Below are 72089 nucleotides of genomic sequence, written 5' to 3' on the forward strand. Positions count from 1 at the left end.
CTTCAAAGGATTCGTGGATTCATGTATGGTAGGTATGATGGCACACACCTGAAATCCAGTAATCCCAGGATCACAAATTTGAGGCCAGCCTGGGCAATGTAGTGAGACCCTGCCTCAAAAAACAAAACAAAAAAAAAACAAAAAAAACAACAACAACAACAACAAAAAAAACAGGGCTGGGGCTGAGCAGCAGAGTACTTGCCTAGCACATGTGAGGACTAGGTTCAATCCTTAGCACCACATACAAAAATAAACAAATAAAATATAAAGATGTGCTGTCCAAAAAAAATATATATTTTTTAATTAAAAAAGCCAGGAGTGGTGGTACATGCCTGTAATCCCAGTGGCTTGAAAGGGCAGGCCAACCCTAAGACTCAGTGAGGGTTTAATCCCTGCCCCTCTTCCCCACCAAATAAATAAATAAATAAATAAATAAAATAAAAAACTAAAGGACTGGAGATGTTGCTTAGTGGCAAAGCTAAGTGCCCTGAGCTCAATCCCCAGTACAAAAAAAAAAAAAAAAAGATAAGAAAATATTTAAAACGAGGGCACTAGCTAGAAAGAAAAAAGGAAAAGTGAGGGCGATCTTATGAAAACAGAAAGGAGACCAGTGGCATAGAGGAAGGTGACTAAGGGCAGGGAGGAAGGAAAATAAGAGGTATCGGGGAAAGAAAGTGGCCAAATTATATTATGTGCATGTGTGAATAGTAAAAATGGATCTATCATGTGTAATTATTAATAAACCAACAAAAAATTGTTGAAAACAGTTGGGCTGGGGATGTAGCTCAAGTGGTAGCACGCTCGCCCAGCGTGCATGCGGCTCAGGTTCGATCCTCAGCACCGCATACAAAGATGTTGTGTCTGCCGAAAACTAAAAAATAAATATTAAAGGCCAGTCTCAGCAATTTAGTGAGCCCATCTCAAAATTAAAAAAAAAAAAAACAAACACCGGGGATGTGGCTCAGTGGTTAAGTGCTCCTATGTTCAAATCCCAGTATTAAAAAAAAAAAAAAAAAAAAGAAAGTAAAAAAACCCAAATGAGGAAACTGAAAGAGCATAGGTTTTGTCTCAGCTCCTTCCCAGTTCATCCTGCCACCCATTTGGTTTCATTCTCTTTCCAGGACTGGGGATTGAACCAAGGGACATTTTGCCACTGAAGTACATCCCCAGTCCTCTTAAAAATCTTTTTTGAGACAGTCCCACTAAATTGTCCTGGACAGCCTTGAACTTGGAATCCTCCTGCCTCGGCCTCCCAAATTGCTGGGATTATTAGTGTGTGTCCAGGCTCAGCAGGCCTCCTTTTTCTCTTTTGGGAGTACTGGAGTTTGAACCTCGTGAGGACCACTCTACCTGTAGGCTAATCCCCAGCCCTTTTATTTTTGAGACAGAGTTTTGCGCTAAATTGCAGAGGCTGGCCTCGAATTTGTGATCTTCCTGCCTCAGCCTCCCCTGTTGCTCAGATTATAAGGCATACATCACCACACTTACCTTTATTCCCTTTTGCCAGTGGTTTACAAACTTTATCGTGAGAATCAGCTGGGTATGAGGCAGAGCATGAAAATTTGCTTTTCTAACAAATTCCCAGCTAATGCTGATGCTGCTAGTCTTGGAAACTTGCTCAATAAAACCACTGTTCTGTGCCTAGAGTAGCAGTTTAGTGGCAAAAGGGTGCCAGGGGTTTCTTTCTAGCTCTGCCACTAATCAGCTCTGTGTCACTGAACAGGATATTGTCCAAAAGAGCACCAGAGATTCAAGATTCAATGGTTATCAGGGCATGGTGGTGCATGCCTGTAATCACAGAGACTCAGGAGGCTGAGGCTGGAGGATTCTAAGCTTGAGGCCAGCCTCAGCAACTTAGTGAGACCTTGTCTCAACAAAGACATACCTTAGTGGTTAAGTGTCTTTGGGTTAAATCATCAGTACTCCCTCCCGCCCCTCATAAAAAAAAAAAAAAGATTCAGTGGTCTTACTGTTTACTCTCCATACATTGCTACTCTTTTCTCATGTATCACTGTCTTTACCCACTCATACATAAGTACCTTTTATAAGTACACTCTGAGACAAGCACAGAGTGGGGTATCTCCAGATCTTGCAAGCAGAATCACCCTATTAGGCTTAATGTTCTCATGGTGACAATGCATATTTGAATGTGGCTTTATAAAAAGCTCTGGCTTTCACTCAAGAGTAAAATTAATGTAACTTTCCTTTGTGAAATCATTATAAGTACAGCACATTTTCCTCTAAGGATAGAAAAGACAAGTGGCATTTTAAAAGATCTTAAATTATATTAATCCCACAGGGACAAATTATCAGCCCTAAAATCCAAAGCTTTAATATGTAATGGAGCCCAATGAATCATCACCACCAGTTTTTGAGGTTGTTAGTACCACACATGGGATATTTTAGAGGATCAGAGTTAGAGAGGATGAGAAAGAACACCATTATTTATCTGGTTGTTGTTTTTGTACCAATGATTGAATCCACTGGCGCTTAATCACTGAGCCACATTCCAGCCCTTTTTAGTTTTTGAGACAGGGTCGCACTAAATTGCTGCGACTGGTCTCAAACTTGTAATCCTCCTGCCTCAGCCTCCTGAGCCACTAAGATTACAGGTGTGCACCACCAAGCCAGGTATCCCATCAATTTTCTAACTTTGAGACTGTCAGAAAACCATACCATTTTACTCCCATTTTCCTAATGCTGTGCTTATATTTGCTGTTTGTATTTTTTCCCACATTGTACCATCCTTCTCTGCCCCTAACACAGTCATTTATGATCTGTTTTTCTTTCCATGTTCTTGAGAGTGATGCAACGATTTATAGGTCAGTAAAACTTATTGAATAGGGGACACTGCTAGTTGGTGATTTTCCTCTTATTCTATGTACTTCCACATGACAACTTTTGATAAAATTTATACATGACTGAGTAATTAACAAAGAACCTCCAGTACTTAACCTCCCATGCTCTTACTTGGCTCTTTTTTAAAGGAACATACTCTGCTGGAAGAAATTATCCGTGGGAGTGTTTTGCTACCATTACTCCAAGATTAGTTTCCTTAAGATGATTATAAAAATATCTACTGCCTGGTGAAATCTTACTCATTCTCTCTGATGCAATTCAGAGAACTTCTCTGGTCTCCATCTGTTCCACAAATTTTGGTAACATTCCATATTGCAAACAAACCAATATGAAATGTCACCTCTGAAGCTGGGCATGGGAGCATGTTTGTAATCCCAGTGATTTGGGAGACTGAGGCAGGAGGATTGGGGTTTGAGGCTAACCCCAGCAACTGAGCATGACACTGCTTCAAAATTTAAAAGGGCTAGGGATATACTACAATGGTAAAGCACCCCAGGTTCAATTCCATTACCAAAAAACAAAACCATACCTATATACATGTGTCTATATGTGTGTATACATACTGTGTACACACACACACACACACACTTTGAGTGAAATGTCACCTCTTAATTCCAAAGGAGAATTGGAACTCAGACTAAAAAAATCCTCTTCTTTAATTAATTGCTCATTAATGAGTAAAATCAGTCTCTATTACTGTTTGTGTAGAATTTGCATTTTTGCTGGGGAAAAAAATTAGCCAGATGTGGTGGTAGATAGCTGTAGTGCCAGTTACTTAGAAGGGTGAGGCAGGAAGATTGCTTGAATCCAGGATTTGGACAGCTTGAGTAACATAATGCAACTGTCTCAAAAAATATATATATAAAATAAAAGAGCTGGGCACAGTGGTGCATGCCTACAATCCCAGACTTGAGAGGCCAAAGCAGGAATATAGCAAGTTCAAGACTAGCCTCAGCCACTAGTAAGATCCTGTCTCAAAATAAAATAAAAATGGGCACAGTGGTGCACGCTTGTAATCCCAGCAGCTCAGGAAGCTGAGGAAGGAGGATCGAAAGTTCAAAGGCACCTCAGCAAAAGAAGGTGCTAAGCAATTCAGTGAGACCCTGGTCAATGAAACTAAAATTGTCTAGAATATTTCAATTTTTCTGGTAGCACACCCACAAAAGGCTAATTTGTTTTACTATCTCAATCTAGACCAAACATTACACTTTTAATGGAGTCATATGTTAGCAGAGTGCAAGTAAGTTTTTGATATTTACTTAGCATCCGTTAATGAGCAGTTTCTAAAAATACCCATGTCCTCCCTTCTTTCTTTCAATTCTAAATATCTAACAGCACTTTATCATCCACTGGCATACAGAACCAATGGCTGGCTGCCTAAAATCCACAGCAATTGTTTCCAACAGTTATTCAAACTCTTTTCCTTCTTTGAATCAGTAATATTGCAGACTTAATATGGTAATGTTGAGAAAAAGGCTACTTAAAAAAAAAAAAAACAGACTCTAAGAGATGGTGGTGTAGTTTAGTGGTACACCACTTGTCTATCATGTATGAAGCCCTGGGCTTGATCCCCAGCACCAAAAGTAAAGAAAGAAAGAAGGGGGGGGGGGGGAGAAAAAAAAAGATATTGTACTCTAGAACTTAAAACTAAGGGAAAAAAAATCCTCGCTGTGTACATACTTGTTTGAGCAAAAATAACTTTATCAAAATTTGGTTTCATGCAGTGGCATGCAAATCCTGTTTTCATTCCTAATCATGAGACATAATATTACCTTGAATCTATCCAATACTAACTTGGTCAGTAGTTTTAATCTGATTTAAAAGAAACAAATTTTGCCAGGCATAGTAATCCTAGAGACTTGGGAAGCTGAGGCAGGAGGATAGTAAGTTCAAAGCCAGCCTCAGAAATTTACTGAGGCCCTAACTAACTTAGCAAAACCCTTTCCTTAAAATAAGGGCTAGGGATGTGGTTCAGTGGTAACATGCCCCTAGCCTCAATCTCAGGTACATACCCCCCAAAAGAAATAAATTTTAATTTTTATAAAAGACTGTTAATAGCAAAAAGGCTGACATTTGGGATGGGGAGTGGCACAGTGATAGAGAATTTGCCTAGCATATGCAAAACCCTGGGTTCAATGCCCAGCACCACAAAAACCAAAACCTGACCTTTTACTTTTCTTTTTCTATTTACTCAACACATAAATAAGGTACTAGTGACTAGGTAAAGGTTGGGCTGATATAAAATTGCTCTGGCTGCCAATCATGGAAGCATGCCTATAATGTCTGCTACTCTGACTGAGGAACATTTTGAGTTCCAGAACAGGTTGGACAATTTAGTAAAACCCTGTCTCCAAATAAGAAGGGCTGGGATGAAGCTCACTGGTAGAGTTCAATCTGAGAAAAAAAAAAAGGTATAAAAAAATTGTTTTGGTTTAATGGTGTCACTAGGAGGTACTTAAAATATTTGGGGTTTGAACCTAAAGGCACGTCACCACTGAGTTACTCTCCCAGTTTTTTTTTTTTTTTGCTAGCATCTCCCCAAATTGTTGATGCTGGCATCAAACTTGTGACCCTCCTGCCTCTGCCTTGAGTCACTGGGATTAAAGGCAACTGGCCTTAATTGGGGAACCTGAGCACTTGCGTACGTCTTTCTGGGTTTCACTTTCAACAGATATGCAAGACTCAGTGAACTTGTATTTGATTCTATTTTTTTTTTTTAAAGAGAGTGAGAGAGAGTGAGAGAGGGTGAGGGGGGGGGAGGGGGAGAGAGAGAGAGAGAGAGAGAGAGAGAGAGAGAAACTTTTTAATATTTATTTTTTAGTTTTTGGTGGACACAACATCTTTGTTTGTATGTGGTGCTGAGGCTCGAACCCGGGCCGCATGCATGCCAGGCGAGCGCGCTACCGCTTGAGCCACATCCCCAGCCCTGTATTTGATTCTATTAATGAGCCATGAAATGACTGAACAGGTCAGTGAATAAATTAATAGAAAGCCTGACTTGTCCCTCTAATAGATTCTAGGTCTTTTGAGGATGTCAAGTACTTAGTTTAGTGGGTCGGATGAAGGGTAGACTTAGAACAGCCAACCTTTGCTGTCTGAAGGCCAAAGAACCAAGTCAACAGCATAACCTTGCAGAATATATACGATTCTTTAACAGTATACATGGCAATGTCACACCTCCACAACCTCCTCCTGAAGCCATTCCCTCATTCAGTGGCCTACATCCTTCTGTATCCAATTATTCCAACTGTTCACATTCCTCTCTACTTACCTCAGTCCCCAAACACAGCAGCTTTTTGCATGTAGGAGACTGTTTCTGTCTCATGAATATATCGAATAATTAATGATTATACAGTAAAGTTACAATAAAGCAAATTTATATTCTCTAAGTAGACATACATCAAATGCTACAAACAACTAAGTCACTTCAAACTTGGTACTTAAACCCCTTTAAAACTGCTTTTTATTTTCTGGGTGTGGGTAGAGGGCAGGGACTGATTACCCTTGACGATTTCAAGTGCCTGGATCATACAGATTAAAAAATGCTCAATATTTAATTATTTATGTAGTTTGGCCATTTGCTTATTACAGATAGGCTCTGCCCCAATAATTTAACTGTGTGGTATGTGTATGAACAGTCAGTCATATTTTTCTAATCCTCAAACTTTTAGACCTGAATTAAGCAGGCCCTATGGACAACCTAAGTGATCTGTGTTGGAGATTGAACCTAGGCCCCTGCACATGCTAAGCACACACTCTACTAATGGCTCTCACTTTAGATAATGAAGACTATGTAACACATCTATGATAAAAATAAGTACATTGAGTGAAATATTACTTGTTTTCCAGCCTTTAAAAAAATAAAAACTCAATTCCATTTATTTTGATTCAAATTGGGCTGCCATTCTATTTGACACATACTTATATTTGATGTACGATATAAACTACTTAAAGTCAGATGCAGTGGCACACACCTGTAATCCCAGTGATTTGGGAGGCTGGTACAGGAGGAAATGTCTCAAGACCAAAGGGGAAAAAAAAAATTAGAAGAGATGGAGATATAACTTAGTGATTAAGGTGTTCCTGGGTTCAATCCCTAGCACACACATCCATAAATGGGAAGTTAAGATCTTAGGAATCTGAGTGCAACTACTTTTTTCACTTTTATACCTTAGTATCCTCACATATAATATGGAAGAGGATCTACTTTATAAAAAAAAACGAAAAACGAAAATCAGACATGTCAATATATACGAAGCACTATTATAGTGCCTGTTTCAAGGTATTCAAGAAATAATTGCTAATATTACCTATCTTGGTTTAAAAGGGCAACAAAGAACAGCATGGCTTAACACTATGAAAGCTAAAGGGAATCAGGTTGAAGTCATGGTTCTACAAGGCTTACAGAGATGCTTCACCCTGGATATCCCAAACTTTTTGCAAACATTGCTCATGGAAATAAGAAGCTTAAGAGATGTTGCATATGAGAACTCTAAAAACTTCAGTTGGCAAAATGATTTTTCTAATGCATTTTGCAACTTTATTAGCTGACATTATTGTTCAAGAAGTTTTCTCTCTGGAGGCCGAGACAGGAGAATCATAAGTTCAAGACCAGCCTGAGGCAACTTGGTGAGACCTTGCCTCAAAACGCACAAAAGGGCTAGGACATAGCTCAGTGGTTAAGTACCTCTGGGTTCAATCACTGGTACAGAAAGATTAAAATGAGTTAAATTAGACTTTGCTACTGTGAACCCTTCAAGTGGTTCCTGTATCCTTTAAACACGGTATCTACCAAATTTAGGGATATCTTTTCTGGCAGTTCTAGGTTCATCTTTTTATCTCTGCCCATGCCCCCAAATCAGATACTTTCCCTTAATACTTCAGCCTGGGACAGCTAGTTACTCTAATAGCTTGGCCATTGCTGGACATTTTCATTCCCCATAAGGGGGATTTAATCCAAGGGCACTTAACCACTGAGCTACATCCCTAGCCCTTTTTGAGATAGGGTCTTACTACGTTGCTCAGGGCATCACTGAATTGCTGAGGCTGTTGTCAGATCTGCAATCCTCCTGCCTCAGCCTCCCAAGTTGCTGGGATTACAGGTGTCTGCTACTGCTCCTGACGCTCCATTTTTAAATGTCCTGAAAACTGGTCTACTAAATCATTTCATAAAACAAATCACCATACTTCAACAATGCAACATGATTAGAACAAGAATTTATAGTCTGTTTAGATCAACTCACATTTGGTTTATAACCATTTTTGGATATATAAAAAGTATATTAAAACTATTTCAGAAGAAGCCAGGAATAGGGATGCACACCTGTAACGTCAGTGATTAGGAATGACTAAAGTAGGACACAAGTCCAAGGTTGGACAACTCAGTAAAATCATATCTCAAATATATATTTTTGGTACTGGGGATTGAACCCAGGGGCACGCTACCACGAGGAACATCCCCAGCCCTTTATGAGGCGAGGTTTCACTAAGTTGCTTAGTGCTTCACTGAATTGTTGAGGCTGGCCTCAAACTTGGAATCCTCCTGCCTCAGTCTCTGAAGTTGCTGGGTTTAGAGGCATGAACCAAGGTGCCCAGTTTGTATTTCTTTATCATATTTTGCCTCACATCATGGTCATAGGGTTATCACTGTTTGAAAATGGGGAAAAAAAAATCGTCAAATACCACTTTGGCTTGGAAATAATTGAATTGGCCTGGTGTAATGGCACACCCCTATAATACTAGTGACTAGGGCTGGCCAGCCTAGACTACTTTAAGGAGAACCTCTCAAAAAAATAAAAAGGACTGGGAGGGAGTGAAGTGATTGAGCGCCTCCAGGTTCAATCCCTAGTACTGCAAACAATCCATATGCCACTAAACAAAATTGTCCCTGACTAGCAAAAGTGATGTCACAGACTGAGCTACACCTAAGTGCTGAATTTTCAGCTGAGCTAATGTTGTTTAGGTCAGCCCTTTTTAAGGAATACCTATGATTTGCTCCAGTTAAGAGCTACAAAAAACTAATTTTTTCACCTGAAGTATTGTGGATTGAACCCAGGGGTGCTGCAACACTGAGTTATACACTCAGTGAGCTGCCTCTTTTTTGGAGATGGGGACTTCTAAAATTTTCCAGGTTGGCCTGCAACTTGTGTTCTTCCTGTCTCAGGCTCAGGAGTAGCAGGGAATATAGGCATTATGACCAAGGCCAATTAAAATTGATGTTCAAGGTATCAATATTCTAGATATCTCAGCAGACTAGGGAAACTAGCTCATTGGCTTGGATTATAAAATCTGTTTGATAATTTTATTATAATGGAATTGTTATAATTTATTACAGTATGCTCTGCTCAAAACATTTAACATTTAATTCTACTAGTATTGTAAGGACTAGTAGAAATAGGAAAATCTGATAAAAATGTCTTGATGGGAAATTATAGTAAATGCAAACCTGAATATATAGGCCATAAGAGCATAAGCACAACCATATGGGAGGATATAACCAGTCTCTCCCTTCATATATACTTTTTTATTTTCTTGTTATACCTTCCCAAAACAGACATTCAACAGTAGTTAGAATGGCCATCTCCCAACATTAAAAAAACAAAAACAAAAAAACAAAAATAAACAAACAAAAAAAACCCTGCACCCCCCAATGGGTGAACAAAATAAAGAGGAATAACCTAGAGTTCAGCTGAGTAAGCCACTGTGCAGCCTTAAGTGGTGAGGTCTTCCAATTTCAGAGTGATGTGTCTTCAACTTGTATCATCATTTTAGTGGAAAACCATAATTTAATTTTGGTGAAATGAGATTCATCTCCCGACAGGATTAGTAACAGCATTCACTGAATTTCACATTCTTCTTTTGTGAACTGTGAAGAAAATGAATGGTAGCTAGAAGATCAATGGGATTCCAGCTCCAGCTGTAGATGGAATGAAAATATACTAGACAAAACACCTATATTTTGATTTACAAAGCTAACAGCAGTTTAAAATCTGCAACTTAATTACAGACCAACTACACCACAACCTTTTCAAATGGCAAAAATACAAAAAAGTGTTACAAAAATATTTCAGAAAAAGTGCATAGTCTAAGTGCATAGTAAATAAAAGCACTGAAAATATCTTGCTAGAGGGAGTTCAGCTTGGAAAATTTATTACCAAAGCTAAATAGTTTTATTTTACACAAACTATACTCAAAAATAGCTTTATGAGACTGATTTCTGGCTAAAAGTATCAAAGGGTTTATTAGTCAAGAAACAAATACCTTAACTGACAGGGTGTTTAGAAAAGAAACAAAGAAGCTACCTAACCCCAAAACTTCAGACTTACTAAGATTTCTTCAATACTATGCAACTAACAACCCTTAATGGCAGAATGTGGCAAACATGGAATTAATTATTGCTAAAGTATTTTCAAATAAAAAAAAAAAGGAAAAAAAATCCCAAAGAAATTAAACTTGACACAATCTGACCACACACGTCGATTTACAATTTCAAGGTTATTTCACAAAACACCTACATGTACACAATAGGCTCCCGGCAGCATTTTTTTTCAGACAAATGTACTTTTAATTTATCCTGACATGCTATAAAGGAATAAATTACACTAAAGAATTATCATCGGTAAGTTTCCTTTCTCTTGGGTCAGAGAAAAAGAGAAAAGCGCGCAAATAAGACTGAAAGAAAGCGCACACACACAGGTAACCTATAGAAGCAGAGGGGAGTGGCTAGATAGAGGGGTCCACAAGCACTTCACATAGTCCAACTCTGTTCCAAGGTTTAGAATCAACTGCTTATAATCATTTCACAAGTATTTTAAATAAAAACATCTTGTAGTCAAACCCTTTAACGCTTTCACTCTTACTCAGAATCAGTCAAGCTGTTAGTTAGTGGCAGCAGGAGTTACAATGCCAAGTTCTGGCAGCTGCAGTACTAGGTATTGTGCCTGCAAGTCATTAAAAAAAAGAAAAAGTGAAAGAATGCCTTTCCCTTCAGACCAAAAGAAAAAAAAAAAAAAGAAAAAAAAAAGAGAATTTATAACACTATATCTTAATAGACTTGCAAAGGAATATCATGTAACAAATGGCTTAAAGTAGTCTATCAAAAAATTGGGGAGATTTTTATTTCATAGTGAGTCAGCAAGGCATTTTGTTGTTTAAAAAAAAAAAAACCTCATTTCCTTACAGAAACAATTTTTAGTTTTTAATGAACTTGTAAACAAAAAAGCTCCCATTTCAAAATAAAAACAAAATCCCAGATCGTATAGATGTTTACAGTGATTACATTTATCTAAGCAACATACATACATGTTCAGTTGTAAGATGTTAACTAAATTTCTGTGACAAATATGCTTTTTTTAATACCAAGAACATTATAGAGTTAATGCAGAGTCCTAAGGATAATCTAGTAGTCACTAAGTTTTTCTTAAGTCTTCACTTTAGATGCTGTTATTTCTAGCACAGTAAGCAGGCAGAGTCTTTCATATGCTCAAACACTGGAATCTTTGGTTGCTACCATATCAGGTGGCTTGCAAACAAGAAGCCAACCATTTAAAGAATGTTTTAAGTGAACAACTTGCAAACCCCAGGGGTGGAAAAACCCTAAGAATGCACAATTGTGAGCATTTACAACCATCACAACTGTGGCTGAAGACTGTTCATGCCGTTCTTCTGAAATGAGATCTCAAAGCAGTATAGTTCAAAATGAAAGGTTTTAACAAAAAATTGGCATATGCACAATTTCTCCACCAATTTGAGTGTCAACCATTTAGTTAACTTTTCCACTTGAAAAAAATTAATAGAAAACCGGACACCATGTTTCACTATCTCAGTTAATATTCACAATTACAGCGGCTACAACTCATGATACAGCATCAACAATGCTGCCCAGAGCCAGTTTATACTGAAATTAAGTTCTTTACACCAAGTAAATGGTTGTCCACAACCACTGGCTAGTGTACATATGAACTAAAATTTCTAGATTTGGGGAGAAACAAATGCTGCTCCAATCATCTGCTCTGCTTCTTCTGTTCTTCAATTCATGCTTAGAAACCTATTTAAAAAAATCAAAACAGAAAAAAGAATGTTAAAATTTCAAGTTATAATAAATTTGAAACTATACCCAAAATAGAGGAATTGAAGGGAACTGGGACAGTAATCACTTTATAGTGGTTCATGCTATTTTTATCTATTTGAAAATCACTAGGCTCAGTTTTTAAAATTAAAAACCCATGACTCTATAAGTAAAATTTTCTGATATGGATAACTAGGAAGGTATGGTGTATTAGAGAAATACTTGTTATTTAAATAAGCATGTTCAGTTCACTCTTTGGTACCTAACAACATATTTTTGTTTTCAAAAATTTGTTGAATAAAAAATAGGTTCCCTTGCCTCAACAACTAGGCAGAATAGTTTTAATCATATTATGAGCATAAATTTTTGTATACATTATTTCTGATATGAATAAGAAATGAACCAGGTACAACAATGTTTTTTGGGGGTGGGGTTTAACCCTGAGGCACTCTGCTACTAAGATACATTCTTTTCATATATATTTTTTTGAGATGGGCACAGGGTCTCTCTAATAATATGTATACAGGTGTCATTATTTGAGTTGTTCCACTGAACAGACCTAAGATTTCTATACAGAAACCTTACATAGATCTTTAAAACTTTATTTTCACATTGTATTGAAAAAATGATTTCATGGCCGGGTGCATACAGCTCTGTGATAGAACATTTGCCTAGCATTCCTGAAATTCTGGATATGATTCCTTAGGACAAGAAAAACAATCAAAAAAGATGATTTCATCACTGATATGAAAAATGTAAACAAGCCAATTTGGGGAGGGGCCACTTCATTTACTTCTCAATTTCTCTCTTCTGAACCCATTTCCATCTTCCCCTCAAAGGAGATACCAACCCTTGGGGTTTCTTCATAATAGCAAGTTTTAATACAAGAAGCCAGTAGATCATAATAGGCTTTATCTATGGTTTAAGGCAAAGAAGATATATGCTTTCTCTTAAACATGAAACTCCCACATAAGCACTTTCTCCTCTCACTTATAGCCACACTTTGTCCTTTGCCTACCCGCTTCTAAGCCTTTAAAATGACCTGACAGGTGACCATGTTTCTGTCCATCACAAACTGCTCATCTTCTCTTATATTTGTCAAGTCCACCTCCACTGGTTTATAGGAGATAAATAAAATTACTATCATTTTCTTTTTATGGCAAGTATGCCTCTGTTTCTTTGAACTATCACTTAAACATTTATACATTGTTTCTTAGTAGATATTCTTTGGTTATCAAGGAGTTTTGTTCATTTGAGGGCGGAAACTTCATTTGATAAATATATCTGGTAAGCCAAGAGGAAAAAGATGCTTTCCTTGTCTTTCTTTTACTTCTTTGTCTCTCCATAGTTCCTACAAAGAGTAGTTACTAATAGTTGTTGTTGCTTGAGTACCAAGATCACAGGAAGCAACCAAAAATGAAGGATAATGAAACTGAGAAATATTATGTTTGATGCATGCTATTAAATAGGATTAGCAAGGTAAACATACTTAAAAGACTATGAACCAAACCTTAATTAGATCTAAACATCTAACCATATTCTGTGACTTCTAATTTATTTATTAGTTTTTGGCGGACGCAACATCTTTGTTATATGTGGTGCTGAGGATCGAACCCAGGCCGCATGCATGCCAGGCGAGCGCGCTACCGCTTGAGCCACACCCCTAGCCCTTAATTCTAATTTTGAAGATAAGAAGCTACAAAAGTTAAGAACTATGGATTAGCTCAATAGAAATGACCTCTATCCCATTCAGGATTTGTTTTTAGGTCCTGCAGTTATTCTTAAACATGATTCAAAAACAAAAACCAAAACATTTGTGGGTTTTCTAATTTCATTGTTACACTGACTATTCCCCCAAATGTTTTTACAAATGGAAAACTGTAGTCACTAATGAACTAAAAAGGAAATGTAAGTTGCAATGTTGTCAAAATAAGAAAACACTCTGTCTTTAATAGGAAAACTCTAGATAAGAATCTTATCTGTTCAGAATTGCCAGGTCAACAAATGATTACAACTGCTTAGGGTTTGGTTAAAGGCTGATGTAATAATAATCTTCCTGGTAGAATATAGCAGCAGCCAGATCGAGCTTTAACTCTTCATATGGGTCAATGGTAGGAACAATACACAGAGTAATGTTTCTCCAGTGAATTGTCCTAAGATGTTACTAAAGTAGGAAAACCTCAATAGGAACATTCAGGAGGTATCCAACATCCAAACTTCACAAACTAATAAACATTCTTTCTTGAGCATGTTTTAGTCCTTGGTTTTTATCTTGCAGATGGGGTAGCATCTCTTGGCTTCCAAAAGTTCAAGAACACATGTTCACTGTAATATCAGTTAAAATGAGAAATGGGTCCCTTTGTCCTAAAAAAGAGGGGGGAAAAAGTTCACAAAGAGTTGGAGGATCAGTGTGATCATTCAGGAGTTAATAACTGCATTTAAGTCTTCAAATGGAAGAATTTTTGTTTATATAGCACTATATTTTTGTGTGTATGTGCATTGAATCCAAGAGTGCTTTACCACTAAATCACAACCCCAGACTTTCATTTTTTTTACTTTGAGACAGGGTCTTGCTAAGTTGCTGGGACTAGCCTTGAAATTGTGATTCTCCTGCCTTAGCCTTCGAACTCACTAAAATTACCAGAGACTGATATTGTGCCTGCCTAATGAGAATATTCTACCCCTCAACCTGAAATCTAAAATTTAGGTTGAAGACACTGAAAATGTCTCCGTTTTTGAGCTAGCCAGAAAACTAGCTCAAGGAGAAATTTCCTAAGAGTAAAGGTTATAAATTTGTGATGGGAGCTTTTGAAATTTAGCAATTTAGCTTTAGAAATTTAGCACAAAACTTCCTCCCATCCTGGGGATGAACCCCGTGGAACTCTACCACTTAATCATATCCCCAGCCCTTTTATTTTATTTATTTATTTTTTTTGTGTGTGGGGGTACTGAGGATTGAACTCAGGGGCACTCGACCACTGACTCAAATCCCCAGCCCTATTTTGTATTTTATTTAGAGACAGGGTCTCACTGAGTTGCATAGTGCCTCGCTTTTGCTGAGGCTGGCTTTTAACTCATAATCCTCCTGCCTCAGTCCCCCAAGCCGATCCACTGGGATTATAAACGTGCGCCATTGCATTTGGCTGATCTGAATTCTTCCCTATTATAGAAATTATTTTTGCAACAGATTTCTGAAGTTGAATTTTAAAATACCTGTTATAAGTGAATCCTCCCCAACTGGTAGATGGTCTGTCTGCATTACATACTGCTGAGGCATAACATGGGACTATTGATGTTCTAGGTCTTCTGACAACTGTGGTATCATCCAATCTGACAAACTTAATGTCTGAGAGGTCCAGCAAGTAAGCTTGATCCATATCACCACAAACCAGCTCTTAACACTCTCATCTTCATTTCCTGTTGGGTTATTATTTTTCTCTCCCGCTTTACTATCCACAGTGAAAAAAGGTGACAAAAATTTAAGAATATAGCAAGAAGATGCAGTTTTCTGGTATACTTCTTTGGATTGAATGTATTTAGAGTAGATCAGTCTCTCCAGGTTATTTCAAGGTCTTTCCCTATGATCTGGATTACACTGCTGAATGACTAGCCATGTTCTTGGCAGCAATTGGTGAAGTCAGAAAAAGTTAAGCTAGATATAAACAGTAGGTAAAGCCCAGTAAACACTGGAAGGTAATTCAAGAAAGAACATGGAGAGGGTAGGTTGATGTGATGGGAAAATATCTCTCATCTTTGAGTGGCAACAATTTTGATATCCATTTATTTATTTTTAAAAATTGATTGATTCAAGATATCATTGGATGTTTTTTTTTTAATATTTATTTTCTAGTTATCGGCAGACACAACATCTTTGTTTGTATGTGGTGCTGAGGATCGAACCCGGGCCGCACGCATGCCAGGTGAGCGTCCTACCGCTTGAGCCACATCCCCAGCCCTTGATATCCATTTATATTGCTATGATAAAACTGTGTTTGGTTGGGACAGTGCAGATGAGTTAAGATAGAGAGTAGAATAATGTGAGGATTCACATTTGCCTTCTATACTTTGAAAATTCTCCCCACCAATGGCATTAACAGGATTTTAAATGTCCTACAATATTTTCCTTTCCTTTACCACTTCTTCAATGTCCTGAACAATATTTTTCTGGTAATCACATTCATCTAAAGAAAAGGGACTAAAATGAATTCTGAAGTGAGTCAAGTATGAATTTGTATTTTTCTCTTACATATGAAGAAAATATAATTTTGTGGCACTATACCATTTAAAAACTAGTAAAGATCATAATAATCATTAGGAGAAAAGCCTTGTTTCTTGATTTTTTGGGTAAGTTTGGAATGGAGTATTTGAAAGATGTAACAAAACTATAATCATCTGTTTCATATAGGTCCACTTTAGCTGTTACAAGTGAACCCTCTCTAATAGGCAGATATGCCAGGGTTAGAATCTTTGAACATTCTAGTGAATTGCTAGAATGTTGGAATTTTCCATGGAAGAAACATGAGATAAAGATTTCCCAAAAATAACTATACAGAATACATTACTGCATACCACCATTTCCATAATTTTTCTAGGAAGATATTCCTACAATAGAAAATTACTTGCTGAAGATTCATTTATAAAATTGAATTCACTAAAATGCAAATCTATGAAAGTATAATTCCATGGGAAAATGATATAAAACTAGATAATGTGATAGGGAAGAGGTTAACGCAATAGATGATCTCATGTCACCTGTAGGCCAGCTATTTTCATGGGAGGGAGGTGTATAAGAGTTGCTAGGGGAACCAAGGTGTATACACTAAAAGAATACAGAATCCAAGTCAAAAGTGTAGGAAAAAATTCTGCTGTTTGTAGAATGACATGTTTTAGTACCAATATTTGGTTTAATGTCAAAATATATTACCTAGTAATCCAAATTTCTTTTTTGAGATGAGGGTCTTTCTATTTTGCACAGTTCAGCCTGCCTTGAACCTTGGGTTCAAATGATCCTCCTGCCTCATCTTCCTTAGTAGCTGGTTCTATAAGCATGTATGCCAATGTACCTGGCCTTAGAAATTGATCTTTGAAAGCAATCAATAATGTGATTATTTATTGAAAATTTTGATTTTCCAGAATTTGACAAGTCCATGTTTATGTATTAATTTGTATGACCACTATACCTAATGATGCTGTTAATGTTTCTAAGATTTTGTTACTTTTATGAAAAATAGCTACAATACAAAATAAGGATTAAACTTAAGTTTAATTACAATTTTTCTTTTTCAAGGAAACATACTAACTCAGTTGATCCAACTTCTCCTCTTTAAGACCTGGATAAGGCAGGACAAAAATTCTGCTTATTTATTGAGTAAGAGACACAATAAACTAACAATGAAACTAGCTCAAATAAAGCAATTCTTTCTGAAGTCTGCTGAATGCCTGAAGTAACATGTTCTAGGTCAGATGAGATTTCAACTAATTTTGGGTCCAAAAACTGTATCTCATGATGATCTATTATCCCAGCTAGCTTTTGGCAGAAGTGGCTTCATTTTGTATGAAATGAAGTGAAAAATACACTATTGGTGTCACATATAACAAGTGCTCGGTTTAGAGACTCTATTTGGTCTTACCTAAATAGCAGAATAATTTCTCAGTGACACTAGCTACCTACTTCATTATGAAGCTCAAGGCCCTATGATTTATTATGCAAAAGATACTCAAAAGAGGCTAAAGTCCCAACTGAGATGCAAAGGCAGAGAGCAATGAGAAAGTATTTGTGCTTGCCATCCTGATCTTAAATTTAATCACCTAAAAACCCCCAGTAAATTAAATCTTCAACTTTGAATCTTTCTCAAATACAGAAAACAGGATGGAAGCACCTTAACTTCATTTTGGGGTGGGGGGCTGGGGATTGAACCCAGTGTCTCATGCATGCTAGGCAAGTGCTCTATCACTGAGCTACATTCCCAGCCACTTTTAAAACACTATATTTTGACCTAAGAGTCTTGCTAAATAGCTCTGGTTGGCCTTGAACTTGTATTCTCCTGTCTCAGCCACCTGAGAAGCTGGGATTATAGGTATGCACCACCATGCCCAGCTTCAACTTCCCTTCTAATAGATGAGCCGCTGGGATGAAGATGACATCAGTTAATTATAGTTCTTGAAAAGTATCCTCAGATTAGAATCTATTTTCAAATTATAACATTGTTTAAATATAACACTCAAAATATAGACCAAAGAGTAATCTATGAAGACTAGTAAATTCAGACTAGAGCAGTCATTCAGAAATTTAATAATTAGAAATGAAAAAACAAACCTTACCTGCCCACCACTTTTTCAGAAAGTAGGCAGGTAACAGGAGATAAGCCCCAAAAAGGGGAAAAGAAAAAACCATGAAAGTGGGAGTTGAACTGTGTGGCAACAGTGATTCGAAACAGAGCTGTGCCCTAACAGTTCTACTCCTTACAAGCGCTAAGATCAAGAAAGGAATTTGATGGGCATTTCAATGGCATTTGCCCCAGTAATGTTCAATTTGCAAGGCCTAACTGTAGGCTTCAATTCCATATTAAATCACTAGAGCCTGATGTTTGCAATATTTAAAAAACTGAAGCCAAAACCAAAGAAATCATTTTGAATTTAAGAACTTCTGTAGTAAAACAGCAACTAAGAGATTTATTTTTGTGATTAGGAAAGATATGTTGAGCTTTGCAGTTACTTGAGCATTTAGGAGTAAATGAGATGCTCTGCACCTGCGAAGATATATACTTTGGCGGGCAATGCCAGACTCACCTCTTGAAATTAGATCATGTTCACAATTTTCCATTTTTAAGCATTAACATGCAAAAAATCAAAAATAAAAAATCTTAACAGTTAGTCTGAAAGAAAGCAAAATATCATGGATAACCAGATTCATTATTAAAAATCAACAAGTGTTAGGTCTAGGATTTTGGATTGATTGATAATACCATATTCCCAACACCAAATGTTTATTTTGGACAAGAGTTAATGAATGAGTAAAAAAGATGCAGTTGTTAAAAATGACCCAAAATCCCAAGAGAAATGATATAATAATATACACACATATATGTATATACAAATACATATACATATATATGAACAAGGACATTTGGGTTTAAAGTTAGTAGTCAAATTTTCCAAGGACGTCTTTTTTAAAAAAACATACAGCCAAATTTTTATGTATTTTAAAACCACCTCCTTGATCTAACACTGTTAAAATGAATGAATGACCCAATTTTGTATTCAATTTTTTCCCTGTAACGTCACTTGGTTCTTGGCTACTAACCTTTCATGTTACTCTTGGTTTTGTCAGTTTGCTTGCCTGTGGGGGTTTGGGCCTGTTGACCCTGCCCACTGGAAGAGGCTGCCTGCTGTGCTGCTTTTTGCTTTAACATTGTCCAATCAAATGTGTAGTCATATTGGTGGTTCAGGGTCCTAAAAAATATAAAACCACTTGTTAACTCATTAGTAAACGTACAGTTAAATATCCCTTGATATTTCTCTCTCTCTTTTTTTTTTAAACAAGGGGATCTACTATTTTTTTTTTAACATTTATTTTTTTTTTTTAGTTTTCGGCGGACACAACATCTTTGTATGTGGTGCTGAGGATCGAACCTGAGCTGCACACATGCCAGGCGAGCGTGCTACCGCTTGAGCCACATCCCCAGCTCCCCTTGATATTTCCTGACTTTTCAAGAAAGTGAGGCACTTTTTAAAAAACATGATTATTTTGTCTTATATGTGGTAACTTTTTACACCATTTCTCTTCCTACGGACAACTATTTGTAGTTTTTTGGAGGTATTTCCCAGAAGCAAGAATTGGTATAGAACTAAAGTCTGTGAGGGAGATGTCTGGGAAGCCTTGGGAAGACTTTTTTTGTTTGTTTGTTTAAAGGATTACAATTCTTATCATCTTCCAACTAGTACTATAGGTACTTTGAAGGAACCTTGGTTTAGCACTGCTGCTTCACGATTACAGCCCATTGCTACCTGATATTTTAATAGCTTTTTAATTTGGTACTGATAAGTGTTTTGTACCAAAGAGAATTCTATGGGGCACTGACAGTCATGTATCTAATATAAATTGCAATGACTCTGGAAAAGTTGATTCTACTTTGATTCAACCATCTCTATCTCAAACTAAAATCATCTCAAATACATTTATACTACAAATGGACCAATGCCAACAATCCCTATAGAGCTCAATTTCTTAAATTTTTTGTTCATACTGGTTAGACCTCCCTTATTTTATCCAATTATGAAAATAGATTTAACTCATTTCTCTTAAAAATACCTTAAAAACTGACCTGAAAAGGATGCGGAATAGCTGCCTCAGATACATGTAATCCGGGGCTTCCTCAAAGCGCAGCCCACGACAATAGTTTAAGTACATAGCAAATTCTGCAGGAAACCCCTATAGGTTCAAGAATTAAGACAAAAATCTTATTTTTGAAGATATGACAAAGTAATTATGACTCGGTCATCTCATAAATTTCAAAAAAATTCCATCATCCTACCCACTTCATTACATTTATCTTTTTATATTAGATGAAATATGTATCCTTTTGTTACAGTACTATGTTCACAAACAATTCACATATCCTGCTTGTGAGTACCCTACCACTGATCTACATCCATAGTTCCTCTTTAAAACTTTTTATTTTGAGATAGGATCTTGTCAAGTTGCTCAGAATGGCCTCAAATTTGTAATCCTCCAGTCTCAGCCTCTCAATAGTTCAGATTACAGGTGTGTTCTACCAAGTAAAATTGACTCTTTTCTTTATTTTACAAAAGTTAGTGTATACCTCTTTATATATTATATTATAACCTTATAGATTCTATTCATAGCAACCACTATGAATATTTGTGACATTTATCTAATGTAATATATTGATTTTTTAAAGAAAAACAGTCACTATCATATTACACACGACACATTCTATATGAAATTTGAGATTTCAGAGAAATAAGTGTGATTCAAGCTGTCTCCTATATTTTTATTATTGGGAAATTGCTATTTTCTATTGCTATGATCTGTCTGCCCATTTCTCTATTCTATGATGTGCCAACTGCCGATATTCTTACCTTACTTTCATCAGTTTATGTTGATAAGGACAGTATTTCTTAATTTTTCTCACAGATCAATAAAACTACCTGCCCTGTTAATTTTCCTCCATTTTAAAACACAGACCAGAAACTTTTAACAAACCAGATATAAAACAAAACACTTAAAATGATTCATGCTTAAGCCATTGCCAAAAGTAAAACTGTATTAACTTAAAGATGGCTAACAGTTTTAAGTCCTAGGACTGGAAAATAAAATGTTTGTGCTTATATATCATTTATATTTTAAAGTAATTCTCATAATTCAAGTTTACCTTACACAAAACTTCAACAGGAGTGGACATCTTCTTTTCACTAATCTTTTCATATTTCTGTTTCTTTGTTGCAGCCTATGGAAAATAAGAATTAATATTTGATGTTCTTCTCAGTAACATGGAGAAGAACCTTTAATAGTTCAGCTTGCTAGGCATACAAATATAAACTAGAATCCCAGATGTGATATTAAGTAAAAATGGGTGGGGCCAAATTCACTTTAGATAAAACCTCCTTGCCCACCTTTATTTCCATTCTTAAAATAAAATGAAACTCGAGTAATTGTATTCAAATTTACCTTCAGTCCTTGCCACGGCAGGCTGGTTCTATTAAAATACATCAAAACATATCCTAACGATTCCATGTCATCTCGGCGACTAGAAAAGAGAAATGTAATTTTATAATAGGATTATGGAAAACATATGAAAGAAAAGCCAAGTGGAATCACAAAAACATTTTCCCCAAATGAAAACAGAGAACCATTTGGTATCTTATGCAAGAAGATACTTAGTGACTGGACATGGTGACATACACCTGTAATATGCAAGTGTATTGGGAGGCTGAGGTAGGAAGATCTTAAATTCAAAGCCAGCCTCAGCAACTTAGCAAGACACTGTTTAAAAATAAATAAATAAATAAAATTAAAAAGAGCAGGGGATGTGGCTCAGTGGTAAAGCCCCCCAAGGATTCAATCCCCAGTACTAAAAAAAGAAAAAAATAATAAAGAAGATAGCTAAGGTAATAAAAAATTTATGATGGATTACCTCTTAATTATTTTTCTCATGAAATGTAAAATTATAATACCAACAACCTTAAAATATACATTTTTTAAAGAAAAACAAAAAGAAATTGCTAAACAATGCTCTAAACAGGTTAATGAAAACTGTAAACAAACTACCAAAACACTTCTACACTTTGCAGGAGTTCATAAATTTTAGGGATGCCAAAGCAGGAGAATTCCAAGACCAATGCCACTCTATTCAACCTAATGATATCCTAACTCAAAATAAAAACTAAAAAGGGTTGGGGATGTAGTTCAGTGGTATAGTGTTCCTGGATTCAATCCCGAGCATCAAAAACAAAACAAAACAAAACAAAAAAAACACAGCCACAAAAAAACAATTAAAAAAAATTTTTTTAGGATGCTGAAATAAATTAGCATTTTAAAGTTAAATATCTACATGAATGCATATATACATTATCTATATATACACACAAATCTATTCACATGCATACATTCATATTTTATTCATTCATTTATTGCAGTGCTGAGAATTAAACTCAGGGCCTCAAGCACACTAGGTAAATGTTCTGAAACTGAACTACATTCCAAGCTCAGATAAATACATATATTTAAAAATGTTATTTTTATATTTGTTTTGAGGAAAAAAATCAATTGTAATAAAAGATGATGGAACTCAAAAAGATCAGAAATTGCAATTTGCACAACTAAAATTTGCAGAACTAAACAAACAATTTGCACAACTAAAATATAAAATATTCAAAATCAGCATTAAAAAGAAACAGGAGGGGCTGGGGATGTGGCTCAAGTGGTAGCGCGCTCGCCTGGCATGCGTGCCGCCCGGGTTCGATCCTCAGCGCCACATGCCAACAAAGATGTTGTGTCCGCCGAGAACTAAAAAAAAAATAAATATTAAAAATTCTCTCTCTCTCTCTCTTTAAAAAAAAGAAAAAGAAACAGGAATTATATTCAGCTGCAAAATAAAAAAATGTCAAAATAGGGCTGGGGCTGTAGCTCAGTGGTAGAGCACTTGCCTAGCATGTATGAGGCATTGGGTTTGATTCTCAGCACCGCATAAAAAAATAGATTTAAAAAAAAAAACCCAAATAGCATTTCTAACTTTTGATCATGCAATCATGCAATATTTTCTCCCCAAGAAACAATTTTCAACAAAGAAAACAAACGATCTCACTGGGCACATCTGTAATTTCAGCAGCTTGGGAGGCTGAGGCAAAAAGATCAAACATTTGAGCCCAGCCTCAGCAACTTGGTAAGACCCTCTCTCAGATTAAAAATAAAAAAAGGGCTGGTGAGCCAGGAGGATCTCGAGTTCAAAGCCAGCCTCAGCAAGTTAATGAGGCCTTAAGCAACTCAGAAAGACTCTATTTCTAAATAAAATAGTTTAAAAGGGCTGGGGATATACCTCCGTAGTTGAGTGCCCCTGGGTTCAATCTGTAGTACCAAAAAGAGGCAAAAACAAAAAAAGGAACAGACCTCCTATAATAGCTTCTCTGCACTGGTTAAAAGCACCAGATAAAACAATTAAAAGCATTCTTCAATCTTCAGCCAAGGGCTGGGATTGTGGCACGGTGGTAAAGTGCTTGTCTAGCATGTATGAGGAACTGGGTTCGATTCGCAGCACCACATATAAACAAATGGTCCACCAATAACTCATAAAGATATTTTTAAAAAGAATTATGATGTTATTTCATATTAACTTAAAAAAAATCTTCAGCCAAGAGGCATCCTTACATATTAGAAGAATTAACTGAAATATTTCACAAGCCTGTTGTTAACAGCTTGTGCTATGATAAACCATCATTTTCAGACTCACCTTTGCTCAATACCAAGATGTGCATTGATGCTAGCATATCGGGCAGTGCCAGTGAGGTTTTTATCTTCTCTGTATGGTATGTGTTGCCTTGTCCTGTTGTCTCTGTACTTTTTGGCCAAACCAAAGTCAATAAGGAATAACTTTAAAAGAGAAATAAAGAGACATTAGGTTTTCAACCTTGTTCAAACTGCTTCTTATCCTTTTACTAGCATGTATCTATATATTCAAATATGTCAAAATAAAGATTTCATAAGCAGGACAGATACTGAACAGACTTACATCCCTAAAAGCTTTTACTAGTCCTCACCAATAAATCAACTAAAACAAAACAAAACAAACAAAAAACAAAACAAAACAAAACAAAAACAAAAAGAGTTAAATCTAATTATCTGCATTTCACAGGCTCCAATTCAGGATCCTGTCTTTATAAAATAGTGGATAAATGAATACATGCCTGATGGCAGAGTTGTCAAGTACTCATTTTGCCATAACGGAATCTGACATCCTGTTACTATTTGTAAACAAACATGATGTTTCAGAATCTAGACATAAGCTATCTGTAACTCTTTCCTCCTACAAAAGCCACTGTTCAAAATGCCAATGAAATACTCATTTAAAATAAGACATCTTTAAAAATCCAATATTGCCAGAAAAACTAAAATTTTTATATTAAATTAAAAAAGGACTTTCATAAATAAGCATACATATTCTACTAGTTTGCACTGATATTTAGGTGACCAGGTTAAACTTCTGGAAAATTTAACAAGTCAATCTAAAAAAAGTACTTAGCAATTAAAACAAGGTGGCTTACAATTAGCAGTTTAAATTAGCCTATTCAAAACAAAATTAACATTTCAGAAAAAAATTTTTAGTTTTATCTTCTTCAACTAAACCCAGGGAATAGGGTGCTCATTTACAACACAGCTGATTTTTCTAAATAAGTTTACTCTCCAGAAATGAAAACTTTTGAAGGGGGCGGGGGGAAGCATCTCTATTTTTAATGAAAGAGAAATCCAGAATGCATTCACATTTACCTACCATTTTAAACAAAACAAATAAACTTATAATTTTGGCCTTTATCTTAACTTTTTATACTATGATGTAATAAAGTTATATCTATAATAATTATCAAGAAGGGCAGGTCTATTTGCCCTTATATACTACATGGTCCTGGATTTTTTTTTTTTTCCTAGTTATACCCTTATCTCTTCCATCCTCATACTGGGGACTGAATCCAGGAACAATCTATACTTTATTTTGAGAGGGTCTCAAAATAAAGGGTCAAATATTAAAGTTCTGAGGCTGACCTCAAACTCATGATCCTCCTGATTCAACCTCCAGACCCACTGGGATTACAGGTGTACACCACTGCTCCTGGCTGTTTAGGCCTAAATTTTGTAATTCTTTTTGCAAGGCTACTACTAGTCCCTTCTGCCACAGTCTGTAATCTGTGAAGTGCTGGAAAACCCGTTTGCCTAAATTGTTAAGAGTTTGTTTCACAAAGAATACAAATTATTGCTTTAAGTTAATTTAGACCAAGTGCCTCTCTTAAGAGAATGAGTATTTTCAGCCAGGTAGTACCAACTATTCTCAGTTATACTTTGCATGGTAAAGACATTAACATCTGAGTTTCTGTCACCATGACAACATGAGACACTTATTTTCATTTAAGAATACTAAAAAACAATGAATATTAAAATTATTAGTAAAATGTAATTGGATAATGAAAGTTATTTAAGTAATAAGATTAAACTTCCTAAGCAATCAAGTTACTTCAGGAATATGAACAAGTTAGTGATATAAAACACTAAGAGAAATAAATTGCTCACACTGTAAATTTCTCTTGATTATGAAAGCAGTTCAGTACACAAATATTAAAGTGAGTGAAATACCCTTCTGTTAAACAAAACAAAAATTATGATTAAGTTCTGCAGATTCATATTGAAAAGAAAACAGGAAAAAATTAACACAAAAGGACATTCAAATTCATGGTATTTCAAAAATACCCTTAGTAAATTTGAGGATTCCTGAATGCTAAATGAGTAATCAGTACACAAATTTCCTCTAGGGGATATTTTCTGGGATTGTATCCTTTAGTACTTGAAACAGAGGAGAAAAAGGGAACAGTTCTGACATGATTAAGACTGTTAGTTTCATTCAAATCTGGCAACTACAGTCAATAGCTCCATTTACAACTCAATAACAAGACACTTTCTCACAACCCATGATTGCTTTATAGAAACCCAGTATTCACTACAGTTCTTTCCTTCCACAAAGCTAAAGAAGGAAACCATATTTTAAAAACAACAACAAAAACCCCCTAAAAACATATAACACTGTCTTCTTAAACATTTCAATCTTTAAAATAAATCAATTTTAAATTTTCTCTTACAAATACCAAAAATAAATCAGGAAAAGAAGTGTCACTGTAATAGAAAGGCGTCCTATTTTCAGCAAACAACTGAAAGGAAAGCTGCTTGAAATAAAAATGAAAATATCTTGGTAGTTCATTACCTGTGGATACTTATCAAAGCTTCTTTTAGTAGCTCTATTTTCAACTTAAAAACTAACATAAACATACAATGCAAGTGTTTACATAAAACTAGTGGTATCAAGAATACTAAGAGTTGTAAATATTGTAAAGGCAAAATCAAATAAGCACAGTCAGTATCAAAGAAACTTAAGACAATGTACGTATATAGGCTTACATATACAAAAGGAAGCAAAATTCTTTGGTGGGTTAAGCTGCTTTTCTGCGGACTTCTAGTTATATGTTGTCTAAGATCTTTGTATTGCCTGTTTTAAAGAATGCAGCTTAACTATTCAAAGGTACATAGGAATCAGTTAACATCTGATAAATTGCAACCATTCTCTTCAGAAACACTATTGCTAATTTTAGTTTTTTAGTACTTGGAACAATTTTTCTCCTAACTCAAGGTGACATTACTCTAAAAAATTTGAAAGATCACTTAATCTCATAACCTAGTTAACCTGTATGTATAGAATATAAAAACATAATTTTATATGTAAATTATTAAGATTATTCTCACAAATATTAAATATATGAATAAGTAAAAATAAGCTCTAAAGCTTAAAAAAATTTATATTATCTTATAATGAACCAAATTACCTATCATGTTATCTATCTGTTCTCACTTCTCAATCAAGATTACAATCACAATAGCTGTATTTCTTTGCCTGAATAAAAATAACCAGTTGTTGCAATCTTTTAAATAGTCCTTCAGATATGTGTGGATTAATAAAGCACTACACAGTACTCTTCTTTGATTCCTCATGCCAATACCTGCTTTTCGGTGCATACTAAATTAAAAATAAAAGAGTCATCTGTACAGGAGCATCAAAATTTAAGTGCCTAAATTTTATTTACTTTCCTTTGTTTTTAACGTAGAAAACAAAAAAAAAACTAACTTCCACAAAAGTAATATGAAGAAATGCTTGTAAAATTATTGTAGTTTATCTAAGTTGTCAAAATCTAAATTAGCAAGCTATACATTCACTTATCTTTCACATTACTAATGGTAATCTACCACTTACTTTGAATAGTGCTTAAATTATGTTATTATTGTACTATTAAAAATATAATGTCCTCTAGTTCCACAGCATATGCTGCTCTTTAAGTATCCATTTGATGGAAGCTGAGAATTTACACTTATGATAACTCAATTCTAGAAACACTATATCTGAAATCTGACCTATACTTACCTGAAGTTCACTTGGGAAGGAGAGAGGCAGAATATATTCATTTTACAGTACTGAGTTTCATTTTTCATAAATGAATTTTTGTGTATTCTGCAACTCCAAATACATTTTTAAAAACTAGTCTATCTGAAGTTTACTATTAACTAAAGAATTTTAATACTAGAACAACATATCTTTTCCTCATATGGATGCTGGAGATATAAAGATAATACTCTATTTCCAATTAGGTTTTCTCTAAAGTTCACAAATTTTAAGCAAAAGCCACAAAGAAACATCTTAGTAATGTTATATGTTTGCCAAGTATGTCTGAATAATGCCAACGGTAAGGGGTGCTTGAGCAAGATCTACATTATCCAGAATTAAAACAAAATAAAAATAATCAAAATAAAACAATAAAAAAGAAAAGCACATGAATTTGGGATTGAGGTTGGAATAGGAGACAGTTTCAGACCTGGTTTAATCCTGAGAAAGATGGGTCCTGAGAAGTACTAACAGTCATGCTTCTTTTCCTCTTCCCCACTGGAGATTCTAAACACTAAACAGACAATAGAGGGTGGCAGTGCATCAAACAGTATTGCTTACATTGCAACAATGGCCGGCGCAGACAGGCAACACCGAGGCATTAGAGAAAGAACAGGGTAGCCAAATGCCATCCTTCTTCCACCAAGCACTGTAGCTTCTCAGATTTCCAAATAAGAATCACATGCTTAAGAACATTTGAATTCTAGAAAATACTCAGGTTTTTATTGCCACTATATTGTGTCACTGCCTGAATCAGGGATAGCAATGGTGACATTTGGCTCTTCAATTTTTAAATAAAAAACAGGGAATTTAGATCTGCAATCTTTGGCACCACAATCTGCCCTTCCCCCCAAAAAAGATTATACAGGGGAAAAAAATCTTCAGTAAGGAAGAGGTAGAAGGCATTTAGTCACCTTAAAATTTATTTTCATAAGCATGCAGGGCTGATTACTAGAAGAGATGAGTAAATTCACTAAGATTGGAGCAGCCACTCCTAAATATCAAATTCAGAACAATTTTCCAAGTAAGAAATTTAATAAAAATTGACCTCAAATACTCCCCCCTCCCCCCCTCCCATATGAAAACTACTAGAACAAGCTGACCAAAGAATCCAGTCTCATACAACTGGCATTTTTTCAAACTACAATAATACAGAAAACACTAAAACCCAACTACTTAAAAACACTAATCTAAAATGCTCAACATTTATTACTTGAATCTTAGGTAAGCAAAACACTTCTAAGGTCTCTCTGAAACCATGTAGCAGTAAACATCTCCATGAAATTCTTAATAACTGTGAGGAGGACACAGATCCTAAAAAAATGTTTCACCACCGGGCAATGTGGACTTCCCAACATAACTATGTGATTAATAAGCTATTCTTAAGGAGGAAACAACAACTAAACCTAAGTATTATTGTTATCAACTAGGCCATCATTTAAATTTAAGACAAAAACCATGTACTGCACTGTCAACATGCAGGACAAGGATCATATGGAAATAAAAGATCTTCAGGATTAAGAAAATGGGAAGAAAAGGGCTGGGAAATTGGTCAAAAGAAGAGGCAAACTGACAAAACTGCCCAAAAAGTAAGATCAGTAATATCTTTTCAGCTAAATCACCAGGTTTTACAATAACAATTAAGAACCTGGATGCTTAAAAAAAAGAAAAGAAAAAAAAAAAGAAAAAAAAAAGCAACATAATACTCTCTGAAAATGCAATTTGGGAACGTTAAACTATACATAGGCTGAAACACCTTTCATAATTTAAAGCTCAATGAAAAAAGTTTGCTTTCCTAAAACTTGGTCAATCTCACATATTAACAAATCAACACCAATTCTAATGGTAATGGCTCCAAGTTGGCATTCATACAGGCAAACAAAGGTAAACATTTGTAGCTGGACCTAAAAACACAACTTTCCCTAACAGTTTAGTAAAACAAATGGGACTCTTCCTTCCAAAAACAAAACAAAAAACATACATAAAACAAAACAAAAAAATTCCCAAGTTGTCCTGAAGTTGAGAATTTCTATCAGATCATCAACATGCTTAGTGCATTGCCAATGCTGCCTGTCTGCCCGAGCTCAACAGTGAATGGATAAAAGAAAGCAGTTCACTCAATAAAACTAATATTGTAGAAAAAATTTCAACACAATTAGTTTCTAACTATAATCATGCGCCACTAGCTAAATCCAATCACCCCAGAAGTTGAACCATTCTCAGCGATCCCAATAAGCACTACTTTTGTTGTATGAATGTTTGTTTCACTTGTCTATTCTTTTCCTTTAAAAGGGGGCAGGGAGGAACTCACCCAACTTGGCGCCCAAGTAAGAAACTGTCAACTACTTTTGAAGAAGGCCCAAAAGTTATCCTTTTATAAACACAAATCCAAGGACCAAAGAATTCTCAATATCAACCATGCTCAGCCAGCAAATGTTAACGCCATGGTGACAAGATGGGTCAGTGGTTCCCATACTGGCACAAGCACATATATTACAAAACCCACACTTTAGAGCCAAAGGTTAAAATCTGATTTTTAGCATTCAGGAGGAAAAGTATATAGAGGTTTTCACTATTCAAGTGAATGAAAAATAAATACAACTGTTCAACAGTTAAATAACAGACGATTACAGTTCATTATGAAGCCCCTGGAATTTTATATTTCCACATAGATAACCAACCTCAGTTGGGTAAGTTGGAGAGAATATATTTCAAGTTACTAAGTTAATAGAGTTAGCTGATTATCCTTCTAGCACAATCTTTTAAAGCAATTATCAACAGCAATTTTTTACTATGGCTTCTTAAAGATAAAGAAGTTTATGAAAGCAATTCTTGTCAATATTCTACTCTTTGTTTTTCATGCAAAGAGCATTTGACTAACCTTATTACAGTGCCGCCCAATACCCATTAGGAAGTTATCTGGCTTAATGTCTCTGTGTATAAAATTCTTTGTATGCACATACTCAATTCTACTGATCATCTGGAAAAAAAAAGAAAGATTAATTGAATAAAGTGATAAAAAGAAACCAACAAATTATTTCTCAAGTATTTCTGTATCTCAATTATCTAAAGTTCACAACAAGAGCATTAGAAAAAGTTAAATGGGATGAACAAAAATTCTCCATTTATTTCTAGCTTGACAGATTTCTAAACATAAACCTATAATGCCCTTTGGCTTGTTTGTTCAGTATTAATGTTTAAAAACACTTGTCTAACCTGATAGATTTGGTGGTCAGTATGTTCAAATTATAAAACTAATACAATATGTGGAATTACTTCAGTTGTCACAATAAATGAAATAAAGGCTTTCTATCCTCAATCTCGTGAGAAGGTAACATATTAAAAACAGCCTACAAGGGCTGAGGGTACAGCACCTGTTTGACACGCATGAGGCCTTAAGCTTGATCCCCAGCATCATAAAACAATCAGCCTGGTATTACCAAGACCCATTTCCATGCTACTCTTATAAATACAAACACAAAGAGACACACACACATAGACTTAGGAGTTGGGGTACTGACTACTGATAGAAAAGTTATTATTATCATTTCAAACTGAGTTAGAAGCCTTGGGTCTTTACCCTGTTCTTCTTTCTGTGCTTACATACTTCTATGCAAAAGTTGAGTATTAAACATGTCATTCTAACAAGCTCTTCTTGGAAATTAAATCAAACATTATAGCTCTATTAGTAGTAGTAGTAGTAGTAGTAGTAGTAATGCTTGGGAATGAACCTAGGGCCTCACACATGCTAATAGTAACCACATGTTCTACCACTAAGCTAAATGTTCTTTTTAATGGCTATAAATATCCTGTGGCATAGTCATAATCCTATTAATATATGCTTAGATATATGTCCTTACCTAGCAGCCCCCCCCCACCATGGGCTATAACTCAATCCAGGAATCCCTGGGTTAAAGGGTGTATATATATATATATATAAAACACTTTCCTTTTGGTGGTACTGGGAACTGAACCTAGCTCTACCACTGAGCTATATCCCTAGCTTTTTTTTTGGGGGGGGGGGGGCGGGGAATGGTGGTGGTGGTGGTACTGGGGATTGAATCCAGCGCCTGGGCATACAAGGCAAGCACTCTACCAACTGAGCTATATCTCCATCCCTTTTATTTTGAAATAGGGTCTCACCAGTTGCCCAAGCTTATCTGAGACTTGTGATCCTTTTGCCAAAACCTTCAGAGCAGCTGAGATTATGAAGAGTATCTATATACTTTTAATTTTTATAGATAACATCCAACCACCTTTCACAATAGGCTATAAAATTCATATTTCCACCAGCAGTATATTAGAATATTTTTTCTAGACCTGGCAGATAAAAAGTATTACCTCACTTGTTAGGTCCCTACCACTTTATCATTTTTATGAACTGCTAAACTATACCCTTGATGCCTGTTATTCTTTTGGCTTACTCTTTCTTATTCATTTTTAGGAGCCTGTACAAAACAGACAACCTTTCATCTATTACGTAAATAGGTACAAGTTTTAAAAATTTGTCTTTTGACTGTTTGTGGTATCTTGAATAAAACAAAAGTTTTTTATTTTCAAATTAACAAATACAATGTCTTTTGTATAAAATATTTAATTAGACGTGGCATTTTAAAATGTATTCACTATCCAGAGCCTGCCAACGTTCTCCTTCTACTCATGTATTCTTACTCTTCTCACTAGTATGTGTCAGGTTTCTATTTTTCAATTGCCCCCATTTCCCCCAGAGCTTTTACTGCTTTGGATATACAGATTTTTTAATCATACTCCTTTACCTTGACAAATGTCTTTTGAAGCCAAACCAGCTTAAACTACTTACACCCTCAAAAAAGCATATGTATAAATGTACAAATACTACCTTTGAATGCAGCAGCAACTTTACAGGAAGAAAAACAATATATTTAGGTCACTTAATTTGTATACCTGCCTTAGATAATAACCATCATTAACTGTGACCATTGACCTCCTTAAATAAAAGCTTTCTTGCAATGCCCCCTGCCATGGAACTGGATTCTTTCTCATGTTGCCAGCATACTCAACACAGACTTCTATTACAGAATCTTGGTATGGACCACCATGCCTAGTTGGTATAAAATCTTTTTTTGCTTTTCCTAAAGATAAATAGTGATACATGGAATCATGATACCCCAGTTTATGAAATGTTTAAATTATAGTTAATAGTAGTTTTCTTATTTTCTATTTTTCATCAAAATTTCACATACCTGGTCAGCTAACATAAGTACAGTTTTCATTGTGAACCTTCTTGAACAGAAATTGAAGAGGTCTTCAAGGCTGGGTCCCAGAAGATCCATGACTAGCACATTATAGTCTTTTTCCTGACCATACCACCTAACAGAAGAAGAAAAGGAGAAGGGAGGATTACTATGATAACCCAATTACCGCTTAATATCATAAAACTTTAAAAAATTGCTAAACTTTAATTTTAAGACAGTTATCCTTCTTTTTTTTTTTTTTTCTTCAAGGTAAGCTCTATTCGGAACATGATCCCACTGATTAAATACTTTGTCTAACATAAAATAGAATAAGATTTTTTTTTTGGTCAAGTGACTCCAATGTCCTAAAGATAGGAAATGCATGAAGATATTAACAAATTCTTTTACTAGGGCAGCTGAATTCTATACTCATCTGCTGTCACTGACTCCTGTGACCTTGGTTAAGTTCCTTAATCTTACTAGACTTACTTCCAAAATAAGAAATGAAAACTAAATCAGTCATTCTAAAATTTTCCAGAAAATAAAAACCACTTTTCATTATTGTATTTTATTTTTTTAAATTTTGGGGGGTTGTAGATGGACACAATACCTTCACCTTATTTATTTATTTTTATATGGTGCTGAGGATCGAACCCAGTGCCTCCCACGTGCCAGGCAAGTGCTCTACCACTGAGCCATAACCCCAGCCCCTAAAAACCACTTTTTAAACAACAAACTCCTGTATCATTTCCCACCAAACTGTGCTTATTACTTGTATTTTCTCTTAAGGATGACCACTGCTACTTTTATTTACCCAAGGACTGGGAATCACCACAGCAATCGATTTCAAATTTTAACACTTACAAGTATCCTCCTCCTCATCCTTTTTTTTTTTTTTTGGTCACCGGGGATTGAACTCAGGGGGCACCTGACCACTGAGCCACATCCCCAGCCCTCTTTTGTATTTTATTTAGAGACAGGGTCTCACTGAGTTGCTTAACACCTCGCTTTTAGTGAGGCTAACTTTGAACTCTCCATCCTCCTGCCTTAGCCTCCCAAACCGTTGGGATTACAGGTGTGCACCACAGCCTGGCTTGAACATCCATCTTTATTTTAAACTTAACCAGATAACAAATTCTTCTTGGAAAAAAAAATAGACAATATTTAGGATGTATAAGCAAAAAAGAGCAAGCGATCTTAAAGCTTAAAATTGGACTAGTTTCTTGTTAACTTCAGTAAAACAGATACAAGAGTTTCTGTATTTGAAATTATAATTTAAAAATATCCATCAAAAGGGTAGAAATAGGCTTCTATTTTCCCCTTTCTTTTTCCTAGTACTGGGGATTGAATCCAGGGGTTCTGAGCCACATCCCCAGCCCTTTTCTTTTGAGAAAAGGGTCTCAGTGAGACTGGTCTTGCACTTGTGATCCACCTTGTCACTGAGATTAGGGGTGTGTGTCACCATGCCTGGCTCTTTCTATGACTTTTACTTCAAGTGTAATACATATCAAGCGTGAGATATGGATAACCACCAAACACACAAAAAAATCCATTTTACGCCCTTTTTGTAGAAAAAGATAAAGGAAAACAAGTCTGCTTAAACCTGTAGAAGTCTTGTCCACGTGCCTAAGGAAAAAAACACCTGTGCCAACGTGACAGCACAGCATTGGTCTGTCATTTTTCTACTCCTTATTCTCCACACGGAAATTCAACACCCTTCATTTTCATTCAAACATTTACTTGAAGAAAGGTCACAGGACTTTTTGGGGTGAGAAACAGGGGACATAACACATGACAATATTAAAAAGGTAAATGATGAACAAAAATGTTGTGTTTTCCTTCCCTTTTCTTTTTTCCTTTATTTAATGGCAACAGCAAATCTATGCTAGAGTTGTCAGGAACTTGCTATTTTAAATGTCTAACATCACTGAGAACTACTACAGAATTTAAATAAAAATAAATCTAATTTACCTATTTTTTTTTTTTGCCGGGGGTGGGGGGGTGGACAGTACTAGGGATTGAACCAGGGCCTTGTGCACATGTTAGATAAGCAACCTACCATTGAGCTACATTCCCACTTCTTTTTATATATATTTTATTTTGAAACAAGGTCTCACTAAATTGCCCAGGCTGGCTTTGAACTTGTGATCCTCCAGCCTCAGCCTCCAGTAGCTAGGATTACAAGCACTTCCCACCACATCCGACTTTACCTAGGTTTTTAAGAAAAGGGAGAAAGAATAAAGGAAGCAAGGAGAAGGCATAAAAAGTCTAATAGGTCAAAAGAAAAGCACAAACCATCTCTCTCACCTATACCAGAAAAATGTCCATTGATGGCCCAGACATAAAAATAACAAGCAATTTTATAACCATTCATCTAAACCCAAATATGAACAGAAATTTAACAAGATTTATACTTCATATTTTCATCAAATTAACATAACTCTATAAAGCCCCTTTTCATTTGGGTACTTTTCTTCTTACTAAAGTGTAAGGACTTGCACGTGTCCGTAATCCCAGCTACTCTGGAGGATGAGGCAGGAGGATCCTAAATTTGAGGCCAGACTGGGAAATTTAGGGGATCCTATTTCAAAAAGAAACAGCAACAAACAAACAAACAAAAGGGCAAATATCAAAAAAGCTCCAAAATAACTAGGTCTTTCGATCTACAAAGATTGGTACTTTAAACTCCTTAAAAGTGTGAGGCAGGTGTTTCTTCTATCTTTTATATTTCCTCTTGATTTCAAGGAATATGGCTTATTTCTCTAAAGCTAACATTTCATACCCTCCATCTGTGCTTTCCATCTGGACTAACCCATCAAGAACATTATTGCACACAGATTAGGAACCAGGGATGATCTGCTTATTCAAATCCTACTCATTTCTACCATCACCTCATGTTTTCCACTATTTTGAGAGCTTCTCATTGTTTTAACCCAACCTCCTAAAACGCCAGATACTAAAGAAATCTCCTTATGTAGCCTATCTCACACTGGTCTCCCATTTCAAAGAACTTCCCTCATTCACCTCCTACTGCTTATATCCATATTCTAGCCCTCTGGCAATAAAATATCCTCTTTCTGTTACTTCAGTGTTTGGCAAATGGCAAGCCGTTTCAGTTTTTAGCTGTCTTTATAGAACCTGAGTAATAAATAAGCACTAACCTGACTGAGATCATTTAAATTTTGGACAATCTGAACTATATCACCACAAAAACCTCACTCCTATGCTCCACTTCCTAGGTGCCTACAAGTTAGAGACTCGCTTTGCATTTAGATTTTTTTTTTAATGTTACATACATGATAAGTTTGCTATTAAGTATGCTGTGGTAAAGTGATGTGCATATTGTATATACTTAGGTTATCCTTGAAGATTAAAAAAAATCGTTGGATTTGTTTCTTATTCTTCCTAATAATTTAAAGTTAAAAAAATAAAACAAGATGTCTAGGGCTCTCATTTTCTGTTTTAAACCAACACCTTTAGACTTCAGTGTTACCTGAAGTTCACAATTTATACAACGTCATTATTTGCTTAGAGTACATAAAAATGGATACATTAAAGTCTGAAGAATATGCTAATAAAAAGCAAGGACCATCTCTCTGTTCTCATATCCTTTTCTCTCACCCCACATCCAAACTACAATCTATATTACAAATACACAAAAAACTCAAACTTAAGATAATACCATACTATGGGGCTCCCATAAAGGGATCAAATAGTTTGAGGCTATGTTATAGAATTATTTTTTGGTACCAGCATGGGGGGTCAGGGTGGGAATTGTATACAGGGATTCCTACATGTTAGGCAAGTGCTCCACCAACCCAGCTGCATCCCTGGACCTGATAATAAACTAAATGCAAGGTTAAAAAGATTTATATTTTATAAGTAACTAGGAGAACTATTAGGAGAGTTTGTAGCTGGGATACAATATTATAAGGGTCGGGGATGTTAACTATTAGGTGACAAGGTCCTGAATTCAATCACCAACACCACATATATATACAAAAGAAAAGTTGTATGATAGCTGAAGATTTCAACTTAAGAGGTTTTTGTTTCTCTGAGGAATCTCCTTATGAAAATGAAAATAGCAAATTACTGAAATCAAAGTACTTGAAGAATTCCAAGAAAAATAAATTGGTAGAATCCTTATACACCTCAGAATAAAGTACACAAATAAGTACTGATTCCATCACTATAACTAAGACACAAGTTAACATCAAAAAAGTAATTATCTGTTTAATAGAGGTCCTCCTTTCAGAATATCAGTTTGACAGGGGCAGCTATTTCTGTCTACTTCACAACCCTGTGTTCCCATCATTTACTGTTTTACATACATGAAATGGTTAGTAGCATTTGTTAATAGGGAGTACCTGAGTTGTCAGAGGAAGAAAATGCAAGAAAAATAAAAATACTCCCTGAACTCAAGGTATAATATAATATCACTGGGAAGCATCTACTCATCTTTGATTAAAACAGGTCAAATAATTATAAAATTTAAGAGTGATAGTTTTAACCAAGCACAGCACATCAGCTCTTTTGGGAGGTCCTGGATCCAATCCCCAGTACTACTGTGTGGGGTGGGGTGGGGGGACGGGACAGGACAGTTTTAACAAAGTTAAAAAAAAAAAAAAAAGAAAGAAAGTCTTTCCCTATGCTATTTATCTTTGTTATCTTTAGGTTATTAATGTCAGAAGCTTTATAAACCAAATAAAAAGTTTAAACACTGAATTAGTGTTATAATACATTCAATTTTTAATGACATCTACAAAGTATTCTCAAGACACTGTCTCTCAAATAAGACTGGCCAATTCACCATCACCCAACCTTTATTACTTTTTATAGGGAGGTCAAAATTCTTCCTTTAGAATGCTACCTGGTGCTGGGTGTGGTGGCACACACTTGTAATCCCAGCAGCTCAGGAGGCTAAGGGAGGCTGAGACAGGAGGATCATGAGTTCAAAGCCAGACTCAACAATAGCGAGGTGCTAAATAATCAGTGAGACCCTGTCTCTAAACAAAATACAAGGGGCTGGGGATATATCTCAGTTGGTAGAGTGCTTGCCCTAAGTTTAATCCCTGGTCCCATAAATAAAAATAGAGCTAGAGGTATATGGCTCAGTGGGTCCAGTGCCCTTGAGTTCAATCCCAGGTACAAAAGAAAAAAAAAAAAAAAAAAAAAAAAAAAAAACCACCCCAGAATGCTATGCTACTGGCAACAGTTCCAGTTACACGGGTCTCTTCTCTGAATTCCTTTCAGTGTTCCTATACAATAATATTCATGTATAGCTTTTTAAAAAATTTTTTATGGTGCTGGAGATCAAATTCATGACCTAATACATGACAGGCAAGTGTTATACCACTTAGCTACCTCCCCAGCCCTGTGTATGGTATTATTAATAGTATAATTTTACTATTCATAATACAGAGATATAGTGTCAAAAATCATAATCGTTCTTTCCATTTTTTTCCTCCCACTACTGAGAATTGTACCCAGGAGCATTCCTACCATTGAGCCACAGCCACAACCCTTTTCAGTCTCCGGAGTCACTGGGATTGATTATAGGTGTGGGTCACTGAGCCTGACACCTTTGGCTTCTTATTATAATCATGCCATGTTGATTTCTTTTCCTTTTTTAAGATACTGGGGATGGAAACCAGGGAGTACTCTGCAACTAACTGAACTACATTCCTAGCCCTTTTTATTTTTATTTTGAGGCAGGGTCTTGCTAAATAGCAAAGGCTGGCCTGGAACCTGCAGTCCTCCTGCCTCATTCTTGTAAGTACCTGGGATTACATTTCTGTCTAGTTTTTTGTGTTTATTTTGGTGCTAAAAATTCATTCTTCAGCAACAAAGAATGACATGCTGGCCTCATCTCCCTAAATCACCAGGTTTCTGGACCTCTTCTATTCTCAATTTAAACCTTTGAGCCTAAGCTGGACCCGGTGTGCATGCCTGCAATTCCAGCTACTCCAGAGGCCAACTCATATCAGCCAGACAACTCTGTTCGACTTTGTCTCAGAACAACAAAAAGGCTGGGGATATGGCTCAGTGGTGAATGCTTGTAAGGTATGCATAAGACCTTGGTTAGATCCATTAAATAAGCAACAAATGAAAAGCCTGAAAAGTCACCAATCTTTCTGGTACTGCATTCATTTGTTGATTACTTCTGGAAGCTGTAGGCATTGATAAACTTGAATATTAGACAACTATTAGTACTTATGAAGCCCCCCTTACTGACATTCATCATGAAAGGGGCCAATAATGCAATTCAGGCTCAACTACATTTCGATTCATGGTAACTCTTCAACCCTTTTAAAGGAGAACCAGAACCAGACTAAATATGGGTTACTTCCTTCTGGCTTTTTATTGTCTTCATAAACAAGGATGCTGTATAATTCTCACTGTCCTTAAACTTCCTTGCCCCTATTTGCTTCTTTAATTTGTGGCCTTTATTCAGTACACTTTGAATACAGACACCTGAAAAATTTTTTTAATATTTATTTTTTAGGTGTAGATGGACACAACACAATACCTTTATTTTTATGAGATGCTGAGGATCGATTTTATTATCTAAATACTAAATATGAATCCTCCTGCCATAGAAAATTGAGCATTAGGAGTGGGGTTGTGGCTTAATGGTACAGCACTTGTCTAGCATGTGTGGGCACTGAGTTCGATCCTCAGCACCACATAAGTAAATAAAGTTATTGTGCCCATCTACAACTAAAAAAAAGAAAGAAAGAAAATTGAGCACTAAGCCATTTCCTTCTCTTCCAGTTTCACATTCAAAGTATGCTTCAGATTTTAAAAGATCAGTAACAATCTTTATTCATAATCCCTTGGATTCGATTTTAATACAATTTCTGTAAAAACAAAACCCAAATTTGCAACGTTCACAAATATCTTTATGATGGTTTAGGAACCAAAATATTTTCACTAGGGAAAAAAAACACACAAGGCTACTTAGCTACTCCAGGGTTGAAGAATCAAATTTAATAAAGAAAGAACATAAATACAAAAACCACCATAGTTTTAGATATGGATGTACCTATCAAATTAAAAATAATATGATCAAGAAAGATTAGCTATTAATTCAATTTTTTATGTCATCAAACCTGTTTTGCCATTTTTTGTGTGAGTATGAGGACTGACTCTAGGCTTTAGTTACATTAGACAAGCACTCTACAACTGATCTACATATCAGCCCCATTTTTTTCTTTTTTGGCAATAGAACGTTGCTATGTTGCTCAGCCTGGTCTTCAACTCCTAGGCTCAAGGGTGGTTCAGTATTAAGAGTAGCCAGGGCTGGGGTCAAGGTTCAGTGATAGGGTACTTGCCTCATATGCCTGAGACACAGGGTTTGATCCTTAACACCACATTAAAAAAAATAGATAAAATAAAGATATTGTGGCCATCCACAACTAAAAAAAATTAAGAGTAGCTGTACTCAAGGTGTCCTACCATGTGCCCAACTTCAACCCCCATACCCAGTTCCCCATATCAGGGACTGAACCCAGGGGTTCTATAACAAAGAGCTATATCACCAGTCTTTTTTTTTTATATTTTCATTTTAAGATAAGGTCTCACTAAGGTTGCCAAGGCTGGCCTTGAACTTGCAATCTTCCTGCTTCAGACTCTCAAGTAGGTGGATTACAAGTAAGTGCCAGACTGGCTTCAACCTTTTAAAATTGACTCATTTCCCCATATCACTAATCTTACTCCTAGGGGAGAGAATTAAAAAAGCATGTAAGTAATATAAAATCCAATAAGTCTATGAAGGGAAAAGAAAATAATATTAAAGCTAGGTGTGGTCTAATCTCCCAAGGGCTGGGGATGTAGTTCAGGGGTAGAACATTTGCCTAGCAAGTATGAGGCCCTGGATTCAATGCCCAGTACCGCCAAAACAACAACAACAAAAAACTCTCCCCAAAATACAAAACATAAAATTTCCTTTCACACATATCACTACCCACTAAAGACACTAATCATTAACCATTCAATATTCGTAATAGCTAACAAAACCAAATAATCTCTGCTTTTATTTTTTAATTATAGGTGGACACAATATCTTAATCTTATTTTTTTATGGTGCTGAGTATCGAACCCCATGCCTCATACATACTTAGGTGAGCACTCTACATCTGAGCCACAATCCCAGCTCCCTGCTTTTATATACAGTACAGTGTGTATGTATGTATATAAGCAAACAAGTACCGGTCAGGTTTGCTTATGTTTCTTGTCCAGCTACTAGGAAGGTTGAGGCAGAAGGATCAGTTATGACTTGAGACCAGCCAGAGACTGTACCCCCACCTCCAAAATAAGAAAGCACACACAAGAACAGAAGGATGCAAAAATTATGAGACTTCAATTCCTTTGAAGAAGTAAGGCTGCTTCTTAAAGTACAGATGGAAGAGGAAAAGATGAAGGGGTGGGTAGCATTTAGGGGTTTGCCTGAAATTTGGACCTATTTTCAATGTATACTGAAAATAACCAGTAATAGGCAGGTACATAATATGCATAAGATGACCTTAGTTTCTTCTACACCAACTCATTTGTTGAAAACCTGGTTTATTGTCTTCCATAGCCCATTATCCTAACTGTTTTTATTTTTTAATTTTTTTTGCTTTATTTTGAATTATTAACTAAGGGATTGGGTTTTCACTTATATGCTAATTGCTCAGATCTAACCTCAGTCCTAATCTCTGGGGCTGAGATCTTTTCGGTTTTCTGTTAACTAACTGCACAAGAGTTAAAATTGGGATATTATGTCACCTTAAATTCAACGTGTTCAAGTTCAAAATGATCTACTCTACTTCCAAAATATCAAAACTGGGCCTCCTTCCTGACTTCTTAATTTAAACCATAAATTCTCAAGGCTTAAATGCTATCTATACTCCCACTTCTCAAAACAGAAAACATGATGCACATAAAAATGGTTGAGCATGGAAAGTCCTGGATTGAATGCCCAGCATCAAAGTAATAAAAATAAAATGGTTGAACATTTCCCCCACACTATATAAACTTGTTTGGCAAATCCTTTTAAAAGAGACTAAGTATTTGAGGTAAACACTATCTGAAAAGTATATAGAACAAAATTAACTCAAACCCTCTGAATACAAAGAGAAAATGGTGAATTATTCTAAAGTTTGATATAATTTTTGTTTAAAAAGTACAGAAGAGCCAGGCTCGAAGGTGAACACATATAATCCCAGCGATTTGGGAGGCTAAGGCAGGAGGATCATAAATTGAGAGCATCCTCAGCAATTTAGTGAGGCCCTGTCCAAAAATAAAAATATAAAAAAAGCATATGGCTAAGTGGTTAAGCACTCCTGTGTTCAATGCCTGGCACCAAAAATAAATAAACAAACAAACAAGGTCTGGGCTGGTTAGATATAGCAAAAGGGAAAATGGAAGAAGCAATAATCCCTATTTACAAAGAGTCGATATAATCTGGAAAATAAACAACACACAAAGCAATGAATATATGAATAATAAATAAATCCGATAGGCATAGTGAAGCATGCCTATAACCCTAGTAACTTGCTGAGGATGAGTCAGAAGAACTGCAAGGGTGGGGGATACAGCTCAGTGGTAAAGTGCCTCTGGGTTAAATCTCCAGAATGCCGTCCCCCACCACCACAACAAACAACCCCATACATCCTGTAAAAACCTGAATAACACAGAATTATGCAGTACTCATAAAAGTAAATTCTTCAGTGACCAAACAACTTAAAACTGGACAAGTAAAACAGCAGTTCAGTTTAAGGATGAGATGATAGGACTGGGAATATAGCTCAATTTTAGAGTGCCCCTGGGTTCAATACCCAGTACCAAAAAAAAAAAAAAAAAAAAAAGATCCAAACACCTTTCCTGATTTTCTGCAAGAGTCAAATTGACCACTACAATATGCCAGGTCCATGGCAGATGCTCAAAATACAAGACTCACAAAAATTTTCTCCTAAGTGAAATGTATCTAGTATTTTCAATTTTGTCAGCACAGGGTAGATAGGCAGGCACTAGCACACACCCACAAAAACTGAATGAAAGAAGGCACTTGTTATTCCCTTCATAGTACTGTACAAGATGTTATAAAGTATGCTAAGTCCACAAAGACAGTCTTAACCATCAGTTTTCATTAAACATTTCTGCAATAGGGATACAAAGTATTAATACTAGAAGGTTCAGAAATAGGAACACTAGGATTTTAACAAGTGGAGCTTGGTAGAAGACTAACTTCTATCAAATGTGAATGGCCAAACATAAAACAACTCATCAATGGGGAAAAGCATACTGAAGAAATATAAAATGGAAAAAAATGGTATTCATGTAAAGTATAAACTTCAGTTTAATTAGATGTGCTTCATTATTTCAGTTGTTACCAAGGACAACATACTAGATACTTCTTATATAACTGAGACTTGAAAAATTTGAAAACTTAAAACCTACAAAAGTTTCATGCTATTACTTTCCAAAGTAGCTTTAAATTAGATCTCATACTTGATGTTCCATAAAAGTCAACATGGGGATAGAATAATTTGGCAGTGTAGGGAAATATAACAAAGATGAAGTACTTAGAGTAACTTCCAGATTTGCTGAAATAAACACACTCCTAATTCTCAAATCCCAAATCTTCTGAGTGCCAACTTGATGCACATAGTCTCAGATTTCATAACATTTACAATTTCCAAATTAGGGATATTCAACTACAAAAGTCTATGCAATATTACAAAATCTGAAAAAAAAAAAAATTCCGAAAATCTGAAACACTTCTGGTCCCAAGCATTTCAGATAAGGAATACTCAACCTAAAGAGACTGACTCAATTTCAGAAGGTTCATTTGCAAATCTCTCCACAATATATTTAAGAATGACATAATTGCAACAAGGATGGTTTATACTATATATGTTTCAGCCACTGTTATCATCCCTTAAGAAAAATCCTTCAATACAAAAGTTGCTGATGGAAGTAACTTCATAATATTGCTGACCTAGAATCAAAAGAAATTTCAAAGGGCCAACGCTACTAACAGATGCTAATAGGTATGTAAGCATGAACATCCTCAATAATAAGTCTTCACTGTGAAGTTACAGGACATTTTAATGATACAGTGTCATCTTTACATCAGAATTCAAAGCTAAACGAACTAGTACAGCCACATTTCCACTTGATAATTGGCGGCTGGCCTATGAGGTTCAGCTTAATACTTCCGAAACAGAAGTATCAGGGTTGAAGAATATTCCTATTAGAAACTGAAGAAACGAAATTTAAATGTTATCTGGTACTTCTAAAATTTAATAAATGTAGCCAGATGTAGTGGCCCACACCTGTAATCCCAGCAGCTAGTAAGGCTGAGGCAGGAGGATCGCAAATTCAAAGCCAGCCCCAGCAATTTAGCCAGACCCTAAGAAACTTAGTAAGACCCCGTCTCGAAAAATAAAAAGGTCTGTGGATGTGGCTGAGTGGTTAAGTACCCCTGGGTTCAATCCCTGGTGACCCCACCTCAAAAAGAGGAGAGATGTAGTTCCAGGTAAAGACAGGATTGATGACAATGGGCAGAGGCAACAATTAATGCACAAAATATGGTATAGTACATTGGTTCCTGAACTTTGCTGTATATCAGAAACACTGCAGAATTTTAAAAAATCGTGATACCTAGGCCATACCCCAAGACAATTAAATAAAAACATCAGGTTTAGCAATGAGTCTCTTCTTTTTGGTAGTACCAGGGATGGAACAGAGCCTCCTACATACTAGGCAAGTGCTCTACCAATGAACTACATCCCCAACCCCATATTTAGGGATATTCTTTTGGGAAGAACATTTGGGAAGCCTGGTTCTATTTAAAGAAGGAACAATATATATTCAAATAATGTATTAGCTGTATGACTTTATACAAATTAACTACTGACAAACTGTATATAAAACTCCAAATTTACAGGATTGTTGTAATTATTAAAAGATAATCACATACAATGCCCAAATGTTTAACTTTTTTCCCTCTTCATGTGTAGAAGGAAAAAAATTAGCCATATTGGTTTCAGACAATTACTCCCTTATTTCAACAGTACTTACCAATGTTACATGTAAATCACAGGCAATCGTACCTCAAAGAACAAATTACTGCAGAGAATAGAAGAGGCATCTTCCAGGCATACTGATTCTTTCAATCTACATAATGCATTTAAAAACTCTTAAGGACCATGGTCATTGTAAAAAATCCCTTTTCTAAATTAAAGTCAACTTTAAAAATTATGGAATTCATTCTAGGTTGAGATCTATGATATGACAGAACCCTAACATGAATTATCTCAGTATAAAGCTTTTTCCATTTCCCTTTAGTATTACCAATGAACATTCACTGCTGCAGCCACCAAAATCACTTGAATATTTTGTTAGGTAAATATAATAGTGTACTGCACAATGATAAATCCAGAATGTATAACTATGATCTAAAAATCCACCTTTTCTTAAAAATAATGTCATTATAGAATATAGCTTACAAAGAATCCAAGCGTGTGTGTGCATGAGCAAAAAGAAAAATTTTTCTTTATCTCAAGGAGTGTGTGTTACATGACTATACATTTGCCAAAACTGATCCAAACACACATTAAGATGTATGCATTTTGCTGTACATAAATTTAACTGTTTAAGACATGCATCAGTTTGTGTTATGTTAATATTGGTAATCCAAAATATTTAGAGCTATCTAAACAAATAGCCAACAAAAAGCTTTATTTTGTTATTGGAAACAAAAATAGTTAACCAAATTGAACATCAGCAGGGCAGTGGTGCATTCCTGTAATCCCAGTGACTTTGGAGGACGATGTCAAGTTCAAGACCAGCTTTAGCAACTTAGTGAGACTGTCTCAAATAAAAAGCAAAAAAGGGCTGGGGGTGTAGTTCAGTGGTAGAGCACCCTGGTTTAATGACCAGTACCATAAATAAAACTAAAATAGAAAATAAAAAGGGTGGCATCATTTTAACTAGGTATTCACTCACGCAAAAGCTAGCAAGGTATTCACATAAACTTCTGTTAAACTCAAGGACTTTAAAGACTTTAAAGACTCAATTCTGACCTTCAAATTGTTAACCCTCTCTGTTAACAATTTTGGTGGGGTGGGGGTTGCTGGAGATTGAACCTAGGGCCTCTCACATGCTAAGTATGTGTTCTACCACTAAGCTACAGTCCACAGTCCAGGTCACTTATTTTATAGAAGAGATTTTCAGATTTTCTAAATGAAGCTAAATGTCATAAAGGTATACATACCTTTTCATTTGATTCGAGGAGCACCACTTAGCTTTATTATGTGACCTTGACAAAGGTGGTAATGGCTTTCAGAAGAACTAGAAGTTAGTAGATTCTAGTACTCTGCTCTGAGACTCAACAGTCTAATTTGTATGATCAGGAACTGGGCTACATACACCTCTCAGGTTTCATTCAACTCAAAAATGCTACTACCTAGCATTATAACATTATTTCGTAGACTAATAATATCAATAGAACACATTTCTAGTATTCCACGATTTCAGTTATGCTAATAATTACATCTTTCATTCATCTAATGATCTTTAACAAATATCAGTAAAGACATACCCAATGCAGTTGTCATTTTTTGTTCTCTAACGGCATTGCAATCTTATTCGTGGGATATGTATTCAATGCCGAAAATATAAGATTAAAATTTAACCTGATATTGTTTTATTTTTGATAGTACAGATTGAACCTATGGGAGCTTAACCACTGGGCCATACTCCCAGTTCTTTTTTTTAAATTTTGAGATGGGGTCTTACTAAGTTGCTTAGGGCCTTGCTCAGTTGCTAAGGTTGATTTTGAATAGAACATGTGATCCTCCTGCCTCAGCCTTCCCAGCACTAAGTTTATAGGTCTGTGACACCTCGTGTGGCTATAATTTAAGTTGATTTTTAACACTAAAGAAAGAATTAATCATTAGTTCATAATTATCCTCCAGAATATCAGACATTTGGACAGAGAAAGCAAAAAATGTGCATAAAAAGCATAATGGTCAGGGCTGGGGTTGTGGCTCAGCGGCAGAGCGCTTGCCTAGCACTTGGAGGCCCTGGGTTCGATCCTTAGCAACACATAAACATAAATAAAGATATCATGTACAACCACACACACACACACACACACACACACACATTTTTTAAAGTATAATGTTCAAGTGGGGCAGTACACACCTTTAATTTCAGCTACTTGGGAGGTTGAAGCAGTATCCCAAGTATGAGACCAGCCTCAGTAACTTAGTGAGACCCCCAGTTCCAAAGAAAAAATAAAAAGGACAAGGGATGTTGCTAAATGATAGAGCACCCTCGGGTTCAATCCCCAGTACTAAAAACAAAACGAAAAATACAAGGCAAGAGCAAGTCTCCTATGTTCCACCCATCTTCTTTATATGATTTCCCTATAAAAGTATATTCCACTATTTTACTTCTCTTTTAGTCTATGGTTTACTTGAAGCTGATGATTTCTTCAAGTCTTCTGTGGTATTTATTCCCAAAATTTAAAGTTAGGTGTAGTGGCACAAACCTATAATCCCAGAGACTCAGAAGGCTGAGGCAAGAGGATTGAAAGTTAGAAGCCAACCTGAGCAACTTGGTGAAACCCTGTGTCAACAGAAAATGAAATGAGTCAGGTGTGGTGAGGCACACCTCACCAGCTCAGGAGGCTGAGGCAGGAGTATCCCAAATTCAAAAGCTAGCCGCAGCAAGACTCTGTCTCAAAATAACATATATAAAAGTGGTAGGGATGTAGCTGGTGGTTAAGCACCTCTGGATTCAATCCCCATGAACCAAATAAAATCAAATAAAATGGCTGGGAATGGAGAGCACTCCCAGGTTCAATCCCCAGTACCAAGGGCAAGGCAGTTAGGATATCTAGATAAAACATCAAACTGAAAAAATGCTTTCTAGCTACTATCTTCTAAAAACAAGTCTAAAAGAAATTTCAGAATTAAAAGGTTTAAGAGAAACTAAGCAGGAAACATTTACTTAGGTAGGAATCCATCAGTCAAATAAAACCAAAAACTCAGCATGCAAAAGCCAGTAGAAATCTTTTTCCCCCCACAGTGGGAGGGTAGAAGCCCCCAACTGGGAATCACAGGTGTTAGGAGAAAGTTACAAAGAACAAAAATCCTTTCTATTCAGCACTTTGCTTTCTCACCCCAACAAAAATAGAAAATTACTAAATTAGTAAAAATATTTATTTTATAAAGATGAGGAAACTGAGAGGTTCATAGAGGTTAAAGGACGGAATGATCCTAGATCACCAGTCAATACCACTGAAAACCAACTGCCTAAATAAGCACTCTTTTCTGCTTAATTGTTTCTTTAAAGAACATGTTAATTCATTTCTGTGTGGCAAAAAGGAGGACTGTAACAGAAACTCGGTAATTTAAGTCATTTCCTGATGTCAATTCACAAGGTACCAAGGATTTAGTTTAAAAACTAAGAGACTGGATTGCCAGGCTTCAACTTAACCATAGGTTCCTCAAATTACATAGCAAGATTCTGATTAGGCAGACCAGCTAGGGAGACCAGGTAATTTTGAGGATTTGTTTTAAGATGTCCCTAAGTATCTTAAAGCAAATCCATAGACCAATAACGTGTACTGTGTATGAGTATGAGAGACTGCAAGACTAAATGGGTATGAGAGATGTGTGCAAATAAAGGGTAAATCTAAATTTTTACAATTAGTGTTTACCAGTCTAAAACAATGGATAACAGATTATCTTATTTAATCTAGATAAAACTAAAAGCCAACTTAATTCAATATTTACCAAGTAAATATTTATTAAGTATATACAGACACAGGAATTGTGGGGTACAAGCTAAACTAGGAGGATGGGAAGATGCTGCTATCTAAACAAAGAACATTAATATAAATATTTTTTATGCATCAGTGAAAACTGATGTTCTTTCAGACTTTAACACCAATGAACCAGAGCTGAGTATTGTGGCACACATATGGAATACCAGTGACATGGGAGGCTGATGCAGGAGGTTCCCAAGTTTGAGGTCAGCCTCAGCCACTTAGCAAGACCATGTATTAAAGTTAAAAAAAAAAAAAAAGCTGAAGATATAGCTCAGAGGTAGAATGCTCCTGGGTTTGATCCTTAATACCACATAGACAGATTATAAATAAACAAAACAAATTCAATGAACCAACTTTGTTTTTATGTACCTGTCCCTAGCATTCTTGAAACAAATGTATGCTTTCCCTGCTTCTATCCAATTATACATTCTACCTTAGAGACTACTCCCAGAAGCCATATATTAGTCTTTGTTGTCCTCCCCAACCAGTTCACCAACCTTTTTTCCTTAGAGCCAGACCCTGAAATCCCATCTCCCCTCCCAGGAAGCCTTAATTTGAAAGCCAGATTCATCTATTTGGCCCCACCTACAGGCAGCCTGTAACTACCATTACCCTCTCTCTGTACCCACCATCTTACAACAGGCACCTATTAGCTTGCTCACAAGTTAATTTCATTTATTAATGTACTTATTCAATGTATTACTCATTTCCCTTATTGGCTTGTACCTGCTTTATCCTTAAATAAAAGATACCATATAAAATAGCATGTTCTTAACTTGGGTTTAGGAAAGAAAAGTCAACATGCTTAATGATTTTTGAAAATCATTTCAAATACATTAAATTCAACTTGGTTTGTGAAATTTAAAAATCTCCCACTCCACAAATCTCAAAAGCGTTATACTAAGCGAAAGACGCCAGATACAAATGACCTCATAGTGTACGATTCCATTTGTTAAGAAATTCTAGGAAAAAACAAGTGGTGGAAAGCAAACCAGTGGGGGTTAGAGGCCATTTTTTTCCACACAGGTTTTTAAAGTGATGAGACACATTGAAAAATCTCAAATCCAGATCATCTCAAATTTCACATCAACCTTTGCTACATAAGATAAACCTGGAATTTTCTTCCAAGGAATTCATTTCATCAATTTTCCATTAAAAATGTCATATCTTCACTGGATTTTTTTTAAAGTATAATGTTAGTTTGGTTGTTCCTGAATCAGAATTAATGTATGTAACTCAGTACTTAAATTAAGACTTAAAAAATAGAAACGAGAATGGAAAAGGATACAGAAAATCTTCCATTTAATTATCTACTATTCAGCATCTTTTTGCAAATGTTATTTTTCATTAGTGGAATATAGCTCATCTTAAACCACATTTTAGTTACTATTCTATAGAGGGCTATTTAATCTCAAACTAAAAAGAATTACTCTAAAACCCTTAGAGGTTAACTATTTGAAAGAACTCAATGTATTTTAAAAACCTAGTCATCTTTTATTTGATTATTATTTCTATTTGCTTTCACCAATATCCCATCCTCCAAAGGCCAACAATGTCCTTGAAGTTCTGTTGACAAAATAACTCAACAGGTTAAAATTACTTACCAAATTGTGGGTAAGTGAAGCTTTCTTTTAACACAACTGACAATTTATTTCAACACGGTTGGTGCTGCTCAGACTGCCATTGCCATTACCCATAAAAAATTTAGTACAAACTGAAATTTGCCAAACATTATCATTCACAAAAGAAAGGGAAATAAACATCTCTGAGAATTTCTACACAGTATAACTTAACAATGTCATGTCGCATCTGCGCAGAGATTACAAACATACTGTCATTGTTATCTCCTTCTTTGAACCCCACCGCCTCCTGAAGCTTTATTCTTGGCTTTACAATGGATTAATCCATTCAGGGCTGCTAACGGGGGATTCAAGAAGCATAACTTCTGAACTCAAAGTGAAAAAAGGGCAGTAATATGGGGTTGAGTCACGTCGTTCCGCCATTTTCTAAGCGGAGGAGGAAGACATGTTGGAACAAAAACACAACAAAAGAGCAGCCATTTCCCAAGCCAGCTCCAGTATCAACCCGAACTGGCTAAGCCCGGTCATTTGGGCACCTTCAAATCCACTTCACTGGACAAACCTAAGAACATCAGAGGTGCCGCAGGAAAGAAAGCAGTCAACCTCCCCCTGTAGGGATCGAAGCTGACCTGCACACGTAACTGCAGATGAAAGCCTCGGGAAGGGAAAAACGACGGGAGCTGAACTGACATGAGTGAAACCAACTGATATTTTCAACTCAGTGGGCGAACTGAAATTTACTCGTGATTACCGGGGATCTAGGGCTGTCAGGAAATCACCGACTACAGGGGGCTTGGGCTGGCCCCTTCCGTACTCGCTGGGCGGACCGCCTGTCTGACGGGTTCTTACCGTATGTGCGGGATGCCAACCCCACCTTGAAGAATCTTATAGAGTTTGCTCTCGTACAGCAACTGGGGATGCCTGGCCTTCTGAGACTCTAGCTTCACTGCCACTTCCTGCAGGGGAAAGAAGGGATGATGGTGTCAACATCCCTATGGATTCAGTGTCACTTGGGAAAGGAGAAGAGACATTAGCAAAGCTCCAAGTCGCTATTACTAGGACGAAGCGAAAGGCTGGGAGGGGAAAGTTCCCTTTGTAATTATAAAACGGGGCAGCCAGCCTCAAAGGCCTCTTCGGGGGTAGTGACGAAATCCGCACGTCCTCTAAAGTGCAGGAAAACGATTCATCCAGAAAACAGGCAACCTCTGAACGTAATGAGAGGTTTTGATGGAACCAGGCGATCGGAAACTGCACTCATTGGAACATAAACCCCAGTACAATTACATATAGAAAACACAAAAGAGAAACAGGGACCTCAGGCTTCTGCCCTTCTCACCTTAAGCACGATTAAAAAAAAAAACAACAAAGTTTGACCAAAGGACATTTGTAACAAGCTGAGAAACTTCCCAGTCTAGCCAACCTCTATCGGGTTCTTTTCCTTTTAGGGAAGAAAGCGGGGGAGGCTCCTACACCAGGAAATCTGGTTTCCCTCTGGATTCCCCGGTGCGTGCGTGCGGTAGGAAGAGGCCCGAGCAGTTTGGGGTTCGGGGAGGGGGGGCGCGCAGCGTTGGATGAACCCCACCCTGGGTGATTACCTCGCCGTTGGTGATGTTAATCGCCAGATAAATGTCCCCGAAGGAGCCAGACCCGATCTTCCGTACCAGTTTATATTTCCCTCCGACAATGAATTCGGCCTTGGAGCCGCTGCTGCTCGCCATCCTGAGAAACGAAGATGGAGGCTGGGGCCAAGCCCCGACACCTCTGAGGGGAGGACGGAGGCCTCGGGGGCTCGTCCGCCGGGCAAGGCTGCGGAGGGCGGCAGGAAGTGAAAATCGGAGGTTTTTCCCGGTGTACAGGGCCCAGAATCGGCCAAGGGAAACCCGATCACCGCCAATCAGTCAGGTTTCTTTTAGCCAGGCCGCAATTTTTGAGTGGTTTTCGCGGTTACTTAGGCTAGGCCACTTGTTTCTGGGAGGTCGCCGCTGCCGAGTTTTCACGGCGACGTCGCGGGCTGGAAAAGGGGCGCGGTGAGTTAGGACGGTGATACCGCTGCCACCACTGCCGCCGGCTCCGGCCCAGGGGGACCCCTGTCACTCCGCCGACGCCGCCATCTTGTTACTCCAGCTCCAGCCAACACAAAATGCCCCCAGTCCCCGGGAGCCGCTTCTTCACGGCGCAGAGCACTCTGGGAAAGGGATCTCGGGCTCTAGACCCGAAGGGTCGGCAGTGAGAGGAGGGCGGAACCGGATCCGTGAGAGTCGCGGCCCACGCTCCAAGCGTCATCGCGTCACCACACTGCTGCGCATGTGCACTGCAACGCCTGCTGTCTGCGCAAGCGTGGCGTGGCTTGTCCTCACCCCCGCTCCGGGCTCTCTTCCACTTCCTGTCGTCGACAGTTCTATTGGTATCTGTTAGTCACTTCGGACCCGCCCGCTCTCTCTTAGGCTGCCGGGTCCTAGGCCTAGAGAGCAAGTGAGGGAGAGGTCACCTTCATTTTGTGTGTGTGTGTGTGTGTGTGTGTGTGTGTGTGTGTGTGTGTGTGGCGGTAGGAAGTCTCAGACCTCCTTGGGAGCTGGGTATCGACCTTTGCTCTTTGTTTTAGGCGGTTTTTAGCCTTTGATCTTTCTTTGGCCACTCCTCAGGGCCGGCCTTTTCCAGCTTATCTTCTTTTTGGAAAGAGGTTGTCGCCTCTGGTGGAGAGGAAGAGAAAAGCAGACCTAGAGACCTGACGACTAGTAATTAGAATTCTACTCTCAACGGAGTATTAGAGGCCCCCCCCTTTTTTTAACAGATGGGGAAAGAAAGGGGAAGCAGAAATTGCTCTGCCTCCCTGTGTCCTTGCATTGTCGCCCCACTGATACATTTGATCTTCGAGGAAAAATCCTAGTAGCTACTTAATAAAGAACATTAGTGACAGAATCAACAGAGAAAGTAGGCAGTGCATAAATTATCCGTAGGAACGGTTGTTATTACCGCCCCCCCCCCATAAAGAAGAGTCATATCTTGGTAGTGTTGAAAACGACAATATTGCCGGGTGCTGTGAGACACTCGGGAAGCTCAGGCAGGAGGATCACAAGTTTCAGGCCAATCTTGGCACTATAAGGAGACCTTATCCCAAAATAAAAAGAGACCGGTCATGGTAGCGCATGCCTGGGATCCCAGCGAGACTAGGGAGGCTAAGGCAGGAGGATTGCAAGCTCAAGGCCAGCCTCAGCAATTTAGCGAGACTATCTCAAAATTTTTAAAAAAGGGTTGGGGAATGTGGCTCGGTGAATAAGCGCCCTTGAGTTCAATCCCCAGTGCAAAAATATATAAAAGAAATAAAAAAATAAAATGGGATGGGGGTGTAGTTCAGTGGTAAAGCACCCCTAAGTTTACTCGCCAGTACCTTTAAAATAACTAAATTTCAAAAAAATCCAGGTTTGAGGTTTCCAGGAATAATCACTGTTTTGCTGATTTTTTATCATAGTTATACAAAGTTTAATAAAATGCTCACTTTGAGGAATAAGGGGATAAAGTATATACATTCAAAGGGATTTTTGGTGTAATTGTTATGTAGTAGCTAGCAATGAGCAGTGAAATGCAGGCAAGGTCACAATCAACTTTGAGTCTTTAAACAATTTCCAAAGAAAATGAGAAAGCAAAGGTGGTAGTTGATTTGTAGAAAATAGAAGCAAGGGAGCTAGTTGGAAATCACAGCAAGAGAAAAAGATTAATGGGACTAACTCTTGACAGAGTTAAGAGTTAATGGGACTATCAGATGCCGTGTCTCTGATTTGAACCATTTTGAGTTAACTTTTGTGCATGCCGAGAGAAAGGGATTCAGGATGTGGGGAAAAGGGTACACTTGTACATTGTTGGTGGGACTGCAAATTGGTGCAGCCAATTTGGAAAGCAGTATGGAGATTTCTTGGAAAGCTGGGAATGGAACCACCATTTGACCCAGCTATTCCCCTTCTGGGTCTATTCCCTAAAGACCTAAAAAGAGCATGCTACAGGGACACTGCTACATCGATGTTCATAGCAGCATAATTCACAATAGCAAGACTGTGGAAGCAACCTAGATGCCCTTCAATAGACGAATGGATAAAAAAAAATGTGGCATTTATACACAATGGAGTATTACTCTGCATTAAAAAATGACAAAATCATAGAATTTGGAGGGAAATGGATGGCATTAGAGCAGATTATGCTAAGTGAAGCTAGCCAATCCCTAAAAAACAAATGCCAAATGTCTTCTTTGATATAAGGAGAGTAACTAAGAACAGAGTAGGGAAGAAGAGCATGAGAAGAAGACTAACATTAAACAGGGATGAGAGGTGGGAGGGAAAGGGAGAGAGAAGGGAAATTGCATGGAAATGGAAGGAGACCCTCAGGGTTATACAAAATTACATACAAGAGGAAGTGAGGGGAAAGGGAAAAATAATACAAGGGGGAGAAATGAATTACAGTAGAGGGGGTAGAGAGAGAAGAGGGGAGGGGAGGGGAGGGGGGATAGTAGAGGATAGGAAAGGCAACAGAATACAACAGACATGAGTATGTCAATATGTAAATCAATGGAAGTGTAACTGATGTGATTCTGCAATCTGTATACGGGGTAAAAATGGGAGTTCATAACCCACTTGAATCAAAGTGTGAAATATGATATATCAAGAACTATGTAATGTTTTGAACAACCAATAAAAGAAAAAAAAGAGTTAATGGGACTAACTCAATGACAGGGTCCATTGATGTTGATGTAAAGCTAGAAATTATAGCTAGAAGTGTCTCCATTTGTCTAGGAAGGAAGATTCCTTTAGTAGTGCAGCTGCACTAAAGTAACTTCTGACCAGCAATGGACACCAGTGCCCACATTAACATGGGATTGACTTGTAGATGACCACCCCATAAATAGGATGGCCACCATGACAGATCCAGAGAGGACCAACTAAAGTGAAAAACTCCATGGCCCCATGTGAAGGAGGAGTTGAACACCTGTTTAGCAAACAGTACAGAAGGTAGTCCCCTGCCTTCCTGATAAACATCAAACGGTAATAAAATTGGAGTCAGCTTTGTCCTTCTCTACTTGGAGATGGCCCTGTCTCTCTCTTGAGAGTGCTCTCTGCTTAAGCAGCACTTTGCTTTTAATTTCACCTATAATACAGTTCTTTTGTGTGACTTTTGGTGTCTGACTTCACAAGAATGGAGGTTTGGAGTTTCAGCTCCCTGTTTTACTGTGACATATTTATGCATGGTAGAATGGGGGGGAGCATAGAATGGACTAAGTGATCCCCAAAGGTCTGAGTATGGACAGGTGTAAGTCTAACAACGTTTTCCATAAAGATATTGGAGAAATAAGAGCAGTAGAATGAATTTTTCATTTATCTAGTTTTACATTGTAGTTTAGTCTAGATTTTGTCTTCCTACATGTCTAAAAATCCCTTTTTATAAAATGATACTGATGGTAGATAATTTTCTTATTGTTTTAAAAATACCTTTATTTGAAAATAAAAAGTTGACACACACACACACACATACACACACACACACACACACACACACACATATATATATATATATATATATATATATATATATGACCTCATTATTTTTTTGGGGGGGAACTGTTGTTAGTCCATGAAATCTCACTTCTGGGACCCACTAGTATAAATAACTTAGGGTTCTAATTCTGAGATTCTATAATTTTTTATATGCATTTGGTGTGTATCTTCATTTATTTCCTGCCTGTGACAGTCACTATTCCAGCACTGGTAATGTACTAAATGTTCTAAAATGTTGTATGAATGTCTACAGTCTGTTCAAATGTGATTGCAGTTGGATACATCTTAAAATTTAAATTTAAGTTTATTAAATCAAGGATGACAAACTGTGTGCTTTTATGTAGAAAATGATGCTTTTTAAAAATTTATTTTTCTTTAGTTGTAGATGGACACAGTACATTTACTTTATTTATTTTTATTTGGTGCTGAGTCTCAACCCCAGTGCCAGTTGAGCGCTCTGCCACTGAGCCCAGCCCCAGCCTGAAGATGATGTTTTTATGTGCTGGCTATGACTCAACCTTAAAATCATGTGTCATTTGCAGTAAGTTTCATCCTAAATAATTGAAGAATTATCTGTTGTTAGTCCTGCTGATGTAAAGTCACAAATCATTCCATATTTCTTGAATCAGCAGCAGCTTTGCCACAATGGAAGTACTCTTTTAAATGTAACAAAATGCAATTGCTAGCTTCTAAATCAGGTGAATTCACTAAAAATAAAGGTATTGAATGAAAATTTTTGGCCTTGAGGGAAATTTAGAGATCATCTAGTTCAGTAATCATTACATTTCAAATGCAATTTATAGAGTGTTTTCACACATGCTATCTGTGCTCTTCCAAAGCAAGCTGAATTTCCCAAGATCATACAGATTTTGGTGGCAGAGACAAGACTAGACCCCTCAACTACCTAACCAAAAGAAAGAGAAAATTTTTAGAAAGGGAAGCTGGAACAATCACATCCTAGTGATTATTTCTGTGTTCATAGGGAGGTCTAGATAATTAGAAAAAAAATTTTAAGCCACTAATATTTATTCAAGGAAAGGTCACTGGTAACCAGAATTATATTGAGTAAAATAATAAGGACAAACACAAGAAATTTTTAGATGTACGCTAAAAACACCAGGGTGGCCTGCCCATCTCTAGAGTTTTGAGGTACAAATAAGCACAAAAATGCAATGACTCAAAATATGGCACTCTATCCCTGTTGCTTAACTATTTCATAGCCTTGTGCATAATAAATAGCAGATAAGTAAGTTAGTGGAGTGACTGAAAGCATGAGGACAAGCCAGGTGCTGTGGCCCATGCCTGCAATCTCAGTGGCTACAGAGACTAAGATAGGAGGATTGCCCAGCCTCGGCAACTTAGGCCCTAATCAACTTAGTGAGACCCTGACTCAAAATAAAAAGCGCAAAGGGCTGAGGGTCTGGCTCAGTGGTTAAGTGCCCCTGGGTTCAACCCTCAGTATCAAAAAAAGATAATTTTTGTTCTGTTTTTCAGTTTTTGACAGTGAAAGCACTTCCTATAGTCCCCATTCTTCCCCTTTGCACTGTTTATGGAATTTTCTTCAAGTAGATTGCTACATCTATGATAGCAACTTCAAACACATTTGAGATATTCTGCAAACATTTCTTACTTTTCAGGGAGTCATTAACCATACATTTATTTCATTCTTTGAACTTATGTATTCTTTTGTCTCATATGGCTTCTAGATTCTTAAAGGTGAGCTCCATGTGTTTACTTCCCATCAATATTTTTTAAAAATCATGTATCCATATAAAATGTTTACTGTTGTTTTTCCTCCCAGGAGTGACGAATATTCGTTTGAAATTTTTTAAAAACTTAGATAAATCAGGTAAAGAAAACAAAAATCTCTTAGAGATAATCACCAAATGTTGATATTTTGCTATATAAACATCCAGTCATATTTTGTATGTATTTTGGGGAAGATCAGATTCTCCATCTGAAGGTTTGATATTTGAGTCTTATGAAATAAACTGGCAATAGATTCACAGGAGAAAAGCCAAAACAAAAAAATTTTTTTATCATAGTTGTATGTGACACAATATCTCCAGATTTTATGCTTTTTCTGATGAAATAGGGATGCATGATCATGTTAGAAATGTGACATCAAAAACAGTATGAGCTAATAGGAAAAGACAGTAGGAAAACACAATAAGGCCCATCAAGAATTTTTTTGGCCCGTTGGTTACAGCAAGGTAGGACTCATCCTGGAATGGGAGTCTTACGATCTGGTATCAAAAAGATAGGTCAGAGAATTTCATTATAGCCAGCTCCTAAACAGAAAGGAATAATTCTAGTTTTTATGGCTGGTTTGGGGGAAAGAGAATCTGCTTTCTATGATTCACTTTAGAGGAGAACAAGGGGCAAGAGACAAAAGGATAGATCAGAAACTTTGCTTCTAAGGCTATTTATGAGGTCTCCTCTGTCAAGCATTGTTCTCTGAGCCCCAACAATGATACATATCATTATATATGTGTGTATAAAAAAATTGATTTAAATTTATTTGTTAAAATTAACAGAAAGTGAGACCTATTTTTTCACTGATGAATCTAATTACCACAAACTGTACCAAAACACAATCAGAAGTTGGTTTTTATGATACCAGGGTTTTTCTAAATTAATTAATTAATTAACTTTTTTTTTTTTTTTTTGTATTAGGATTGAACCCAGAAGCACTTAACCCCTGAGCTACATCCTCAGTCTTTTGTTGCTGTTGTTGTTGTCGTTTTATTTTGAGACAGGGTCTCACTAAATTGCTTAGAACCTTGTTAAATTGCAGAGGCTGGTTTCAAACGTGTAATTCTCCTGCCTGAGCCTCTTGAGGTGCTGGGATTATAGGTGTGTGCCACCACACCCAACAATTCAAGGGGTATTTAGTTTATTAGTTACAACAAGGAAGCTGACTGATATATCCTATCTTGAAATAAAAATAATAAGGGATGGGAGTGTAGCTCAGAGGTCAAACACCCTGGGTCCAATCCTCAGTGTATAGAGAGCGCATGTGTGCACACAAGGAGCCAGGGGCCTACTTCCTCCAGCAAGCTCCTACTCAATAGTCCATTCAAATTATTAATCCATCAAATGGATTAATCTACTGATGAGGTTATAGCTTTCATCATGTAATCATTTCACCCTTGAACATTGCCTGTTGCACAAGCTTTTCAGGGCACAACTTATAACCAAACCATAACACAGGGTCTCCCTAAATTGCTTAGGCTAGCTCAAATTTGTAATTCTCCTGCTCCAGCCTTCAGAGGCACTGGGATTACAGGTGTACACCACTATGCCCTGCTCTAAAATATATTTCTAGAAATGCTACAGGCCTTGCTTCCATTTTCATAGAGGGAAACCAGGAAGTAAATTTACCCTTTAAACAGTAAAGAAATGAGATTCAACAGTGAAAAATTTACTGCCAGAAGCCTTGGCACACACCTCTAATCCCAGCAACTGAGGAGGCTGAGGCATGAGGATTGCAAGTTTGAGGCCATACTGGCAATGCAGTGAGATACTGTCCCAGAGTAAAATAAAAAGGACTGGGGATGTAGCTCAGCAATTGCCTAGCATGTGCAAATACCTGAGATAATTAACCTATGAGGAGAAAAGATAGTTGGGTACAGTGGTGCATGCCTATAATCTTACCTACTCAAGAAGCTGAAATGGGAGGACTTCAAGGACTTCAATGCCAATCTGGGCAATTTAGTAAAACTCTGTCTCAAAATAAAAGGGACTGGGGATATAGCTCAGTAGTAGAGCACTCCTGGATTCCATCCCCAATACCAAAACAAACAAAAGTGAAAATCCAACAGTGTGTTTCATAGCCTCTTAGAATACTATTTCCACAAGCCTCTCCCCTTCCTGTCAGAATTATTCTGAAATAATGTCTGAGGTTTTAACGCATTGGTCTGAAAGGAACATTGTGTAAGATAATATATAAAATGATGGATATATGTCTTGACAAGAAGGAAGTGCACATCACTGATGTTCCATATACTCATTGAAAAAATTTACTGAGGCCAGGACTTGAAAAGCACAGTAGAAGATAAAATCCTACCATTCACAAGTGCCCAGTACCCCAGTCCTGTTATGGGGACACAAGTGAATAATAGCATTTCATCTTTTACCCCACTCCTGTTATTCTGGTCAGACTGACTTGGCAATATTTAGATAATCAAGTTACATTTAAAAATTTGTCTTAATCATATGAACCATTAATTCCTGGAAGTATGCTCTCACATGCATGACATTTTGGAATATTTGTGTTAGCTATTTTTATTTGGAAGACTAGTATTAATGTTTTGGAATAGCTGCATTTTCTATGTCTCTTTCTTTTCTTTCTTCCTTCAGTCTCTGTTCTCTTCCTCTGCATTGTTCATTAGCAAGAGCATGAAACTGTGCTCCCTATGACTCATTATTGCTCACTGTAGTAATCTACTCTCCTTTGTGAGAACTAAATTTGGAAGATGCTTGAGTTCCATTCCTGAGGGGAGCTGATCCTGAGACCACATCCTGTTAACTCTCAACTCCCCATACAAATACCAGGAAGCACTGATATGTATCACAGAAAATGGTATAAATGCATCATTTGATCCCAGCTAGCCTAGCATCTCTCCAGAAAGACTTTCTGCAGTGAACAGAACCAGGGTCTTGATTGGACTTGAATTGTAGATCCCTAATCCAAAAAGCATGAAAAAATAAAATTGTATTGATACAGCCCTTTATAGTTCATAAAATATCTTGTGGTGCATTAACTCATGTTTTTCCTGACCAGTTTTAAGAACCAGGTAAAGCAATTATTGTTCTATGTGAGGAAGCCGAAATTCTGTAGAGGTGTCGTGATTACCCCAAGAACACCAGCTTTTGAGAATTCCCAGTGTTCCACTCCACTGTCCTATGATGTCTGTCTGTTCACCTTCACAAGGAGCATGCCCTGTCCAGTTCTCTCTGCCTGTTCTGGATCAAGATCTGAAAAATTATCAGTGATTACCTCAGTAGACTTACATTTGACTGAAGTCATCCCCTTTCCAACTTGTTTAATCAGCCCATCTGCAGCTCAGTGTCTGTGTTCTGCAGCTTAGTGCTTAATTAGGGTCTGAGTTCTTAAGGGCTATGCCCATTCTCCTCAATGTCAAAGTTCGAACTCAGAAGTCTCTGTCTCTCTGGCTCCTGATTCTGGATACCTAGTCTTAGTTATTTCCCCACCAGCAAATCTCCCTAGACAATGCTGCTTACTTCTGCTTCAGGAGTACTGATTTCTCCTGTCTCTCCTCCTGCCCAGTGACCTATTTAAATCTTAGCTACTACCAGACTTTCCAGACCCTCTTTACTTCCTGTCAGACTCTGAACCTGATCTGAACTCCTAAAAATACTTCTTATCACTGGTTCTCTACGCAGGCAAATGGTAGACTTCAGACCCTTTCTATTATCTCATAGCCTCTCTAACCTATATGGAACTCAGATTTTGATATTTTCTTATGTTTGGAATTTCAAGTTCTGTCATCCTCTTAGCCTATATTTTACTGTCTCACACTATATCTTTGATTGCCATTGCTTCTGCTCTAGTTGAAACAGGATATGTCACAGCTCTTTAAGCCATAAACCTCATAGAAATATAACTTGCTGATGTTATTATTAGGCAATTCAAGCCAAAGGTGACTTTCTTTAACCTTATTGTTGGAAGGAGACAGGCTGTCAGCTGAAATAGAAACTTCATAATTATTTTCCAAAGCCCCAAATAAGAAAAGCTTAACAACTATGACACTACCACAACGGATTTTTTTTGGGTAAACAATTCCTTTTGACAAGGTCAACATAGTCTTTTAAATGTATCTCAGGAACCATCAACATTTCTGGGCTATTTTAAGGTCTCAGAACTTTTCTTCTAATAACATGAGGATACTGGCATCTACTTTGATTGATTTTTCTCATGCTAAAGCATAATTATTTTCTATACTTATTGTATATAACATTTTATACAATATTGTTCTTACCTACATTATCTAATCCCTTTCTCTTTTTCTCTCTCACAGACACACAGACACACAGACACACACACACACACACACACAGACACACACACACACACACACACATGATTTCACGGGAAAATTGCAATTGTTTTAAATTTTTAGATAGGATAGATGAAGCCCAGAGATCTTTCTTAATTTGTCCAAGTATACTAAATGAGTCAAGTACATTGTTATTCTTGAACTCAGATTTTATTTTATTTTGTGGTACTGGGGAATGAACCCAGGGATACTCATTCCACCTCTGAGCTGCATCCCTAGCCCTTTATATATATATATATATATATATATATATATATATATATATATATATATATATATATATTTTAATTTTGAGACAGGGTATTGCCATGTTTCAGAGGATGACCTCGAACTTTTTGCCTTTGCCACCCAAGTTACTGGGATTATAGGAGTGTGCCACTAGGCCCAGCCAAACTCAAGATTTTTTTACTTCAAAGACTCCACGTTTTCATTTCTTCAATCTGTGTATCTCAGGACTAAAAAACATCATTGGAAAGAAACTGCTCACTTATTTTAATGATTCTGAGAAGATACAAAAGCAGCTATCCACTTATAGATTCTAGAATATGCCAAAAAAGGTGTCTTCTAGAAACTATGCAGCGTCATGGTTTTCAATGATTATACAATGCTGCCATCTGGTGGATATTGTCATTCATGACTACTCTAGACAGGCCTCTGTGGCATCATGCACAGCTAGAATTACCTAGTTTTATGTAAAGAGTCAAATGATAAATGTCCAAGGAGGTTAAAATAACTCTTGAGGAGCCAGCACATGTCAGGAGATTGAGCAAACTTGTGGGTCTTTCAGAGAAAGGTAAATGAAAAGGACCAAATCAGGGCACCCTCAAATAATATATGCAGAGCAATGAGAAGGGCCCTCTTGTATACTCCTAAAGCACCCTGTTCTTCCTTCTAGTGTGGCTCCACCATGTTGTGTATAATCATGAAGTAGTTTCTCTCTTCCAATAAACCATGATCAAGTCCTGTTTATAGTATTGTCTGCATTATATTCCTAGTCTTAGTGCAATATTTGACAAGTATCCAGTACATACTTTGTGACTTAATGAATGATGGACATAGGCAATAGAGGACAAATTCAAAGTCATAGCAGAGCCAGTTTTTTTTGAATATCCAGATCAGTATTCTATCCCCTATACTTACATATATTTGTAAATGGAAAAAGTATGTTGGCTACTAAGAAAAACTGAAATACACCTAACTTGCTAGGTGACCAAGAAGGGTGGCCATTAGGCTTGTCTCTGAGACTATGAGCACTGGGCTTATTTATTAAGTTCCATTTTGGATCAGTCACTCCTCTGGTCCATAGGAAGTTTACAGTCTATCTATATCTACATCATACAAACTGATCAAATAGGGCCCTTGTGATGGTCATTGCTTGGCCAGGACATTTTATTCCAAGATCTGGTCTTAGTATTACAATGTAAAAATCTATTATATCAGGCTAGGGATGTGGCTCAAGTGGTAACACGCTCGCCTGGCATGTGTGGGGCGCTGGGTTCGATCCTCAGCACCACATAAAATAAAATAAAGATGTTGTGTCTGCCAAAAACTGAAAAATAAATATTAAAAATTCTCTCTCTTTTAAAAAAATCTATTATATCTATGGTTTCAGAATTAGTGTAAACTCACTGAATCTTCACAAAAACTATATCGTGGGTTTCATTATTACCCTATCTTGTATCATTCTAAAGTTTATATATATTTTTCCTCATAGACTATTTCAGTTTTTGTCAATTGATTCTGGAAAATATGTAAAGATTTTATGTTCACTTCACATGAATAAAGAAACTAAGCAACTTGGGAGATCAAGGAAGGAGGATCACAGGTTCAAGGCCAGCCTCAGCAACTTAGCAACACTGTCTCAACATAGAAAAACAAAAGACCAGAGGTGTAGTTCAGTGGTAAAGCATCCCTGGGGTTCAATCCTCAGTGCCAAAAATAAAAATAAAAATAAGTTAAATCTCAGGCTACTTTGTTTGTCCAAAGTCACAAAGATAAGTAGATGGGCCAGTTTATGAATTTTCAAGTTTATTGTCCTGCCATTACCTGACCAGTTTATTTGCTCGTAGTTTCTTGCAGGTTTATCAATCCAACAGAACTCTCATCTCACTGAGATCTACATCTCCCTCCACTACTAATTTTATGCATGTTTGTGTGTGTGTGTGTGTGTGTGTGTGTGTGTGTGTGTAAATCTTCTAATTATAAATATATATCATATCCTTTTATTCTTAAATATTCAGTGTATTTTTTAATAACAAGGGCATTGTCTTTATAACAGTAACAATGTATCAAAATTAGGAAATTTAATGACAATACAACACAACCATCTAATCCACAGTCCATATTCAGATTTCATCAATTGTTCCAGTAACAACTTACATTTTTTCACAGTCCAGGGCCCAGTTAAGTCAAGCATAGCATTATTTCTTGTTATCTCAGTTTTCTTCAACCTGGAATCTTCAGTCTGTCTTTGTCACTTCACCTTGAAATTTTTGAAGACTACAGTCCAATTATTTTGTAAAATATCATCAGTTTGTGTTTTTTATGTTTCCCCATGATTAGATTCAGATCCTATATTTGGGATAGGAATACCTTTGAAGTAAACTTGTGTCACCTCTTTTGCATCATATTAGGATTCACATGATGCAGGGTATCTCGGTGCTTAGAGATACTAGCTTTTAAATACTGGTGATTTCCATAAAGTTACTCCATTGCAAAGCTACCATTTGCCTTTGTAACTAATCAGTAATATGTAAGTTAATATTTTGAGACTATTTAAAAATCCTATTCTAGGGCTGGAGATGTGGCTCAAGCGGTAGTATGCTCGCCTGGCATGAGTGCATCTCGGGTTCGATCCTCAGCACCACATACAAACAAAGATGTTGTGTCCACTGAAAACTAAAAAATAAATATTAAAAATTCTCTCTCTCTCTCTTTAAAAAAATCCTATTCTACATCAAACTTTCATAATAGCATCCATTAAGGTTTTTCAAATTTCCCTTTTTAATTTTTATTTTTAATTTTTTTGGTACTGGGATTTAAAACCCTGGGCACTTAACCACTGAGCCACATCCCCAGCCCTTTTTATATTTTATTTAGTGATCGGGTCTCACTGAGTTGCTTAGGGCCTCGCTGAGATGCTGAGGCTGGCTTTGAACACGTGATCCTCCAGCCTCAGCTTCCTGAGCCACTGGGACTACAGGCATGCACCACCATGCCTGGCTCCTATATCCTTTTAACACATGACCCTGATTCTTTCACACTTTCTCTCTGGCCTAATAAATCCTTTCAGAATTGTCAGTCACTTCTTCAAGGAGCTTTGAAAAGACACAAATGTAGAGACAGTCTTTTCTTCTACTGGTCATTGAAATTTTGGGGTGAATTGGATTTCTGTCACTGCTACCAAAGGAAGACTGGCTAATAAAAGGAGTATGGTAAAAGCAAAGCAGCTTCCACCAAACTGGGCTAAAGGATCATGATGGTAATATTTTAAAGCCAATTTCCAGAACTGAGGCACACCTAAAGCCCCATGTATTTCTACAGATTCAGAAAAGGAGTGTTCCAAAGCTCAGGCTTGTCCATTGGGGAGGTCCTGGCCTTGCTTGTGGGAGGAGGGAGCAAGAAAACTTGATTGGGAAGAGAAAACAGCTCTGCCTGTGAATGGGGAGTTTTTGCACATGTGAAGAGCAAGGAGCCTCGATGGAAGCTTTGGAAGAAATGAAGAGAAAGAATCAGAAGAGGTATGAGGGAGAGATTTCAACACAAATTGTAAAAGCAGCACAGAGAGGTTGTTAAAGGCAGTGAAGGGAAACTGCCTAGACCCTGGCTGGCTAGATTTGGTTGAATGCCTACATAAGAAATAAGTAAAGAATGTAAAAAGGAAAAGTAAATTTAGTGCAGTTTGATCCAAACTGGGGAGAAGCAGCTAGTTTGCTTCTATTGTTCCTATATAAGTAGTTACAATATAGAAGTAAAATCCAGAAAAAAAATAGATAGCTTTATCTGTTATATAAAATATAATATTTATAGGTGAATATATGTTTACTTACATATATAAATGTAAATAAATATTATGATATACATTATATAATATTATGTAAATAAATATATGATAAATATTCCATAAATAAATGTTATATATTTATGTATAAATATATAAAATTTATATAAATGAATTATATAGATAATGTATATAATTTGCTAGGTTGTGATAGTCAGAAATATGTCACAGTTTCAGCTTTTGGGATCATTGCCCTGGGTCACAGGGTAGCTTTTCAGTTTTCCATTATCAGCAGGAGAAAACTCCAAATGTAGAAAAGCAGTTTTCAGTAAGCTGCTTTTAATTTTTTTTAGCTGCTTTTAATTTTAAAGGGACTCTTTCACTCCTACTGTGATGTTAAGTATACATCTGACACAACTTATATTTTATCTCAATTTTCCCTTTGCTTGGTTTTGTAATTGCAAATGACTCCAATGAGAAAGAAAAAGAAAGTCATGGGAGGAAAGTATTACTGTTGTAAAGAAGTCCTCTGATTAGTTTAATTGTGTATATGTGTGTGTATGTGTGTGTGTGTGCATGCACAAGGGCATACAAGTGTGCTGAGTCTTGCACGCAGGGCACAAGTGCCCTGACACTGAACTACATTCCACAGCCAATTAGCTAAAAATTGAAAAGGTTGAGTAACAAGTATATATATCTCAGGTTTTGAGAATGCAGCTCAGTTGCTATATTATGCACTTTATGCAGATTATATCCTTTCATTCTTTCAAATTTTGGCCTACAAATTATTATCATTTTCCTTGTTGCCCAATCTCCTGATTACTTTTTTTTTTTAAGAGAGAGTGAGAGAGGAGAGAGAGTGAGAGAGAATTTTTAATATTTATTTTTTAGTTCTCGGCGGACACAACATCTTTGTTGGTATGTGGTGCTGACGATCGAACCTGGGTCGCACGCATGCCAGACGAGCGCGCTACTGCTTGAGCCACATCCCCAGCCCTCCTGATTACTTTTGTACGTTTGAGGCACCTGAGGAACAGGCTAACCTGGATCTCCTTCATGAAAACCAAAAGGCTCTGGTATCAGTTTTCCCTGGCTGCTGTGGCTCCAGTGTGACTAATCAGCCAATTCATTTATGACTCCAGTGTGGCTAATCAGCCAATTCATTCTGGATTGTGATTCTGGAGAGAAGCAGGTGATGTGTAAAATTCATCCAGTCAATTTTAGTGAATTTCAGTGGTGGAGTGCTAGGCCAGAGGCCTAACTCTGAGAATCCAATCAGGTCCAGCTACTCTTCCCAAAATCCAAACTGAAATGGCAATGGTGACAAGGATGAAAGGAACATTAATCAGTGTGGTTATACTAGGAAGACAAGGGGACCCATCCTTGACATTATCTTTGAGGGGCTGATAAAAACTTTGGGGTTTAATAGAAAGGGGAATGAGGGGAGCTTTGAGGGGTTTGTATAGCTGAAGGTTTTTTGTAGCTGCCCAAGCAGGTGATCTTGATCAGGTGTGGTCTGGTTCATCATCACCCCAAGATGGGTCAGGCTGGACCTTGTCTGGGATAAGAAAGTTGCTGTTTCGGGCAGTAGCTACAACTCATCACATGATGTTCATCAGGCCAGACCTTGTTCCTGGAATCCAAGGTGACTTGGGACAGAGGAAGTGAATGCAAAATAGAGGCAGAGGTGCCAAGTATTTAATCCTGCTTTTAGCTACTCATCTAACATTTGCAAGCAAAAGGCAAGAGTCTACATCCTTGTTTATAGGTAACACATGTGCACAGTGGGACCACAAAGTTAAGGGAATAATTCTATAAAGTAGGCTCACTGTGCTTATCCCCATATGCTTGCTTGCTTTCTTCTCCTCCTCCTCCTCCTCCTTCTTCTATATTTTTTTGGTTGCCAATGGACCTTTATTTTATTTATTTGTTCATATGTGATGCTGAGAATCAAGCCCAACGCCTCACACATGCCAGGCAAACATTCTGCCACTGAGCTACAACCCCAGATTACATCAGTTCTTTACTTCATAGATGACTTTGGACAAACTACTTAACCACCCCAGGACTCAATTTCCCCCCCACATGCTTTCTTTTAAAAAGCAATTTATCTGCAGCTCTACCTGCCTTAAGTCAATCAGGTATGATTGACTATTCCTCAGCAAACAACCTGTTGTCTGTAGGAGAAAAACAGGTCCAAAATGCCAATATGAAGAACACAAGTTACCCTTTAGTGGGGACTTTTGTGACACTTGCAAAGACCAGATCCCAGAACTCGGGGAGGTAAGGATCATTTCCCTTACTTGTTCTGTAAGAACAAGTTCCAATGAGAATCCATCAGTATAGGCCAAAGTGACCTAGATTTGTCATGTGTAGTGGGGGCTTGAAAGTCTGATGTCATTCTGCCATCAGTCAAAAGTCAAGAGATAGAAACACTTATTTAGCACCTACTATGTATGAGGCATTATGCCAGGCACTGAGAGGAATCAAAAGGTCAATAAGCCATAACCTTGACAGAATACTTTTGTTATTTGTTTATTTATTTTCAGTACTAGGAATTGAATCCAGGGTTGCTCTACCACTGAGTTATATCCCCAGTCCTCTTAAATTTTTATTTCAAGACAGGGTCTTTTTTTTATATATATATATATATTTTTAAAGAGAGAGTGAGAGAGGAGAGAGAGAGAGAGAGAGAGAGGGAGAGAGGGAGGGAGAGAGAGAATTTTTAATATTTATTTTTTAGTTCTTGGCGGATACAACATCTTTGTTGGTATGTGGTGCTGACGATCGAACCCGGGCCGCATGCATGCTAGGCGAGCGCGCTACCGCTTGAGCCACATTCCCAGCCCTCAAGATACGGTCTTGCTAAGTTACCTAGGTTGACTTTGAACTTGCAATCCTCCCACCTCAGCCTTCTGAGTTGCTGGGATTACAGGCATGTGCTCCTGCACTCAGCTTTGACAGTACACTTCTGAATTTTGAGCCAGACAAATGTATTTTCTTTCTTTCTTGTTGAGAGCCACAGCCAAAGGGGCCCCAGCAAACTTCCAGCTGCCGGCTGATGATTGGCTCACAGCGGCCCCAGCAACATCGAGCTGATTGGCTCCTCTGCGGTGATGTTCATTGGGCTGTTTCCCTGCCCTTTCAGACCACGGAGCTGCTCATTGGGGGACTTCTTTGGCTCCGCCCACACAACCCAGCCAATCGGCCTCAAGGTGGTGGATTGTGGAAGGTGCTGAGGTTTGTGTGGGTGAGAGGCTTGTGGAAGCTGGTGGTGGCAGTTGGGCTCTGAGGGTTTTTTTCCTGAGGAGCTGTTTTGCTTGGCATTTGTAGTTCTAAAAATAAAGTTAGTTTCTTTTGACAAGTGGCTCCTGAATTGTGCCCAGACAGACTGCGTGCATTAAAAGTTTGATCAGGTGTAACTATTGCTGCTGTACCATTATTTGACCCATCAGTGAATATATTTGGAGCATTCATGATAGGTGTTTTTCTTGTCATTTTTGGAAAAATTACAGGATGCAATGACCAAAAAGACAATAAAGGATTAGATGGTAAGTGGTTATCAAATGAAACATTAGATTTGCACATGATTATTGCCCAAGTATTTAACTCATTAGCTAATTCATCAATTTGATTCATAGTATATGGAGTAATAATTTTATTGGGAGAAATTCCAAACACTGCCTTTGCTGTTTTTATTCCTTTGAGTATTAATTGTCCTACAGCCTCAGGATACCTAGTAAGAATAGTATTAGGAGAATAAGATAAATGTATCCATAATAATGGACCTTCTTGCCAAAATACTCCTGTAGGAATATTTTTTGTTGGTAGTACAATAAATAATAAAGGCAAACTTATATCAATTCTATCCAAATGCATATTTTCCATATATGTTTCAATGATTTTTAATGCCTTTCTTGCTTCAGGTGTTAACATTCGGGGTGAATTTGGATCTGATGGACCTTTTAGGATATCAAATAAAGGTCCCAATTCTCCTGTTGGAATACCTAGATAAGGCCTTATCCAATTTATGTCTCCTAATAACTTTTGAAAGTCATTAAGGGATTTGAGTTGATCTACTCGTATTTGAATTTTTGGTGGACGGACCATGGTTGAGGATAATAGAACTCCTAAATAATTAATTGGAAAATTTAATTGTACTTTATCTATTGCTATCTCTAGATTATAATTTTTTAATAAGTTTGTAAGTGTGGCATAACATTCTAGCAATGTGTTTTTAGCTTTGTGTGCTAATAATACATCATCCATATAGTGAAATATTTGTAGCTCAGGATTTTGATTTCTAAGTGGCTGGATTACTTTGTTAACATAAATTTGACACATAGTTGGGCTGTTAGCCATCCCTTGAGGGAGTACTTTCCATTCATATCTCTGATCAGGACCTTCATGATTTAGTGCAGGGATAGTAAATGCAAAACGTGGACTATCCTCAGGATGAATTGGAATTGAAAAAAAAAAACAATCTTTAATATCTATAACTAAAACATACCAAGTTTTTGTCAAAGCAGACAATTGAGGAATCCCCGATTGAGCAGGTCCCATAATGACCATTTCATTATTAATGGCTCTTAAATCTTGCAATAATCTCCATTTACCAGATTTCTTTTTGATGACAAAAATGGGAGTATTATGGGGAGATACAGAAGGTTGTATATGTCCTTCCGCTAATTGTTGTTTAACCAGATCATGGGCTACTTGTATCTTTTCTTTAGTCAAGGGCCACTGAGGAATCCATACTGGTCTTTCTGATTTCCATGTAATTTTTATTGTCTCAGTGGCCCTTTGTGAAAATCCAACCCATGTCTGTCTGTTCCTTGATCTATTTGTATTGGTGCTGCTATACCTTGTTCTTGTTTTTCTAATCTTTTTCCTTTCCTAAAACCTTGTCTAGCCCTAATAGTGGGTGCATTTTGATTGATGTTATTTGTTAATGTCAAACCTAGTTGATCTAGGACATCTCGTCCCCATAAATTTATGGGAAGATGATCCAATACATATGGCTGTATAGTTCCTTCACATCCTTCAGGATCCTTCCAATCTAATACCACTGGCACTTCTATCGGGATTAGTCTCCACTCCTAGGCCTCGAAGCATTTGAGTGGCTTGTTGTAATGGCCAATGTTTTGGCCATTCTTGACAAGAGATGATGCTAAGGTCTGCACCTGTATCCAGTAGCCCATTAAATTCATGTCCTTGAATATTTAGTTTTAGCATGGGGTGAGAATCTAAATTTAAAGAAAGCATAGTCCAATCTACACCTGTGGAGCCTAATCCCTTGGAACCTCTTTCTATAGCATGACTGGAAAATTTATCATGTAGGCTTGGTATTATTAGTAACTATGCTATTCTATCTCCTGGTGAAATTACTGATATACCCTTTGGAGAACTGGCTATAATTTTTATTTCACCTTCATAATCGGGATCAATTACCCCAGGACTTATCAAAAGTCCTTTTAGAGTAGAAGAGCTGCGTCCCAATAATAAGCCTACTGTTCCTTTGGGAAGAGGTCCTTTTACCCCTGTGGGAATGATTTGAACTCCCATCTCTGGAGTTAGTACTGATCTGGTGGAGGCGCAGATGTCCAACCCTGTGCTCCCTCTGGTTTGTCTGATGAGGGATCTGATGGACAATGTGTCTTGGTCACTACCCTGATGAGGTTGCTGGGGTTGCTGGGTTCCTCCAGTGCTCCGTATATTTGTGGTTTGGGGCCTCGGAGCATTGGGACCCCCTGTCCATTTTTTGGCAACGGAGCCCGATGCCTTTCTCCACGATATCGTGGATAAACACTTGGTCCTTGTTTGTTTTTTTGATCATGGAGTACCCTCTATGGTAGTTTGAGAACGGCATTCATTAGCCCAATGTCTCCCTCTATGGCATCGTGGGCAAATACCTGGTATTCTACTCCTTTGATACCTAGTTTTGTTAAACCCTCCTCCTATGGGGCAATTCCTTTTAAAATGTCCTGTTTGTTGACAATTGTAGCATGTTCTTGGCCTGGCATATAAAGCCTGTTTTACTACAGCTGCCATGACTTGCTCTTGTTCATTAATGTCTCTACATAACTTAATATATGTGTTTAAATCTTCCTGTTTCCATGGTCTAATGATATCTCTGCACCAACGATTCGCTTGGTCATAAGCCGGTTGTTTTATTAATTGCATTGCTTGTTCTGTATTCCCCAAAACT

At 37.1% G+C, this 72089-nt stretch overlaps 1 protein-coding gene across 6 annotated transcripts; it reads right to left on the bottom strand.

Moving 5' to 3' along the window:
- Positions 1-9367: 9367 nt before the first annotated feature.
- Positions 9368-52542, bottom strand: Csnk1a1 (casein kinase 1 alpha 1). 6 transcript variants are annotated; one of them, XM_013358139.4, is made up of 11 exons: positions 51854-52539; positions 51108-51214; positions 32859-32985; positions 30518-30616; positions 28067-28150; positions 23896-24035; positions 21618-21696; positions 21322-21396; positions 20251-20357; positions 19266-19378; positions 9368-11905 (listed from the first exon to the last, which is right to left on the bottom strand). In XM_013358139.4, the coding sequence occupies exons 1-11, from the start codon at positions 51974-51976 to the stop codon at positions 11898-11900; spliced, it is 1062 nt and encodes a 353-aa protein (XP_013213593.1). In that variant the 5' UTR covers positions 51977-52539; the 3' UTR covers positions 9368-11897. The 6 variants fall into 6 exon arrangements, with proteins under 6 accessions (XP_013213593.1, XP_005324233.1, XP_005324234.1 ...); XM_005324176.5 differs by having other exon boundaries at positions 19230-19378; positions 51854-52537; XM_040273771.2 differs by having other exon boundaries at positions 11835-17256; positions 51854-52542.
- Between the last annotated feature and the right edge of the window lie 19547 nt (positions 52543-72089).

Source organism: Ictidomys tridecemlineatus, chromosome 1 (genome assembly GCF_052094955.1).
Source record: "Ictidomys tridecemlineatus isolate mIctTri1 chromosome 1, mIctTri1.hap1, whole genome shotgun sequence".
Classification (NCBI taxonomy): domain Eukaryota; kingdom Metazoa; phylum Chordata; class Mammalia; order Rodentia; family Sciuridae; genus Ictidomys; species Ictidomys tridecemlineatus.

Excerpts from the sequence above, each read along its gene's own strand:
- Csnk1a1 (XM_005324176.5), bottom strand. The coding sequence starts at position 51,976 with ATGGCGAGCAGCAGCGGCTCCAAGGCCGAATTCATTGTCGGAGGGAAA. Across the intron at positions 32,986-51,107 it reads GTTGGCATCCCGCACATACG|GTGGTATGGTCAGGAAAAAG; the intron begins GTAAGAACCCGT and ends TTCTTCTGTTAG. Across the intron at positions 20,358-21,321 it reads CTGTTGAAGTTTTGTGTAAG|GGGTTTCCTGCAGAATTTGC; the intron begins GTAAACTTGAAT and ends TTGAACCTATAG.